Genomic DNA, 72,089 nt, shown 5'->3' with positions numbered 1-72,089 from the left:
TATTTTGGAGCTGTATAGGATTCTTTTTCAGTGTTGCAAGAGTCGACACAAATACAAATTATTATCCTTTTAACCATGACGGATGCTTCAACTCTCGCATTACCTGCTATAATTACCGACTAGTTTTTGATTCACTGATTTGTTTGCACAATCGTGCAGCATTTTCCGCTGCTCTCCATAATTTTACATGGCATAAGTTTATTGGTACATTTTGCGGCGAGATGGTAACTTCAATAGTTAATAAAAAGATGTTGTGGTTACAGAACACAAAACCATTGTGGTTTCAAAAACACAACGTGAGTCATTTATATGACTACGCAATATCTCTATTCATCAGGCACTCATGGAAACTACATTGTGACATTAACAAAGACATGAACACAGAGGGCTACCTTTTCATTATAAAATAATGATTTTAATTTCACACGTTTAATCAGATTTATACAGAGTAACAGTTTTTCAAATAGTCGTGATATACTGGAAACGTCAAATTAGCATATTACTAAATAAGTTCAAGAATATTTGTATATTGTTCCAGCCTTGCAAATTGTGCACATAATTAACATTTTACGACCGTCATTTGAGTCAAACCCATGTGTGAGCCAGTGCTTACCCCATCTTACACAAAACGCACACGCTGCCTTGCCACTTGCACTGTTGAATACTATACCCATGCATGTAAGTGTGTATCCATATACATTTTGGTAATCAGTTAAACACTTTTAAAATGTCTCAAAACTTTTAGCATGCAGGCATCATTGCCGTCCAGTTTTGCTTTTTTTATTTTTATTTTTTTTTACAGATGACATGTAGTTCATGAAATATATGATAAAACCGGTCGTTCGATGAAACATCAAAAAGTTTGGCGGGTTATGAGTCTACAGATGAAGGGTCGGCGATAAGAAGCACTGGAGTACTTCTGAGCACGGACAGAGGATTGATTTTCCCTGCCAATTTACGGCTCCTTGAGGGTAATAAGTTCCACTAATGGCGACAAAAGTGGCTGGCAGACTGTTGAACAGGTTCCTTCAAACTTAGGAGTTGTCTCTGAACAATGTTTGGAGAGGGATTTAAACTGTCCAGTGACCACGCATTACACAATCAGCCCCGATTAACCTGTACCCAGACCGTTTAATGACATTCGCAATCGAGATCTGGAGTGCCCCCTAATCCCACATGAAATACAAACAGTATTCGTGTCTTTTGGAATAATCGTTGTATTTGATTGGGACGATTAACGCTTCATTCAAGAGGGGTTATTAATTTTTTGAGCCCGGTTTTGTTTCCTTGTCACCTGATTGATCCGCTAGGATTTGCTGCATGTCACGCTCAAGACTCGCGTGACCTTGACTGACCTCGCGTGTTCATTCTTTCTTGTCGATTGATCGAAAAACCCAGAAAGCTCTCCGTGTATACTAAATGTATTGGGATTTAAAATGGAAACGAATGAGATTACTACAACTGAAATCATCCCGTAAAAGTGTGTCCCCATTCGTCAATATCCTCACCCATGCATGCAGTACTCGATTTTTTCAATCGTATTTTATAACGTATGCTTTTCACAAATTAATACATTTATCTTCCGCATGATTTATCACAGTGGGTTAATTTGTGTAATCTGTTATTAGTTTGTAAAATGGCAATCTTTGGGGATAGCCTGGTGCATGCGGATTGGCGGTTTGATTCTTGATGGAAAATATCTCACTGCAACTTATTAGAAGAAAATCTTTGTGCTCTTAATACATGGTTAACGCAGGGCATACTTTATACACGTCCTGTTGACTGATGCATCCTAATGTTGGAATATAATATCGTATGCCTGTATATTTGTTGTTCATTTTTGCTTCATAATTTAGATCAAGAAGATCATGTCGGTGTTCATATTTTTAGACCGTTTTCCGCTAAGATAATTATACCCTTTATCCAAATTATAGTACAAGCCACAAAATTACAAAACTATCTTGTATTTAAGTGAAACTTAAATTAGGCAATATTTACATCCAAGCAATTTATTGTTCTATAATTGAAATCTACCTTAGGAATTATTTTTATTTTAATATCAGGTGTTATCAAGTATATTCATATCAAAATTAAAAATCAGAAAATCAAACTTTTAGTAAATTTCAACGAATTTCTTACATTATTCCCCTGTAGTGAATGTCAAACTATTTATAGTATTAAAATGATTCAAAAGTTTGAAAAAGTAATAATGCAGCCTGCTTCATAAATTTCATGAAATTGCGACGTAAACCGATTAGGAACGGCAAAACGTGTACAGACCAGACTGATATTTCCTGAAAGTATAATTTATTTGGCTGTTCTAAAATAACAGCAAAAATTCTATTGGATTTGCGCTAATCAATATTTTACCAATATCGCTGGTATATAGCCTCTTTAAGACTGTCTGAATTTAGTCTAAGGCAGCTTCGTGATCCTGAGGCCGGTATGTACATGTATACCAATTAAAACAGCGAGAGATGGGCACGAACATTCAACCTCATTGTTACTGAATGACCTGTAAGCCTGTGGAGAAATCAATTTATAGAGAAAACGTTTCCTGGAATATCGAGAAATGAACTCTAGAGAAAAGAACCTGGAAAATGACAACCAATTCGCCGCCAGTGTTATCTACCGAACCATATATGTACTCGCAAACACTATATAATGGTTATTAAAATGGCGCCTGCTGTACATATTTGTAGGCCTTTGCCTTTCTAACCGCATTAATATATGTACTGAGCAACGAGGAATGATAAATCACCACATTTGTACACGACCAGAGAAGTATGCACGTACAAATCTGCATTTCGTGTTAGAGCGCATTTCCTTCCATTCCCGTTTCTTCCTGGCCTATCAGTCATGACGCCTGGTAACGAGTAATTAGAAAAGCCAAGTTTGCTTTGTTTCCCTACCGTAAATTTATACAAATAACCCATAATTCCATAATTTCTCCCACAATTTATCATCGCTCGTCGGTTCTTTGTTTGCGTGCTAATTTCCTGACTTCAAACACACCGTCGCTTACGGAACCATATACCGGAAGGGGGAACTCTTCAAGATTGTCATCGTGAAGGCAAGAAAGCTACTCGTGTTTATCCATCGCTAACCGGCGTCTTTGTTCTGTCATGTTTGTTCAGACCTATATGTGAACGTTTTACTCTTTTTGCCATACATCTTCCGCGAACTGGTCATGTTTGTGCTAGGTTTGAGTTTTTAACGCCTGTCTGTTTTATTTATTCGCTTGGAAGTGTCCACCCGCCTTGAAGGTTGTCGGATATGTCGCTTGATGAGCGTATATTTCTCTTTAATACGAGCAGGTTTTTTAGCATGTGTCATAGAAAGCAATTAGTTTGTTTAATGTCATCCGATCCTGGATATATTTGGCCTAGCGCTGCTGTCTGTATGAGCGGGCTTGTTACCAAGACTAGAGCGTGTGTGTCTCACATCTTCCAAGACTTATCTGGGTTTGGACAGTACTGGTATAATTGCGGCCCCCAGCTGTTCATCCGTGTGCCGACATGACACTCTCCGTAACACAAACATCGACACCACACCTGTCCCGTAGTCAGCATGGAAACGCCGAGTTTTAGCAAACAAATTACCAAAATTAGTCCATCGTCTTCCTGCCAATATTACAATCTTCATTTGCTTTCAGTATCCACCTGTGATACTAGCTCTCCCTCCCGTGGGTTGTTCCATGTTCACCGTCGTACTAATCTCCGGAAGAATATTCTCGGTAGAATCATTTTTTTCCAGCCAGTTCCTCAAGAAAATGTACTTAGTGGTTATTGTTAGCTGTCTCTTAATAGTAATGGTGGATGTAAAACATTTAAACACAGCAATTTATTTACTGAACTAATTCGGCCTTATATGAAAACTATTAAAGCAGAAAGACTTTTTAATATATCCGATGTATTTAAGCCTATTTATTTATTTCATGGGTGTTTTATACGCCGTACTTAAGACGTATTTCACTTATACGACGGCGGCCACCATCATAGTGGGAAGAAACCGGACAGAGACCGAGGGAAGCCCACGGTCATCCGCAAAATTAAATACGGTATTTAATTCTAATATATTTTTTTTGTTGATATATACATGCATGTATGTTTAATGTAATTCGTTTTGATGCTTTCTCTGAGATTATTACACTGTAATATCACTCATATCCACCACAAGATATTTTGGAAAGCTCTATTTGCCAATTTCGTCCAACAGTTAAGTATACCATGATCTATAGTGTATGGGAAACATCTACAATGTGTGCCTATTTACCAAAGTATTTTAGTCTCAGCACAGGTTAAGTATAGCAATCTGTGTGATGGTTTGTACTTTATTATTTGCAAAAATAAATAAATGGAATTAGCTACAAAGGTTGTTAATTTTTTTTATCGCGGGCCGTGGAGAAGACTTCCGCGCCCAGCATAGAGTCGATGATAGCTTTAAGACTCTTGGCGGTTATCTGTGATTTCTCTGACGTCTAGCGGGTATGAAATAGTAAGGGCACAGGCTTATTAGGGTTTCCGTCTCAGGTGTGGCCCCGACTAATTGTCATTGTTAGCCAGAAGAATTATCTGTGGTAGCCGCGAGTCGGGCCAGCCCCCTGTGGCCGTACCTATGTCCTGGAGCTGGTGGGTAATCGACAACGGCCAGATAAAGCCTGGATGTGACAGAACGCTGTCCGCAAACTGATTCTCTAATTATACCGGTCGTAGTAAAAATAACCTAGTGATAAATTTCTGGCTCTGTTTCACGCGCGTGTTAGCCTGCTCCCTTGTGTAATCCCTAACTATTGAACTCATTGAGAACCGTATAAGACACATAAATACATCACTATTTTTCCGGTGTCGGTCAACCTCTATGTCGTATACGTATCATGCATGCTTTCTTGTATAAGGGTACAAAGCTTTTCAGCATCTATAGCATGTTTTCAAGTATACGCATATTTATAGTTCAGACTTTTTTCTCTTGAAATAAATGTGCAGTTTATATTTCAGTGTCAGAATAAATCGGATGCCAGGCTAATATATGGTGTGTTCCTCAAAATACACTAGGCTGGAAGTGTCATTAGTTATCGGGGGACAGACACCGGCTTTAGCCTATCTGTCATTTCTTGATTCACGACAATAATTGCATTTTGTCGCGGGAGCTGGCCTTATACTCTGCTCTAAATAGGCGAATATGAAGACGTTTATTAGATTTTAATTGCAGTGAGATCTTTAAAGATCCAGCAGTAATGACCACAAGAACAGGTAGCTATAATATATCGTTTAATAATTACATCCCTTGCTACCTTGTTAGAAAAATCCCGCTCTCCTCTCGCAGACTGAATTTCCAATTATTGTGCCGAGCGCGTGTTTATTATGCCTGATAACTTGTCAAGCTGGATATTTTCGATAACATGTATACCTGCACCTTACGATCAAAATAATTAAATAAAATTAAACAAAACAATGTTCTTGCATAAAACACCAATGAAATAAATAATCAAAACAATGTCAGAAACAGGGAAAACGTATGCCGATGAGGTAATTCATTTGAGGGCTTGTATGTAACGTCAGCTGTATTACAAGTATATAGTGAGTGCTAAAAGATCGAACATGCATTCAAGAGCTCTAATATATACTCAAGTAAAAGTTATACACAGCAACTGAGTTAAGGCCCATAAATGAATAAAACATCAGTAGAGAGCTTCCAGGAATGAACGAAACAGCCCAAATATATATGAAACATAAGTAGACAGCTTTCAGGAATGAACGAAGCAGCCCATATATATATGAAACATAAGCAGAGAGCTTTCAGGAATGAACGAAACAGTCCATATATATATGAAACATAGGTAGAGAGCTTTTAGGAATGAACGAAACAACCCCCCCCCACACACACACACACATATATATATATATATATATATATATATATATATATATATATATATATATATATATATATATATATATATATATATATATATATATATATATATATATATATATATATATATATATATATATGAAACATAAGTAGAGAGCTTCCAGTAATGTACGAAACATGTAAAGGTAAATTTACTTGTACTTCTGTATAATCTGCATACACGAGTTCATAAATGTGTTGTGTAAATAATAATCAGGTTGATACTTTTGAAATTTTAACAATGAATATATATCGGGATTATATTTTCGCCTATAAGGAAGCCCAAATTAAATCGACCAAATGAAATATTAGTTTATTACAGTTACCCTTCTGTAACAGTGTCTGTTAAAATGAACCAGTTTAATCGACCCTTTAAGCAAACAAGTATAATCTAATCGTCAAGATCATTGTAAACCGTAGAGGTGTGTTCCAACAAGGAACATGTAAAAATAATAAAAAAATAGTACATACACATCTGCACTTATTTGCCTATATCTGTACGTATACTTTGTTGTTACAGTCCACAGACATTTGATAACGTCTATGGATAGATTTCAAATCTTTCCACCATAATGCTGAACATCTTCGTACAAGTGAAATATTATTAAGTATTCTACCATAAATAAATAAATCAAATTCCAAAACAATCATTATAAACCCCCTATAAAATTTAGTATCAAACAATAGCGTGCATTTAGGTCTGTATGTTGGAAAAAACGCTTACAAATAACTTTGAAAGCTATCTAGTTGTTTATGCTTACAACTGCGTAGAATAATAATACAAATGAATTTTTCTTGCTTTAGCTGCCAATATATACACAACGTCTTCAAAGGCTATGCATATATACATTATATATACAAACAAACCCGTAGGTTGGATACATACCCTTGTTCCATTCGATCTCTAACTGGCACCATGCACATTGCGTCCCCGCTTGCTACAAAGAGTGAAAAACTGACAATCTCTACAGGTAACTCAGGTAAAAGATCAGAAGAATAGGGGTTAAAATTGAGAAGATCAGATGTTTTCTGATTGAATTACCGATAATCATCAAACGATGGCTTCAGACATATCCATTAATACAACAGTCTTCATTTCATGTCGAGGACGTTTAACACATAAATATTTAGCATAGATTAACTGTATACGGTACATTATGACTCCAATCGCGAATGAATAGTACACCTGGAGATTATCCTAATCCCTTCCTCGGGGTTTAAAGATAACCACAGGATTAGATTACAAAACTATATCTTTAATTCAGAATTTACCATGATACCTTACGATTGGATGTTACCAGCTGTACACACAGAGGATTAAACTGTTCGAATGCAAATTTTTACAGTATAGGTAAATTGTTAGAGATTCAATTAACTACTATCTTGTTTGACATTATCATGAGCTAGCCAGCGATTTCAGTTCAGTGTTGTTTTTCCATTTGCAGCTCAGCCCTCGGGGACAGGCTACAACCGGACGTGTGATTGGGGGATAGCCTAACCGGGTGTGATGGTCAGCTATAGAGCAGGACACTATTATATTCTGAATAGAGATTGATTGACTGATAGGCATATAGTATCACATTCGACATCTAGCCCGGATTCAGGAGAGATCGAGGTATCACAATGTGATATTGTTCGATGCAGTTAATTTACTAATCTACCTTTATGTACATTAGCATTGTTTTGAAGGCAATTCTTTAATACTTTTATTAATAATGTTACAAAAATGGGAGAACTAATTTCTAAACACTATATTGAGTATGTTGTCGAAAAAAAAAAAAACACAAAGGTTTCAAGCACACGCAGAAAGACTCGATAATACATTATGATACATACCCGCATTGTTTATATATTTATTTAGCAATAAGGAGAAAATTCCAATATAATACATATAGCTATAAGTGCTCTTTTTAAGAATAATTTATGTGGGGTGTTTTAAAGGCAATATACTAAGCAGTTGATAACAAATGCAGCCATAGTTTTAATTTCAGAGAATTTTTTATATTAATTGATAATACTGAATGTGTCCAACACGCAAAATTCCAGTAATGCTTCACGACAATTAAGTCCACATCCGTTCAAACTAATTCACGTAGAACACAAAATGCATGGTTGGCATCAATACAAATTGGAATGAGCAAGTTTTTTCTCATTCCATTAAAAACATAAACTTTGTCTTTTTGGGTGCTTGGCCCTCATCATGAAGGGGATAGTGCAACGACTGGTTGACCCGTATCAGTATAATGGCTCGGGCGGGGCAGCTTACTTGCCTTCGGTAAGTCGTCTCAGTGAAGCAGCACTAGATAAAAGAGCGGTGGAAATCCGTCTTGCGACAAGGAGGTAAATTACATACACCCTAAGGATTCCTTCGTCGTCTTATGACTGAAAAATTGTTGAGCACGACGTTAAACCTCAGGCACTCACTCGCTCACTCTTTTTGGGTGCAAGTCAGCTGATAGACTTGTTGTCATTATGTAGAAGTTGTTATAGCGAAATGAACCGAAACATCCCCAAGTATACATTATAAATTGCACAGTGTATGTAGGCCGATATATCACTTAAAACAGACAACTGATCAATGAAACAATGACTTAAGAACATACATCTACATAGCTTATAAAGGGGAAAAATCTTCATGATCATTTTGTCTGTTTGGCTTTGATTTCTTGTCATGTTGTCATGTGCGTGTGTGTATATATTTCATAGCTGCATGCAAAATGCTGTATATGAAATATTATGCAGGGGTATAATTTCTGTGTATTTTTAGATTTCTTATAAGAAAAAAAAACCACATAAATAATGAATTAAGTAACATTCCATTTAAAGAAATATCCAAAATCGTACTTAGAGGCATAATAAATGGGTCGAGCTTACATGATTTTATGGAGTGGATTTGAAATCATAGGATATTTTACATGGTGATTCAATATAAGGAACCTTTGTCAAATTATAGATGCAGAGAATATATAAAATTTGCTTTGTGATATGTGACCGGTACACTGAAAAGACACAAGGCAGTAAATGATCCAATGCTAATACTTAAATGTGAATGACTGTTATGATATGCAACTTTGTCAAATTTATAGATGCAAGGAATTTGTCAAAAAATCATCTTTTGATCTGTGATACTGAAAAGACCCCCCACATCCACATGCCCACCCTATGTAGTAAAGAATCTTCTTCCTTGTGACAACGTATTCTCACGTATAGTTTACATATTAAACGACATTTACGATGAATGAATGTCACGGGACTAAATAGACTGCTCCTGATCGACATGTTTATATATGGTGCGTGCAACATGCCAGAATATAAAATGTATTTTTATAGTAACACGATATAGCAAACCTCCGAAGTTCCGTAGAGGCTTGCCCTTTGGTAGTTTGCTTAAGGGACACTCGTTTTTGATTGTAATAACAGAGCTGAGTAGCCATACTTGCTTTTCCCATATTCACACCTTCTCAGCAATCAGTGACGTGAATACAGAATGTTGACTGATCCTTTAGACTCCGTCTTCCGGCAAACATTAGCTACTATGTTAATACGGGTAATAAGCCGTGCGTTTAGACTGACACCCATGACACTCCTTTAATGATACCCACATGATGGGGGCATCTTACTTAATATATATAGTAGACAATTCGTGATGACAAACAGAAATACCCAAACTCGATCCGGCCCCTTCCAGAACCTGTGTTTCTATAACAGCTGAGTCGCACAGAATCCGCCAACAATTAACTATCGCTGATGGGATTTGTTGATCTTTTGCGCGACAGAATTACCGCTTAACATCTTTGTTTTCTTCGCACAAAGGAAGTGGGCGACGCTGGCACTGATTGACGTTGTCGGCATGGTAACAGAAAATGGAGGCTGCACTTCAGCCAATCAATAGCGAGGATGAGGAGGTCGAATTGTCGGCCTCTGAGAACGCTTTCCGGGCTGCGCAGTATGACACGTCTTTACAAGCCAGCACGCACAATTACACTAACTACCAATCCCCGCCTCTTCTACATTAATAGCCCACAGTCGGTATGTAGTCGCTTGTATATTCCGTGGAATGTCTGATCGACAATAACATTTATGGGGACTCCTGCGTAGTGATATTCCAAAGATTTGTCGCCTGGACTGTGTTTTGTTTTGAGCGCTTTTGTCCAAGACTCGTTATGTTTCATCTGCCTATGCTACATTTTACGGCCAGCCAAGTGGCCCAAGTTTGTGAAACGCTAGAGGAGAGTGGGGATATAGAGCGTTTGGGACGGTTTCTGTGGTCGTTGCCGGTCAACCCTGCGGCCGTGGGTGCACTCAATCAGCACGAGTCCGTACTCAAAGCTCGTGCTTCCGTTGCATTTCACACCGGCAATTTCAGGGACCTTTATCATATCTTGGAAAATCACAAATTTGCCAAAGACGCTCATGCCAGGCTGCAGGCGATGTGGCTGGAGTCGCACTACCTGGAAGCCGAGCGGCTACGAGGGAGACCGCTGGGTCCCGTAGACAAGTATCGAGTCAGGAAGAAGTTTCCCCTACCCAGAACGATTTGGGACGGCGAGCAAAAGTCCCACTGCTTCAAAGAACGGACTCGAAATCTTCTGAGAGAGTTCTATCTAAAAGACCCTTATCCGAACCCGACCAAAAAACGAGAGTTGGCCCAGGTGACAGGTCTTACCCCAACCCAGGTGGGTAACTGGTTCAAGAACCGCCGACAGAGAGACCGGGCTGCGGCCAGCAAGAACAGGTAAGAAGATTGGGTTGTTGTAAGCAAATGTAAATGGTTCAACAAACGCCTGATATTGCGGCTGTCGTTCGACATCAAAATATATAATCACTATGTCTATACAGACTGCCAGGTAAAATCATGTATTTTGCTGATTGTGATTTATTCTTAGGGTACAACAGTGATGTATTTACTTTGATTTGCACACATCAAAAGAATTTCGAAATAAATTGCTCCCGCTGCTGTAAGTGAAGGCTATATACCTGCTTAGCAACTAATGAAAAGTTTTCCGTACCTATTTAAAATGGTTAATTTCGAGGTGTGTTTTTTATTGCTTACTAGCTGTTTATAATGCATACTCTGGGCCGGAACAGGTATTAAACATAGCCCCTGTCGTTTAACCCACCCGTCATAAAACAGACATAAATCGACAGCCCAGGGGTACACCGACTATATTACCTTAATATCATAGTAATTTTTATGGACGCTTTTTAAGCTTATTCAGAGGGGTATAGAATACTGGTAGTTTTGCTTTAAGTTGATTTTAACCGCTTTAATTAAGTAGCGTGCGTGATGTTTGCACCCGTGTGAAAATAAGTGAGACGAAACCATCTACTCAACCACATGCATATAAGACTACAAACAGATAAAACACAGAACAAAGATGTTGTCAAAGGTGCAAACACTAAAACGTGGAAGAAATATCCATCAGCATTATAATATGGTGAGGGACACAGACACAGGGGTGTAAGAAAGTTAAAAAGCCAGTTACTTTGTTGTTGTTGTTATGACAAAAGACTTCATCAGTGACACAGTAAGCATGTAGTTGTTCAATAAACAATGCCTCTATGGCATCGTCATATAAACTAATTGATGAGAATTATACTCTCTTATCATGAAAAGGTAGGCCTACCCATTTTCTCTTTCGAAACATGTGTGATAAAGTGATTCATTTATTTGCCGAAATAGTAGTTAATGATGAACATATATGTTTGTGTACATGCATGATTTTTGTCAGGTTTACTTATCTGCGGGTTTTCAAGAAGTAATAACAATAATTACTTTGTGTCATACGATCGGTATGATTTATATTTATCATATTACTAGAAACAAATTTATTTTTTGTTACCGAGCTGTCCTGCATACATTTCGACTACCAGTACATGGTTTAGCTTCTGTGGGTACAATTCCTTTTCTACAACCCACTACCTCAGTTACTAGAAATATATTCATAATATAAATAGTGTGTGTATATATATATATATATATATATATATATATAGTATAAATTATTTTACATTGATATGAAAAGTTTAGTGGTCAATCTAATTGTCTACTGACAAACAATAAATGGTTGTATTGTGTGATAAGCATGAAGAAAGCTATTTATCATGTTGTTAGGGATAAACTAAGTCGGATTTAAACAATATGATTTTATTTACAATAAACATATCTTTCCTTTGGTAATATTTTAGAGTTTATTCAATTGAAGTTAGATTAATGTACACCTATACAGTTGGTTTAGAATTCAAAATTTAAATAGGATGTACATTTTATATGTTTACACAAACTTGAAAGTGAAAATATACTCAGGAAAGGAGATACAAATTACATTGGCATCGTTTAAAATATATAGCAGCTTTGAAGTTTTGAAGGGTTGTCTGTGTTTGGAAATTTATTGAAAACATTACTTTGAATATGAGAACTATATCCAATAAATGTAGACAAGTCTATATGTCTACAGCAAATAATGTCCATATACACCGAGCTATTTATGTATGATTTTTTTGTAAACATGATAAATGAAAAATGTTTTGGGTTTCTTGTTGCCGTATATAAAAAAGCCAATATTTTTGCTAATTTTACTGAACTGGAATATATTTAGATGTGTGAGCTTAGCGTGTAATTGAATTTATATTAGTTTTAGCTCACAGTACATAGGCCTGTTTTGAATGTCGTATATACCAATACTTATTTTGTTTAATTTTTTTTTGTTTTAACGGATGATGTTGCTTACAATTTAGCTGTGTATTTATATCTTTTTTATATATTTTTTCAAGTACCTGTTTATTATCAGCATATATTCTATCGAACCATTCCTTCGGTGTGTGATGCAAAGTTTATTTATTTGATTGTCGTCTCACCAGCTGGGCCACAGTATAGCAATAACTGGAGCTAGATTCGAATATGTTCTGTATTCCAACCTATGGAACCACATATATAAGAATTAGTTACTTTTTTCTTTAAATTTAAAGTTACTGTTACGCTGAGGAGATCAATATGCCAATTTATTTACCGTCTTCTGAGAATTGCGGTGTTTTAAAGCATTAGAAAAGAATGAATGCACTAATTTATGGATGAAAACACCTTCATGTGTACATGTAGATCATCACTCAAGTCAGTGTATTAGACTGAAACAATTTTACCTAAATAAAATGACATATTTTTACGAAATAGAGACATGCAATACTGTTTTCCATGAAATATTCATCCCCTGTGATAAACATTGTTTCACCATTAGTTACTTTGTACATATATGTGGTCATTTTGGGACTGCAGTACATGAGCTGTAAATAATGCATGCAGACACATGCACGTTTTTTTTTGAAAGCAATATCTATTTACCCTGTGTTGTAAAGACTCGTGAACTGATACCTGTGAAGTAGGTGAACTACTTTTAATTAGCTTGAAATATCAACACAACCACAATTTAGGCGTTCTGTAAAATTTATGAAGTCGACGGAATGCACGCAAGATTATTTTGCACATGGTTATACTTTGTGTTACCGTACCTCATGTCTCTTGCTTCACCCTGTGTCATGTATCCGGCTAAAAGATTTCCCTGGGTTTTTATAACAACATAGCTACATGTCCAGGTGAGAAAAAGCCCGAAAAGCTTGGGTATCAGTGTCTGTTTAGCACACATCATAATAAACCGCATATCACTTTTTTTTTTATCTTAAAACCCCAAGCATACATACATTCACTTTTCATCGCACCGTAAATCTATACTCATAGGGACTATCCAAGTTTACAAACGTGGCTTAATTACTTCCCCTTAGTTGTTCTTTTTCCCGATAGAGGCAATTCGTGACGAAAGTGTGGGCGTGTTATTTGGCATTGTTATAAAAATGCACCAGGCGTAACCAAGCGATAATTGTTAATTACAGCAGGCACCGTACGATCTCAATAAATACGCAAAAATAACGGTATCTGTGAAGAATGCGTTAATTGAATTAGTTCAGTAAAGTGCTCTCTCACCTGACCTTTTCTCCCGGGGATCTTTTGGCCTGTAGACGTTTTTGCACGGAAATAGAATTTAAGGCGATACAATGAAATAGACATAATAAACATAGTAGGATTACCGCGGTGTCTTATTTCTTGGTAGTTTGCATATTATGTATGTGAAGAAGCGTTGCAATCTTTCATATGTAGCCGTAAAGAATCAAATAATCTCCTTCATCAGAACGTTTTATAAATTCTGGATACAGAGTTTACTTTCAGTAGTGAAAAGTTTAAAGGAAAAGTAAATATAAAATGATCCTCAGAAGAAAGACCATCGAGAACCTGTATCTCAAATATATTTCCACTATCATATGTTTTTCAATGAATTGAATGTACCGGTGGTCAGAATGCATCATTAATACAGCCCATATATGCAATCAATACATTTGACTGCATTTGACCTAAGACAAAGGTATGTCCAGAAACACTTTTCAATAGTTTTTCTGCTAGTGCTTACTTAATTTTTATGTTCTAGTTCAATGCTTAATTTTATTACTTTCTTATTTTGGCCAAATGAAAGTACTTGACGCTGAATACTTGTCCGTCTCCTTATGCACCACATATTTAGTTGAGTGGCTTTAGAAATGTTAGAAGTATGCCATTATGATTCTTCTCAGTTTAGCTTCTGGTCGTAGTAAGATATACACGAGCAATTAAACATGAAAAAAGAGGTGTAGTTAATTTTGAAATATTTCGTAATATTTGAAATATTTCGCGTAACAGTATTGTATCCTGCGATCAAACGTTAGGGAAAGTTTCTTCATCAAATGAGACGCCACACTTACCCATCTAGTGATTGAGATGAATTTATCGGAACATGAGCCAAGTAGGGCACCCAGTGATTCCGAAGAAGTAATCACAATTAACATGTGCACATTGGCATCTTGAACAATTATTGCAAATGTCATCTGTTTATCCCATAAGTGTCATGCAGCATCAAGCATCACGTGTTTAGAAATTACGCCATCTTTTCAGCGCGTGTGTGACAGTAATGGCATCGGGTCGTTGAGTATGTGTAAGCTAAGGCATTTGGCCATCGCGTATGTGTAAGTTTTGGCATCTACTCATCGCTTATATGACAGTTACGGCATTTGGTCATCGCGTATGTATAAGTTATGGCATCTGCTCGACGCTTATGTGACAGTTACGGCATTTGGTCATCGCGTATGTGAAAGTTTTGGCATCTGCTCGTCGCTTATGTGACAGTTACGGCATTTGGTCATCACGTATGTATAAGTTATGGCATCTACTCGTCGCCTATATGACAGTTACAGCACCTGGGCTTCGCCTATGTGACAGTTACGGCATGTAGTCATCGAGTATGTGTAAGATACGGCATCTGGTCATCTCGCATGTGTAAGTTATGGCATCTGATCATCGAATATGTGTAAGTTGCGGTTAAGGCATCTATGTATAATTTACGGCTAGGGCATCTGGTCATCGAGAATATATAAGTTACGGCATCTGGTCATCTCGTATGTGTAAGTTATGGCATCTGATCGTTGAGAATGTGTAAGATACAGCATCTGGTCATTGAGTATGTATAATTTACGACTAGGGCATCTGGTTATCGAGATTGTGTAAGTTACAGCATCTGGTCATCGTGTATACCACAGTTTTGGTATTTGGTCATGGATTATTGTGTTTCTCTCTAACACTTGTTTTAATTGATTCGGATTGATTCTCCCTTATACGACCACTTGAGCTATGCCATCTGACTAGACCGTATCTGATGTTTGTATACGACAGCTAAGACATGTAATGATGACGTATTACGCCTTGGCTGGCATCTGGCCTGCAGAGAAGTGATATGACAGCTAATCGCATAGACAACATCTAAAACACTACGGCGTAGTGAGTGAAAACTGTTCAGCGACGACAGTGAGATAGTTGACAAATGGTCGTTAATTCGTTACCGACTGTAATAAATGCATTTAATCAGCTTGACGTATCAACGTCACGTTATTTATTATTTCCAGATTTTTTATAAAGCATATTTTTAGCCTCGTATTTCTGCACATGAAGTCCAAGGTGGGGCCTTGGTAGTTCGTTTCCTAGCACATTTAATTTTAAATGCATGTGCTATGCGGAAGTATAGATACATACATCTGTATAATGATTTAGGTATTGCCTATTAATTCGTCACCACAAACAGAGTGATTTTTCTAATGAACGAGTTGAGCGGATCAAAGCCATTTACACAAACGTGTGTGAAGTTAATTAAAATGTACACTTAAAAAATCAATGCATTTACTCCACTATACTTTATATGCTTCATTTATTGCTTACATCTGCATGCATTCATTTAAAATGAGTAATTTTGAAGTGCTCTGATCTTTCCTGACTACCAGAGACTTTAGGCTAGTGGCATGTGTACAAATGCGTGCATTTTCATATAGGTGCACGCCAGATGTAGTAAAAAATATACCGTTTTATAAACGGAATATAAACGATTTTTCATTTTCATTTGGATTTTGTTCCTATAAAACTATTCACTGCGTCAATGGAAACTGATCAATGCTTTTGTCTTACATGTTACAAGCTTTATTTGCTATTTGTTTGCAACTGGTGTCATAGTTTGTTTTGGGAATAGATCTTGCTATGGTTTACGAGTGGTATACGAATTTCAGATTTAAATTCAAAACTATTTGTCCACTTATGACCCTTATTTATTTATATTTTATTTATTAAAAGTGTGAAAATAGTTTATGTTGGTTAAATGACCTCAAAAAATTCACCTGTGTATAGACAGTTTTGCTGCAATTTTATGACTCTCAGGTGCTTCAGAGATTTAACGTTGTTTAAATCAACAACACGAGCATTCAGCTTCAACAACATGAGCGAAAATATTTTTAAATGTATATTTTCGGAATTTGGGTGTTACATGACAATATTTATTAGGTATTTTGTGTTATGATTGGAGTAAATGAATGTCGTTCAGCTATTATGACGACGTGATATTAACATATCACTATATAAATTGTCAGTTGCCTTTTTCTTCTTAGTTTCCTCGATAGTTTGAACAGTCCACCGGGCAGTGCGCGTTTAGTGGTTCACAATATTTTCCCCGACGCCCTCATTTTAAAGTACATGTAATGTAACAATAATTGGAGGAAATATTGCAACACAATGTTTTTCCAACAGTCAAACTTAACACTGTGATAACAGATAATTCAGTATAAAGGTTGTGTGAAGGTTTGAGAAGATTTGAGTCGCACCTGCCATAAATGTAAATGTGTGGGTCAGGCCCATAAAGGTGAAGAGAGCTCACAGAGACACTTCGTCTGTTGTCTGGAGGTAGTGTCTGGTCAGCCTGGCGCGTGTTGGCTCAGACCAATCCTGACCATGAAAACTGCCCGCTGACATTCTTAAAAACGGCTCCATAGGCCCCTTAAAGTAAAGTTGCCTGTTTAATTTGACCGCGGGCAGTGGAGAAATTAGTTCGTCCAGTTAAGACCAAATTGACCATGGTTAATGTTATTGTGAAATGGTAGCGATTTGGTCCGATCAGTCGGTCATTTTGCCTCTCATCTTGACAACTCGTACAAAAGCTTTCTTTCTGAGAGTTGCCATGGCCCAATGAGCTCGTGCGTGAAGTGAAGCGGCACTTGTGCTACTTGGAATTCGACACTTTCTGACAAGTACCCCCTTCGGCGTGCATGCTGGCTCGATTCTCTAGAAGCTAGACAGGGGGGAATGTTGTGAAAAAGTGAACGTATTATCATATATTCAAATCCGATCACAATGCCAAGCACCTGAAAAACAGCTACAGAAAAGTTATGGGGCAAGGGGAAGTATATGTTGCTACCATTTAAGTATTTACATGACCATTAGAACCTTTTCCTGCTTGAGCTAGAGAAAAGCATGGTGATACAGGGGCTGTGTAAGATGCAACTATTTATTAGCATTTACAGGAAGGGTCAGAGTCAAACTTTAATTGAGGTAAATTCACAAGAGGCCAGATTATACTGGTTACATGTGTCCATTTGTCAACTGTCACACAGTCGTCGAAAACTGGTTTTGCTGGCCTTGCTCTGTATGTTGTAATCTTTAATATTCCATAAATGTACAATTTGACAACTGGGTAATAAAGATTCAAGTACCAGTATAGATACATAACAAGCCACTGAAGTGAATCGCTGCTTTTTGACCTGGATGAATAACATAACATAAAGCAGCTTTTAAATATTCTTTCTCTCCAAGAATAGCCGGGCACTGTGTGATTCGCACACACAATTTCCGTTATCTTTGGAAGTGCTACTGAGATCTCTAAAGGCACCTGTTGGGCAGATTGTTACGGCTTTTACCGGTATAGTGAGTAAAATTATTTCAAAGCTATCATAAGTTATTGAAGCTATTAATGTGCATCCTATACAGAAACTCCATGATCTCATTCTTGCCATGTATTTTTGAACTGAGTCGATGGAGTGTAATTAGACTGGAATGTCTTGATAACATCGCTCTTGTAATCTGCATCTAGAGAAAATGGCACTGGCGTCAACGCGGTATGTGCATGGCAGCGCCTGGTAATTGGATAACTGTATACCAAACCCATCATACCACATGTATACACCAGGTCACTCAGAAAAAATGCAAATGTATACACTATCAGTACAGTACGAAAGCATAGTTTCCCCAAGAACAGCTCCTTATTGTTTACAGCAATCATGCGTATATCAGACACACGTGCAAAAGGCGATGCGGAAAAAAGTTAGACTTCACGTGGCGTTTGATTTGTTTGTCTGTACAATCCATGCAGTATTCTCCTTCTATACATTATAAGGCAAATATTATTCATTAACATTTCCCTACAGCCATTTGATAGATTTTAGATAATGGTTTATCAGAACGTTCTCGTACTTGTTTATTCAGAATTGTCATTTTTACATGCGCAAGTAGGCATGGATTGTCAGATGTGTTTAAATAAGCTGGATTATATTCTCCTATTGGGTAAAAATGCCGGGGTGGGGTTGGGGGAAGGGGAGCTTGTGCCGTGTAAATTTTGATCCAATAAAATACGGTTTTGATGGCATCTCTGTGGTTGTCAGAGCAAATTTGTCTTAACAAAGGACACAACAATAATAATCGAAGCTAATTTATCGCCACATCAAAATATTGAACAAAAGCTGCTCTGTATGACAAAAAGCCTAAATGATGTTTCAGCATTGAATAGGAACGACTGAAAGCTTCACATTTTGTTGTCCAGCAACATGACGGCCACCAGACAGAATTTACCAGCCTCTTGTACGATTTAGCTTGCCCTTACTCCTCTTCGAATCCAATCCAATCAAAATAAATCCGACGTTAAATATTACAGAATCAGACATACATAGACATACTTGTGAAACCCAATCAGAATTTGTTAATCTCGTGGAGGATATGAACTCTAATTCTCCGCTAGAGGCCATAAGAAAATAATTATATAAATTTACATTGATTATACAGTACAAAACTCATCGGTTGTTTGAGTTTATCAGGATCTTTTCGGAATATTATCCTTAATTAAACCGTGGCATGTAGACTTACGCCTGTCTTTTTTCGCCCCGAAATATCGTGTCATACGACCATATAATTACATAATCAGTTATGCGATTGTGCAATTGTTACCTAAACGTCATCCACGCAATCTTGCCATGTCTAGGTCAGTGCGATCTTCCTTATGCATATATTATAATTCGCAGCATTTGGAATGTAAATTGCACATGGATGAATATATAAGACCTTTTTATATACCTATATATGCGTGCATGTGGAATAAATATACACTATGAGCAAGCAACTCCCTTCATTTAAATATTGACCCCTATCATGTAAATATGTTTTGAATCCTGAACCTTGACAGAGTCAGACCTGAACATTTTGAATGAACCCTGCTCTGGCTGCTTTGAACACTTTAAATAGTTACCCGAAATAAGCTGAATTTTTGTAAGATTAATAGATACGAGCCAATCATCGATGCTGTTCTGAAATTGTTGAGATAAATCCATTTTAAACAGTCTCCCTTAGCCGAATTAATTACCTTAATTAAGGATGCACTTGTTAAAGAAATGTTCTATCGTCCTTGTCATGTGTCAAACTGTCTTCAGATTTTTTGCTCCTCACTTTGACGTGAAATGCTTGACTGGTTTTCTGAGAACGTCACAGTGGTCATGGCTGGTTCAGACTTTACTTGTCACTTCTCCAACTCCAGGCGTCCCCAGCCACTATGCAGTCTCAGTCACCCCTTCACTTGTCACTTAAACGCGACTTTTACCGACCGAAATAGAAGCGACAAAAAAAATTCCTAACGAATTTAAGAATTGTTTCGTTCGTTTATGTAGTTATAAGAAAATTTAAATAACCATCCTGGGATTCTTATTACACCTCCAGGCGTTTGAAAGAAACAATTAAAAAACCGATGGTTGTACAAGTTTAAGGGAGTTCAGCAGGTTTGTTTCAGAAAATTGTTTGATATAAAGAAGCTTAAATTAAATTTTACATCTGATGTCACACAGAAATGACGAGTGTCAGAAACTCTTCGTCCCTGGTTTTGGATGAAGAATTTAAGAAATACATTTAATTTTCTAGGTAAATGAAACCATTCCCCAGTTCTGACGCCTGTTCGTTTTTGTTATACAAAAATAAAATATTTCTTAAATAAAAAGTACTTCAGTATTTAATAACCGAGAATTTAATCAGTGAGTCAAAGGATTTGTTGCGCTTCTCTTTTTTGTATAAATCGGAGAGTGTTTTCAATTTTCAGGCAACAGCACCATGGCGACTTGATGGGACACGAGATACAAAGGTTCTAGACTTTTGATGGACGTGCCGGACAAACGAATTACGAGTTTTCATTATCGAGTGTCACTTTCTTGTCACCATCAACCTAAAATAACAAATAAACAAATAAGAAACAGTTAGGTCGGGTGACAGTCGTACCAGTAACGAGTCCATTTGTGTGTGTGTAAAGTTAACAGCGTCCCCAGTGAAATCTCTTCACGCGTGCTTAACCCGATCGTGTTCGGAATCTAAACCGATTAGCGGAAAGAGCTCGCAAGATTAAACCGCAGTCGGAAACATGCTGGCTTCTTCAGCTTAATTTACGGATAAGGTTTCCCGTGTCACACTCTAAAGGTAACATAAAACCGTCCCAGACAACTTCTCCAAACAAATATGGCACGCAGATACTGTATCGCTACATTCTATAGCAAGCTTGCCAAGATTTCTTTGCGTCAAGGGAACAACCACTCATATAGCTTAATGGTTGCTTCTTTAAGTATCTGAAACATTCTGAGATTGATCGGACAAAACGCTGACGTTATATTGGCATCGTAACTTCGTAGTCATAGTAATCTCGTGCTTATTGTCAGAACTGTGAATGATTCACATACGTGACAATACAAGAGCATTGCCAAAATCAGTAGAAAGTTATTAGACATAAAATGTTATGTAATACATGTTTGTTAGATCCACGTGTTTTGTTAATACATATATGCTGTCAAGTTTATATACATAACTTTAACATTTAAAGGGAAGGGGTTGCAGTGGGTAAAACAAATTCACAGCTATAGTTGAAAAGTATATACATGTATTATAAGAAGGGATAATTTCTGTTAAGTTTCTTTCTCCTAAAGAATTTAAAATCAACAAATGTGACTGAAATTGGCCTAGAATTAATTTTGTGTGTTTTGTAATCGCCAGTGTATATATGGTAAACTATATACATTTGTCTGCATATATCGGGGATAATGCTATAAATTCTGTCAAAATAATTTAAAAAAAGCATTGTAAACAAAGTCACATCAAGGGGACGAAAACATCGTACTAACTGCTTAACAGACATGCCGGTGAACTCCCAGTTCAAATAGTTGCATTTAAGAAGTGAAATGTATGGCTTCTGGAGAGAAGAGATCGATCTGACTCATTTCTGGACGGTCGCAATCTCATTGCAGAATGTAAACATATTGAAAAAGCCGTTCCTGCATTTGTATAATGTCGCACAGTCGCTCGGGTTGTTATATTTATATTGGCCATAGGTCGGTATTTTATAGAATCATCAAAATTGGTATATTGAGAATGCCATTTGATAATTTATTGGAGATGTTAACAAGAATACACTCATTATTACCTTAATTGGCAACTAGTCTGGTTTATTAGTAAGTAATTGTAGATGTAAACAACAACAGAGACACCACCTCGCTACGCCTGAAGTCAAAATGTAATGCGCGGCACTCCTTCATGAATATTCATGAGACGGATTGGCGCCCGTCGACCTGTCTCGTGGCCAGCATTTCAATAAAGCTGCTGAAAGCGAACAATCCGGTATTTCGGCTGATCAAGATGTCTGCCTGATAATTGGTCAGCGCCGCCTCTCTCCTCGGGCTGGGGAAGACGGGATCAAGATCACGCGAGACCTCTGAAATCTCGCCAGTGCGTGACAGGTACAGCCAATTAGGCTGTTGATCAAACCACCTGTTTCTTTGTCATGTCGAGTCCCTGCAGGCATGTTCTCGGCTCTTTCCGTAGACAAAATGGAACCGAAAAGACCATTTAGACGACTTGTGTGCACAATAAACTGACAATGCACCCGACAACTAATGACGATTTCACGTTTTACTATTTCTCATAATCTTGATCACATGCATTTGCTTTAATTTTGGCCTCCTGTTCATTTCATGATTGTACGCAATCACCATTAAAATTGTAAACAGTAATTGCACATATATTTTATTAAACAAGAAGCTGGTGTTAATCTAATTTCCGTTTAAATTGCTTCACCTGCGAGCATGGTTTGTTTTGTATTACGTGGATAAAAGCAATTATAACCTTTGTTTGGAACAATGGATGCTTTCTCTATTGCCACTCACAATAACCTGAGACTCTGAAGAAAAGAAAGCAAATATCGAAAGGTCATAACAGATAGCAAATCAATATTTTCGTGCAATGAATTAGTACTCACAAAGTAGACCTCTAACTCTTTATTACGGATCCAACAAATATGTAACTTTCTTGTATATAGTATTGGTTTTATATCAGCTGCACTTAAATTTTCAACAATTTGTCTGAATTATTTTACTTATCTCCATCTTATCTGTAATATTTATTTGAATTTCAAGAAATGTTAACTCTCTTAATTTCTTTTCAATATTTTTTTGTTTGCGTAATTGTTCCTAGATCCTTCTTTCTATGGTTGTTATTAAATCATACTTATAATGGTGAGAACATTTATGGAAATAGTTTTTAAAAATCCACCTCAGTCAAACAAATAAATAAATAAAAATCGATGCACGAAGCGATGGAAATTATATGATATTTCGATGAGTTTATGGAAAAGGAGCAACACCAAGCACAAGTGGTTTTATGTATTTGAATCATTTCTGAAATAGCATGAGCACCTTGTCAGGTGAGTTATTTAAGTTACTTGACCTTCAGCTCGCCTCGGCACTGAGACTTCAGCGTACAAATCACTAACTGTTTTGACATGACGGCATGGCGCCGATGTGTCAACCACAGATCCGTCCCATAGACATTACCAAACGACTTACAGATTTCCCAGTCTCATCACAATGTTATTTGACTTTTTTGTGCTCTCGTATGAAGAAGATTATCTAGCCGCTTATTAAAGACGGGTTGTGTTTCATGTGGCTATATACTCTGCCATGTTAACGAATGTTGTTTAGGGTGTATCGGCAATCATCAGCCTGCTTGATGACAGTTATACCCTTGTCCGACGTGACAAGCGCTCCCAGGCATAAACTAAATGAGATAAACCAAATTGCTAAACACTTCACGTTGTTTGCGCTCTCTCTTTTCTTTTCAGTCACTAACACATGGGTCGAGTTACCTGTTCTCATTAGTAATTACTGCACACCGATTAGATAAAAATACTTCCAAATTAATTGTCAAAAGTGACCGAGCCTCCGAGATTTTTCGCTCATCTTGTAAACAGGGGCTCGATGTACATCAAAACAAACTTCCTTTAACGGCATTCGTGTTGTAATCTCTAGGCGATCAGATGACCCTTGTGTATCAGTGGGAGTAGCTATTTAATTAGCAGTTAATTGTTTGGGTGGTTTGATTAAAATAACCCTTGCATACCGAGTAAGGCAATGTCATATATCTTCGTGTATACAAGAGGATGAGAGCGTTTTTATGTATAGCTACCGTTTGCGGTGAGGTAATACAGAGACAAATATATAACTCAAGTGGGAACTTTATCCTTACTGCTGTTAACCTTTTTCATCCTTTATCGCCACGATATGACTGAAATACTACCCACGTGACGTTTATAATCATATTCATTCATTAATTCTTCATCCTGGAAGGAAAATACTTTAAATGTTATTTCTGAAACGTTGAGAAAATCAGTAACAAAATGAAAGTAAACCCTCAGTGCTGTAAAGTTTTGCGCTTAACTTGGTTCTATGTGAGCTGTGAAATAGGAAATTCTTTCTTCTGCATACCAACTTTTCCCATTTATTTTCATCTCCAACATTTTCTCAAGCAAATGATCATATAGTTCCTACGCGGCTTGCCTTTCGGCCTCACTTACTCTCGGGTGTGAACCTTGGCATCGTCGAGATCTAATGATTTCTGAGAGTACTATTACATAAAAGTATAGTTTGCATTTACACAAGAAAAATAGTCTTGCTTGAAGCGATGTGTGTCTTCGTTTGACTATACACTGCCGTTCGGAAACGTGATTTGCAGGCCAGCTGTGTACAGGTTAACGATTGCCCTACGACGCTCCAATATGGATTAACTGTTTGTCTGAGCTCAGATTGGCCCGTCGTCAGATCAATGGCTCAATCCAGAATTGGTGTTCTTGTCCTCGGTACAATTGTCACTTTACAAGCCCATTGTTAGCTCGAGACGACGAGAGACAACCCGTGAATGGTTGAGAAAAACTTTTGTCGATTTTCAAGAGGACATTATTGTAGTGGAGAGCACGTAATTTAAGCGAAAGCTGATTTACTTGGCTGCTAAAGCGCATTTCGTTGGCATCTTGGAAACTCACTTGAAACCTGAAAAAGGGTTGTTGTTGAATTGCCTATTTCTATTTGAAGATCCCTCTACTCCTTTTCAGAATGGAAAATAATAGGAAATTATCGTTATATTCCTATACTTAAATGTACGGGTGTATGTATTTAAGCTAAATCCGATCTCTAATATTAGTATATTACCTATATACGTAATGAAAGAAGTTTCGGGTCAATATTGACAAAAAACACCTCTAGAACCAATACGAACGAGTGCTTATTCACACAGAAAGAAACGTATATACATTTATGAATAAAATCTGTTTATAAGAGGTACAAAAACGCCAATAGATTTCAACGTCGCCAGAAAAAAATATAGCTGATATCCCCGAAAAGGACATCCATGCAGTTCATAATTAATTCTCTGTGTGTGAAATTTTTATCCAGACAAAAATAAACATAGTATGATTTATGATAAGCTATTATAACAACTGATCATAAAAGCACGTGCTTGGTGGTGTACAAACAACAAGGTTCTGCTGAACTCTTACCTTCGGAATTTGATTAGCTCTCCAGAGAAATATTAGATTGAACAGTTAGATCACGAAAAGTCCTGTACGCGTGTAACAAAAACAAATGTAGGTAGTTTTCCTATGTACCAGGCTTGACAAAGCCCTTTCCTAAGTGACAACATGAATTAAAAGATACCACATGATTCCTCAATCTTTTCTTGTTAACTATTTCTGGTATGACAAAAGGCACAAAGCCCTATTTTTCCAATGGTATATGCTAATGCATATGTACAAATACATAAGTTATTTTCACCATTTTATCATTTTAGAAACATTTTCAAACTAATAACGTAAAATGGAAATTGTATAATTCATCATTGTATTCTGCATTCTCTCCGTTCAGGTATAGCACCTGCATTCCACTTTCACAACCATTATATGGCGAGAGGTTCACAGATTCGTTCGTTGCATTTTGCTAATCACAAGGAACGGACAATTCCCAAGTTTCCTCCAAACCTTTATCGGACACAATTACTTCTATTGATTAAAGTGTGCAGTCGGGTCTTTATCGGGACTATGCACTAATTGGCCAGTTTTCTAGCTTAATATTTCTATGTATTTTTCAAGAGCTTCTCCAAGCCAATATTTTGATCTCGCGTGAATTACAGTGTACCTAGCTGTTACGACATACCATGGTAATTTTGTTTTTGTATCTCGGTTTTCACTAGCCTACACGCCGAAAATGGTTTCCGTAATATTGACAAAGAGAGATTTTAAATGCGATAATGACGCACAAAAGCGTTTTATGACAAGGACATATATTAAAACATCTGATGGTTGTTTCATCAACTTTTTGTGCCCTGATATAACTGAGTTAAAGGAATATTCATGTATCATATTTCAGAAAAATTCATCGCATAAATTGCTTGGTTATATTCTAAATTAATTTGGGTTGGCTTTGTTTCATTGCAGACTTCACCAGAGATACCAGTCACAATTTCAAAGTCCATCTAAATGTGACGACACTTCTGACGAAGATATCTGTCAACCTTTCGAATCAAACCGAGGCTCACCGGAAACCAATGATCTACGAAACAGTGGCTGTCGAAGTGAAGCTAGCTCTCCTGCCTCGGACAAAGATGCAGAATGCGAAGAAGATGAACGAACATTAAAATCAAAGGTGTTGAATTTTGACATGGACTATGACAAGGACGATTTTATTGTCGTAGATTCCCCATGTCCACCGGAATCATAGACAAATTTCTGCTGCCAGTTCGCTGTTTGGACATTAACGCATTGCAATCCAAACAGGATATGTATGTTTCCTCTTCAAAATTTATCAACGGGATCCACCACATGTCGTGATATCATCACTGGCTTTCTTCAGCGTTATGTACATATGTGTGAGAAGATTTGAATTGAAATGGAATCTATATAGTGGCTTATTCATACACTCAATGATATGCCTTGAATACTTGACAAAACGAAACCAGGAGGATAACATTTTATATTGAAATAGTCGACTCGTTTAAATATGACACTTACTGAAAATTGTAGCTCACAAAACTTGATTGTCACGTGCGCAAAATATACACTTGAGTACATGTAGGCCTATTTTCTGCGATCGTCCTTTCATATTCCCTACTCTAAAACTTACTCCTAGATGTTCCTACATGTATATGTCGCTATAACTCATATTAACCAACATGTGTTACACAAGATGTATTTTACTCGTGAATTATTCTAAAAATCAAGGTTACTCAAGTTTTCTTTTTAGTTTAAATAGGTACAGAACCGACGCTGCTTGGCCGACAGTGGAGATAGGGTTTCTTGGGTTAAATCTTAAATCTACCATACCTAAAATTGAATTTAGGCAAGACATAGCATGTACTTGCTTATCTCTCACACCAGCCAATCAGAACAGAGTCTGTATCTCTTTAAGTAGTGTAAATATATCAAAGTGTCAACATTCGCCATTGTGTATAAATGTACTATATAAAGATATATTACAGTGCTGAAAATATGTCAGACGTACAAAGAGCTGTTGCTTTGTGATATACATTTGTTGTCCATGCGTCGTGTCTGTCAAGAACTCTATTGGAGTCTTTCGCACGGCATAACTTTTACTTCTGTGTAAACCACGTCGTCTTTATTTATATTATTATGCCGTTATTGTGAAGATTCCCTTGTTTCATTTCGACTTGTAAGGCTTATACAAGATTAATGTTATTTGGAAACTCAAAAAAGTGCTTTAGCTTGCCATACCTTCATCTTACGTTTTTACATTGCCATAATAGTAGTGCGAACCATCTGTTCTTCATCCTTGGAAATGGAAGTTCCGGAACTGCACAAGCCGTAGTCACATGGAAATTTTGTTTGGTTTTGGCTTCAAATCCGCATCAAAGCTGGGTAGAATTTTTCCCAAAGAGGCGCTGTGTTTTGTAAGCTCGTCTGTGTATATTTTGTGCAACTACCTCGGTGTGCCATTTTGTTTCTGTAAACAAGAGTCAATTAAAATTGTTTATTGATGTACATGACTGTACATTTTGTTTGAGTGTTTGGATATTCACTGATAAGAATTGGTATAACCATGATTTGATGTTTTACGGTTGTACTGACCGTGCGTATTTCCATGCCGTGACATTTGCCCTGTCCACTATCTCAGGAGATGCATATATCAGTCTTTATAAGTCAGCAATATCAGCACTACGACTACATTCCCTGTGACAACAATCTTTTCATGAAGTCTTTGTTACGTAGGAAGGTCGGCCAACAACCAGCGGATGGCCGGGGGTTTCCCCGGGCTCTGTCCGGCTTCCCACCATAATGCTGGCTGCCGCCGTATAAGTGAAATATTCTTAAGTACGACGTGAAACGCCAATCAAATAAATAAGTAAATGAAGTCTACGTGTAGCAGAACGCTTCCGCTGTCGTCTTTTAAAATGGACTATGTAACACGTTTTAAGTGTTCTAATCTATACTCTTTCATATATTCATAGCTAGCCCAAAGTGAAGAAGGTCAAAAGTTGCCAATTTTTAAGTGTTAGAAATATGGGTCGTATGGGATTTGGATGTGCATTGTGAGGCACATCGTTTTCATGTGGAATATTTTAGGTTGGCATTTTAGGACGTAAGAGCGTATATCACGACAGGGAAGATTCTCAGATGGCAATGGGTAATCCGTCTTTTTCTGAACTCCAGTGCATTTTTAACTCCAAGACATGAAATCAGTAAGCAAAAAGTACGGTATTGATTACTTGACTAATTAATGATTTCCATTTATTGGAGAATGGCTGGTTGATTGATTGCCTTGAGTTGCTAACAGGGGAGATGTGTCTAGTAATGTTGGTAACTGGATGATAAAAACAGAAATGCCGCCTTTAGATTTAATTCTTAGCAGGCTTGTAAATGTGAAAATATAATAAAGCTGGACTGAACTCATCTCTCTCTCATACATCAGTGTCGGGGTAAAAGTGAAGTTTTCTTTCTCCTATACACGTGAGTCTCATACACCTGAATACCGAGGTAAAGAAGAAATTCATGCACTATCTCGCATAAATCTGAGTACCGAGGCAAAAAATGAAACCCTCTCCTTCTCATACACTTGAGTGCCGAGGTTAAAATGAAGTCATCTCTCTCCCATACATCTGAAAGGCGAGTAAAAGTGAAGCCCTCTATCTCTCATACACCTTAGTGCTGAGGTACAAGTGAAGCCCTCTGTCTCTCATACACCTTAGTGCTGAGGTACAAGTGAAGCCCTCTCTCTCCCATACATCTGAAAGACGAGGTCAAAGTGAAGCCCTCTGTCTCTCATACACCTTAGTGCTGAGGTGAAAGTGAAGTCCTCTCTCTCCCATACATCTGAAAGACGAGGTCAAAGTGAAGCCCTCTGTCTCTCATACACCTTAGTGCTGAGGTAAAAGTGAAGTCCTCTCTCTCCCATACATCTGAAAGACGAGGTCAAAGTGAAGCCCTCTGTCTCTCATACACCTTAGTGCTGAGGTAAAAGTGAAGTCCTCTCTCTCCCATACATCTGAAAGACGAGGTCAAAGTGAAGCCCTCTGTCTCTCATACACCTTAGTGCTGAGGCAAAAGTTAAGTCCTCTGTCTCTCAGAGCCATGGTAAAACTTAAGTCTTGTCTCTCAAATACACATGAGCGCCGAGGTGAAAATGATCGTTCTCTCCCATACACGGCTGATGGCTGAGATATATTTGTAGTCCTATATCTCTCACACACCAAAGTGCTGAGGTAAAAATTAAATCTTCTTCTTCTGTCACACACCTGAGTTCCAAGGTAAAACTGAATTCGTCTATCCTTCGAAGTCAAAACGAAGTCATCTCTCTCCTATGCACTTGAGAGTCGAGGTAAAAATGAGATCCTCTCTCACATAAACCTAAGTGCCAAAGTAAAAGGTGAAAATGAAGACCTTTCTCTCTCATACACCTGAGTGCCGAGGTAAAAGTGAAGCTCTCTCCCATATACCTGAGTGCCGAGATAAATGTGAGATATCCTCTCTCCCATACCGCTGAGCGCAGAGGTAAAAATGAAGTCCTCTGTCTGCCATACACCTGACTGTCGAGGTAAAAATGAAGTCCCTTCTCTTCCATTTACCTAAGTGCCAAGATAAAAATGAAGCCCTCTCTGTCTCACACACCTGAGTACCGATGGAAAATGGAAATCCTCTGTCATACACCTAAGTGCCGAGGTAAAAATGAAATTCTTTGCCATATATCTATTGTCGAGGTAAAAATGAAATCCTCTGTCATACACCTAAACGCCGAGGTAAAAATAAAATCCCTTTCCATACACCTAAGAGCACAGATAAAAATGAAATCCTCTGTTATACATCTAAGTGCCGAGGTAAAATGAAATCTTCCGCCATACGCCTCTGCCATACAGCGGAATGCAGAGGTAAAAGTGAAATCCTCTGTCATACAGCAGAATGCCGAGGTAAAAGTGAAATCCTCTGTTATACATCTAGGTAAAATGAAATCTTCCGCCATACGCCTCTGTCATACAGCTGTCATACTCTGTCATAAAAATGAAATCCTCTGTCATACAGCAGAATGCCGAGGTAAATGTGAAATCCTCTGTCATGCAGCAGAATGGCGAGGTAAAAGTGAAATCCTCTGTCATACAGCAGAATACCGAGGGAAAGGTGAAATCCTCTGTCATACAGCAGAATGTCGAGGTAAAAATGAAATCCTCTGTCATACAGCAGAATGCCGAGGTAAAAGCGAAATCCTCTGTCATACAGCAGAATGGCGAGGTAAAAGTGAAATCCTCTGTCATACAGCAGAATGCAGAGGTAAAGGTGAAATCCTCTGTCATACAGCGGAATGCAGAGGTAAAAATGAAATCCTCTGCCATACAGCGGAATGCCGAGGGAAAAGTGAAATCCTCTGTCATACAGCAGAATGTCGAGGTAAAAATGAAATCTTCCGCCATACAGCGGAATGCCGAGGGAAAAGTGAAATCCTCTGTCATACACCAAAGTGTCGAGGTAAAAGTGAAATCCTCTGTCATAAACCTAAGTGCCGAGGTAAGGTGAAATCCTGTGTCATACACCTAAGTGCCCAGGTAAAAATAAAATCCTCTGTCATACAGCAGAATGCCAAGGTAAAAATGAAATCCTCTGTCATACACCGTAGTGCCCATGTAAAAGTGAAATCCTCTGTCATGCAGCAGAATGGCGAGGAAAAATGAAATCCTTTGTCATACACCTTATTGCCGAGGTAAAAGTGAAATCCTCTCTTGTACACCTACCTGTGCATCCTCTCTGATAAATACCGACAGGCCGTCACACTAATTGCAGGTCAGTTCAAAATAAATAACCAGTAGACAAAATTTACAACAATGCACTTTCATGTAAAAACAAATGCTGGTGCTCGCGAAAATATCAATTTTGTCAGATTATGTAAGGATGTCATGTCTGCTTCTAGAAAAGGAAGACATTTTCCTTATACATTTATTTATGAAACAACAGGTCTTAAAACGCCAGTGTGATGAAGATCTGTAGTTCTTGTGTGGTAATTAACTAGCTGAACAGAGTACAAACACCCGTTTTCAAACAAACGCAACTGATGAAATTTTTAAATAAATATTAATGTAAATGTATAAGAACCTATCTGTATTCAAAAGTTTAGCACCTGCAAAGTCATAGTATTTGATGGGCGAAAGATAAACGATTGGTATTTTTAGGGCCAGTACTTTTGTACTTTTAAAAATCTCATCAGAAGGAACAATTTAAATGTTCAGTTTCGTTACACTTTTTAACTGTTTAACTGTGCTGTATTATGTCCACATATTGCTACAAAGTGTGCGCTTCAGTATCTCGATATTGTAAGTGATATGTATGTAATATGACTGTATCCACCATCACCGCGTATATAATAACTATGTTCTTGTAATTTTCAATAAGTTTTGATTTTTTTTATTTATTTGTATTTATTTGCTTCAGTATCTCGATATTGTACTTGATATGTATGTGATATCACTCCATCCACCATCACCGTCTATATAATAACTTGTAATTTTAATTTTAACTTTTTATAACTCTTTAATTTTTAACTCTTGTAATTTTACTATTTTAGTTGTGATTTTTTTATATTTGATTGGTGTTTTATGTCGTACTCAAGAATACTTTGTTTATACAACAGCGGCCAGCATTATGGTGGGAGGAAACCGGGCTGAGCCCGTAGGAAACCCTCGACCATCCACAGGTTGAGGCCAGACCTTCCCGGAGAGGAAGCCAGCATGAGCTGGGCTTGAACTCAAAGCGACCGCATTGGTGGGAGGCCCGTGGGTCATTGCGCCGTGCTGGCGTGCTAACCACTTCGGCCACGGAGGCCCCAATAAGTTAAGAACTTACGAGAATAAAATACTGCTAATTTGTTAGAGTTAAGTTTTACCTCCAGGACTTTCGAGACATCATCAAATCAGAGATCCAATGCATGAACCATATATAGCACACACAATATTGCAATGAATGGGCATGTTATAAACGAACCTCGAATACAAATATGGTTACTTCTCATAACAAAGGGCGGGTTTATGGAAATCGTAATAAAAACGTGTCTCTGTCAAATTCGCCTTTCTCTTGTGCTTTATTCGGTGTGACCGCCTGAGATTTGATGGTAAACTTGATCTCAGAACCATTTCCAGACGGATTAGTAAATTGACCTCAGTGGAACTAAATGCTGAAATTTCAGATGTATCTGTTGATACCAGAGATTTATTGCTTTGCCCAAGGCCACAGCAAATAATTGCTGATTAATTCTGTTATTTAATTTTACGTCAGTTTGTTATCCTGACCGCATCTGAGCTTGACACATAAATCAGCTGTCCAACGTCCTTATCTTAAACCTTATCCCAGATTTGCTTGCTCTTCGATAAAAGAGGAAGCGGCAAACCGCATCGTAATGATCTAATAATTTCATCGTAAAGCTTGTAAAATCTCGGCATACCCCGTGGGCCGCGGTGGAATATAACACTGTAAACCCCGTGCGCCTTGTCTGATTCATATTCAGCCTTATGGCGAAATATCGGGTAAAAAGATTAAATATGTAATCCAAATCCTCATTGGACACGAACGTCGTCGTTCATTGTTTCTATCGGAGTAACACATCTAGTCAAATTTATAGCAGATACTGAAAAAATGGCAATACCGACTTGTGTAACGTATCAAATATGCGAATTTAATCTTATCGTACATGCACTGTCTTTCTGGTGGAAAGTTTGGCAGCACATTTTTTTTTTGTAAAGAGAGAGTGAATAATCGAAGCTTTGGTGCTATGAACCATAGTATAATATATAATGCCGTTGTTTAATAAGAAGTGATCGAATAGTCTTATACGGTTCATGCGTGCGACCAATCAAATCTACAGTGATAATGTACAAGCTTCATACCAACTACAGCGCTGCATGCATAAATGGTTAGTGTGTGGCATGGTCTATATACTGTAGCTGCAATAATGTTAATGCTAAAAGTCAAACGAACCGAGTGTACTTTAATTGTTATTTACTATGGATTGTCAAAGCATCTGTGCTTTTGCCACGGAATTCTCTTTGATTTATGCCATTTTATCTTGAAATGTATTGCCCACATGGAACAATCAATCGGAAATAATTTCCGTCCTCACCCAACGATTCAATAGCCAATTGAAACGTCTTGCAAATCGTTACACTAATGGTTTTACTTCAAGAAAATAGCTCTATTAGTTTATTAACAGATGAAGCTCAGCAGTTACATGGTTAACCATGGGCATTAACCCATCCCGTTTGCCACAACCAATACCTTGTATGACTGCGGCAGTATTTAGAAACCATTGACTGGCACATGACTAACAGCAGCTTCCGTCAGTAACATATTCTATCAACATATAAGGAAGAGATATGGTCAACTAATGAGTGGACATCAGTTAAGTTTCGCAGCCTCCAATATGGCATGTTTGATGGGATAGTTCCATGTGCAACGTACACGTTTAACATGAGCCTTCTTTGCAGCAATCGGGGACCTCGGTACACGATAAGCCATGAATTTGTCGGATTATAGTGATTAGCAAATGAATGATCACGGGTTTTAATCGATTTAACAACCCATGTATATACATGCGAATTTTCAATTTACCGATTTACTTTCGTTCAAAATAGTATATTACTACTCATAAAACACGCAAAAACATCTGCTTAAGCAGATCACATTCATCTCAGAATCTTTTGACACCAAATATGCGTTTCTGTTTTTTAATTTGGAAGTATTATACAAAACTTACAATTGCAAGTATTTTTTCACCTGTAGTTTACATTATGACTTTAAAACAATCGAGGTAAAGTCAGTTACCACCTCTCAAAAAAAAATCTCCAGTGCAAAAACTGCTCGCATGCCTAACGATCCAACCAGTTTATATCAGTATTTGAGAACACCTTAAATTATTCATTTCTGAGTTGAATTGCCAGATGCAGATATCTAAACAAAATGCTTCTTGATGTGAAAAAAATATCAAAAAATTAAAAAATATTGAAAAGAAAGTATAACGGAGATCATTTTGAACTGAAGCGATCGAGGAGGAATCTTCCAGAATTGCCGAATGACTGCAAGGAATCTTTTGTATTAATCTTTGAATAATCAACGCTTTGATGTCTAGTCGGCAAGTATGAACTCGACGACATTTATATGAAAGGATTGTGTGCACGGAAGTATTTTCTGTGAAAACTACAGCGCAATCCACGGTAACATCACGATCGTTTAAACACTTTGATTTTGTACTGCGAGTAATTTTCGATGTCTTTAGGAATTTTTGTTAAACCACTAAGAAGGAAAAAGTCACATGAAGGATATTAAAATTATTATTGTTATGGGTAGATAGGACTTGGCGCTGGTTGAAAACGATGGGAAGAACATTGGTTGGTGAAGTCAGCGCAGAAATCGGCTTATATCTAATCCCATCTCTCGAACTCAGTGACACTGTAACTTTGGTGAAGCGCCATTGTGTCCTATTCCGAACAGACCCCAGTTGTTCGTCGAACAATTACCGATCATTTTCACACAAGGAAATTAATCATTTGCCTCACACCTAATGATACTTATTTCTTCTCCATTTTGCCCCGGCACAATGGCGGGTGGTAGCCTGGATCAGCTTGGCGTGGCCTCTTTGAAGTTGCATTTATGTCGGGAGGGGGTTTAAAGAGAGCTGAGTGCGAGTCTCTAAAGCTATATCGACTCTAGGTGTTTTCCCGCACCCTTTGTGCCAATTAGCACGGTGTCGTCTCTTCATGCAGCCGCTACAAACGTATTTATCTGTCATTTGTCAGGAAGTAGCTAGCAAACCCATCTGCGGCACGCCGACCCCTTATTCCCGCCAATTCTCAGCGGTGATCTGGGAACCGAAGTAAGGGCAGTCAAGAGATGGGTTTGTTATGGGGCGATCACGCCGAGGGCAGTTAGAACAAAGCCAGATGGAGAGACTCCAGAAACTCACCAGAAGCCTCTTAATGATTGCAGGGAAAAGAGGCTAGTAAATAGATCACCTATCCGGAGCTGGATGAGCTAACCTAATACGTCCGCTTCCCCATCCAAAGCTCCAACGGGTGCCAAATAATATCCACCATTTTTATGATGGCTTTCGGAAACGAACTTTTATTGTCTTCCCGGCTATTTACTTTACATTACGATCACGTTCTTCACATACCGAGAAGAGAAAAGAAAAAAGAAAACGAAAAACAGGTTAAGAATAGCACATTGTTCTTTTCACGAATGACTATATTTAGGGTAAGCGGTTAAAATAATTGACCAAAATGTGGGCGGGATATGTATCATATGGTTGGAATCATAAATCGGGAGGTTTGAGTTTCTTTCATTGGTTAATTCTTTCTCAAGACTACAAGTCGTCGTCTTCATCAATACTGTTCTTCAGTCCACGATTCCTGAACCAACTTCATACTGATTTTGTACAGTCAACAAAAGAACCTTCATGACTTCTCGAATCTAATTCTCAAATTGCCCTTATGACACTCTGTTAGAGCAGAAAAGTGTTAGATTAGATCTTCAACAGCGAACTCTACCCCACTCGACAGTTGACTATATTCTTTGGAGTAAGAGAGCGACATGTTATTAGTCTGTGATCAGGTAGCCAAGGAAGCATTCAACAGAGATTAAAAGACAGACTGAGATGAAGTTTAGAAAATCGGCTCAGCTCAATGAAGTATAAGAGAGCGGACTTCACATAAGCCGGATCACGCACAAGATCAACGTAGGTCACGTGTCTTTTACGAGAACGACATGTAAGAAAATAGTCATAAATATTTCACTAAAGCAAAGAACCGAACGATGGCAGCTCTATTCGTAGTGAGGCTTGAAAGAGCCGACAGGATTTCAATGAGATTATGACAAGAGCAATCTTCAAGAACATGATCTGCCTTGGACATTATAGAAAACACGAACCTTAAAGACAAAGTAAAAGCAGAAGAGTACTGATTCCTGTCTTTGTTTGAAACAGACGATAATATCAAGTCACGTGATGCGGGCGTCTGATGTTTTATCACGAGTTAATTACTGGGATGCCTATATTCGCGCTGTTTTCTTCTCTCTCTCCCCCCCCCCCCCAGTCCTACACAGCTATGCTCTTGCCTGTGTAATCATCCTAAGCACACGGCAGAAAACAATTAGGTCTACTCGTGAACTCAGACGAACCTTATCAGGGATACACAGGGTTTACGTCACATGCGAGTCTCGGTGATGAGCTGGTGAGGAATCACCTTAATGTGTTTCGGATGATCGCTATGGCTAAAAAAAAAAAATAAATAAATACATAAAATATAAAAAAAAATGGAGGGTGGGGGGTGCGCCATCCGTAATTGTTGCCTCAATGCAGATTTCACTTTGACAAGTTATGTATCGCTCAGTGTGTTTAGTTTATTTACATGTATAAAGCCGGGGAAATTAAGTTGTGAAAGGCTATTGTGAAAACAGCCATTAAGTTGGACGGATCACTATATTAACTGAACCGCCGTTTGGAAAAACTGCTTAAAATTAAAACGGGACAGCGAGATAAAGCGGTTCAAAGCAGCAAAGTGGTGCCAAAATATTCTGTCAGACATACAAACCGGTTCAAAAGAAGACAATACTGACCAAAGCAAGTTAGTCTAAAACCTGGCATTCAAAAAGATATAAAAAGATTCCAAGCAGGAAAATGTGGACTATTATTCATTCATTGATACAAAACGGTTCACAAGAGAAAAACGTTGACCAAACTGTCCTTCATTCATGGATATAAACCGGTTCACAAGAGAAAACGTTGATCAAACTGTTCTTCATTCATTGATATAAAACGCTTCACAAGAGAAAAACGTTGACCAAACTATCCTTCATTCAGGGATATAAACGAGTTCGAAGCATGTAGCTTTCACTAAAATGTCACACCAAGTAAATACCCCTCATTCGGTCGGTGAATTTATTGGATCAGTAACTAGCGTTGTCTGCAAGTCAAGATTTTCCTTGATTTCATCATCGAATCCCCATATAGTTGCATGTTTAATGGAAGGTTGTAGCCACGGAGGACGAGCTTGGGCTGGATATTAAGTGTCGAGAGTTCACCAAGAAGTTTGCGTGTCGCTGTGAAGAGGGTCAAAAGCCGCTCTCGAATTTGTTGATTTTGGCAATCGAAGTGGAATTGCTTGGGTGTGTCTTGGCATTATAGGCACATCGTCACCGCGTTACACCGGGGTCGCTTTTCATCTTGGGCTAATCGCATCTAACGGTCGGCCCGTCAGCGCTATAACTACGCAAAAATGAATTAAAACTGATTAAGCTGTGGTGATAACTTTATTAGTAGCTTGGAAAGTAAATGAAACGCCACTGGGATCAGTTGGGGAGAGAGCGTGATTGTGAATGTAAGGAGAAGCCAAACTGCTCTTGATTTGCCTCTGGTCTGGGGCTCGCTATAATATCAATTATCGTTCCTGAACAGCAGATTTAAGAACAGCACTTCATTGATCCTGGCTCAAATTAGCCACATTTCAAATAATTGGAAAAGGCGAAACTTAATGGCTTTTAAAGTAATGTTATCATGCTTGTCGCTGGGACGTAGACATTTTCCTGCCACCTCATTCCCACCACCTTCATATTCATAATTCGGTTAAACGGCAATCGGTCTTTTCTGGCTATAATCGAGGCAAATAGTATTAGGTAGGAGGATTGGGATTATAACCGGATTTGTTCTGTGTGCATCAGTCACGATATACCAGCCCTTAGTTCACATCACGTCCTCTTCTGAACTGGTGAAAAACATGTGATACATCTGCACATTTATACACGTTGGAGTTAAACTTTTCTTGTTTCCAGGATCACGAGCAGGTCTTAGACTTAAGTCAGGCTTACTGTTTCTTTGTGGTATTATTACTGAACTTATATTTTAGCTTACGCACGTCCATTTTCAATTTATCATGAAAGTATCACAGAATTCTAAATATTGATATTGTAATTCATAATTTAAGTCAAAATTCCAGCGTAAACTGTTTTGAATGCTTGCTCAGGTGTCCGTCTTTAATTTCTATTTCAGGCGATTGAGATTCAATTTACATTTAAATGCATTTATGCATGGACATAATAACCGTTGTGTTATACATGCAGGCAAAATGTAGTTAGTGTCTGTTTTCCACTCACATGGCTCATAGAGAAATTCTGAAACTGCTCGGTGGACGCTAGTTCGACTCACCTATGCTGTTCTTGCCCAAACGCCGAACGTACTCGCCAACCAGAAAGTTTATATTCATAAACTGAATTAATACATTCGCTTAAATTTAGAATCTGTTGTTCGAAAGACAGTTTTAATTATTTTTTTTTATATTTAAGAATTCTCCTAAATCATACAAGGCATTTTAAAACGCAAATCTGCGATGTTTTTTTTTCTTCATGCATATGTAAGTCACGTGAAGTATAGTAATTCTATTATTTTATTAGCAACCATTCTGTAACAAAAAATAATTTATGTGAATTTATTTTTGATCACCTCATAGAACAGTTTAATGGACCTGCAGGTGGTTAGTGTGATGTGACAACCAAAACTTTATGACATCCAAATTTAAATTTTATTTCTATCTTAAATAAGTGAAAGATATGCAGTTTATATTTATTTATGCAGTAATAGTTTGCGGCCATAGTCCATATCAAGCATGCTTTATACAGCAGCTCGTTTTGTATATTTAGTCATATAACTTCCCATAAGGTACGAAACATATAGATGGTATATATGAACGATCACAAATATATCAAATTAAGTTTGTTAATTGTGACTTCTAAGCTATTATAAATAATTGTACTTTATGCAAAATGAATAAGGACGTATTTAACATACCATAAATATGAGGCTGGCTTTCGGAATAAAGTTTATTAAAAATATGTGTACATCTTAATTCATACGCAAGGGGTGTATATATTTGATTACGGTTGTCTCCACAAATTTTGTGAATGAGAAAACCGATATATTTATTTTTTCAGCTTTTTCTTCGGAATTGTGTCATGTTTCAGCTTATTTATCCTTTGCATGCACCCGGGCATTGTTACATATTATTCAACGAAAATGATACCAAGATTTTGCAACAAATTTACTGCGCTAAAAATTCTTTTACTGGAACGGCTATAGAACAAGGACAAATACATCGACTTGTTCTGATGCATGGAAATTGTTATGTTCTCTGTTGCTCAGTGTATGTTCGAGGCTTAACATACATACATATGTAAATCGTAGCCGTAAAAAAATACTAATAAGATGTTTAACTGATTAGAATCTCTGTCCCTCCTAATTAAATTGTCGCTATTAAACAATTAGTTACATGTTAGAGTCATGTCGCGATATTTTTAGCTTGGTTAATTGCAATAATACACCATTGGAATACCTTATAGCTTTTACTTAATAAAGTGTCGCCATATATATGCTCTTTAATTACTGACTTGTAGATTTGTTGCAATCGAATATAATTTTAAAAATTATTGTCCACAACTATTCCGGTAATATTTTGTTGGTCACAAAAATATATATTTTTTTCGACAATGTCCATTTTCCTGTAAACATTGGTGAATACAAATATAATTAAAAGAAAATGTTTGTAAGATTGAAACTAAACTTTAATCATCGTCAATCTTGTCATTTTTCCACAACACCTTCCAACAAATGAACATGAAAAATAAATAAACTAAGGTATATATGCACTAGGCTGTTATTTTCCAAATATCAGAAGTCAGCAGTTTTGAGTGATGAAAGACGTTTATAATCACGCTTTAGTCGGACTTAAGTTACAGCCATACACTCTTTGTCACAAGACGTTTCAAACATTTGTATACTCTCGTCAGAGTTTAGTAAACATGTGAAGGTATTTGGGGTCACACATGTTTTTGCGTAAGTTTTGGAATAAATAATTTCTGATGAAGACAGAAAATACCCATTCGTGGAAAAACAATTTCATTACCTGCATAAAAGTGTGTATGACGAGAATTCAGCGATGATATCTATATATATATATATACACCAATATCCGCAGAGATGAAAGGAGTAAGCCTTGTTAATTACTGATTAAAATGTCCAGTGGCTTGATAATCAAAAGACAAATATTCCATGGCTATATTTATAAACTGGAAACAATTAAAACCAACTGTCTTGTCACAAATGCTAAGATTAAAAGACTCCCTAATGACTAATCCCCTCGCATTTCTTATTTACAGAATCATACGCTCCTCAAAGGAATTAATTAAACAAAAGATTTAAATTAACCTATGAGCTATGACGACTGAATTTGTTTTTAGAATTCATTGACATCGACAACATAATAGTTGACCCTTGATTCATTACAGCTTTTTATATCCGATCGAACAATGAACGTAAGCAAAATCTATTTAATGGTGGGGAGGGGGATAAATATAGTTGTATTCCAGCCAAATGAGGTCTTATTAGCCATGGGTGTTGCGTTTGTCAAATGACAGACAACGCACATCACAGAAGACAATGGGTAGCGTCCAAGTCTCGTTAGCGTGACCTTGTAAATAGATATATCACTCCCAACTCTGATGTTCGCTGGCTTATTGGTGGTAAGAGAATAGCCCGGATGTAGCCAGGTGTAGGCGGTATCCCGTTTCGAAGAACAACGCGCAGGGAAGCCTCTTGGGCTCTAATTAGCACTGGTTTGTCGCTTCCTATGGATATCAAACGGATAGAGAAACAAAACCTACGATCACTGTGACTTGAGGGTAATTAGAGATAAGGGATGAGCAATACCATGATCAAGGGACATCCCCAGCGTCCCTTTGCCCGATCTTTGTTCAAATACAACACACCCAATGCATGTACATGTATCTCACAAAAAGCATCTCCACATGTCTTTAATCCCACCCTAGGCTACTCTTGCACTTCCATCTTACCCTGCTGGTTTCTGTTTCTCACTGCACTATTCCAGCGTTTTATCAAAACGACTACATGCCTGCTCTCATCCGGCAGATTTGGCCGTGTCCGCTCCAGTGCTGGGGATAACCGCTATTATCCCCACGGAGATCAGGAAAAAGCTAAACTGATGAGCAGCGTGGGGGAGATTAAGTTCTATCAAGGCATCCGGGCTCCTTCCCCAATAGCCATGAATGGAACAGGTAGGGCGTGAAATAACCTGTGTATGATACTCCACTTTACCAAGACAAGACCTGATTAAACTCCAAACTCAGTTATGTTCTTCCTTTTGTCCAATTCATTGCTCACTCGCTTCTTAAACTGGCCGTATGATCTTTCAAGAGGACAAGAGGAATGGACATGTATGAGAAAGCATGAGAACGCATGCACCACGATATTATTACAGAGCCAAACCATGCATCTTCACCGAATAAAACGAAGATACTGTAAATCAGTCTTTACATTTGCGAAACAGCTACATATTCGTCGCTTACTTTGTATCGCTTACTTAGCTATAATGTAATATATCAACATAACGTTTTGGATTACTCAGTGGCATTTCATGTTATAGATTACACATATTACGTACTGTGTGTTAGTCTATCAGGCATGATTGCAAACTGTTTGCCGTCATTTCTTATGGATAAATGATTTTTATTTCAAGTAATCCTATGCACGTCCTAATAATAACCCCAAGATTGTTGTTCCAATAAAAATTTTCTGTACCCTGAGAGATTATCTTGTTGTTTCCAGAAGTTCGTCAGTTTCTTGCCGAATTATGCGGGCAAGGATTTGACAGCATTTGCTCCCACATACGTATTAGTCCTGTTTATGGCCGAAGGCGTGAAATGGTTCAGATAGGCCCAGTCAGCTTAATATCTGTATCATGCCAATTTCGCTTTGCGTACTGATTATTGGAATCGAGTGTAATGTCACACTCCAAAGAAGATATTTATATTTCCCTCATACGGCAGCGAAAGCCACACTCTTTGTCCATAAACTTTGTACATCATGGTGGAATCCTTTCGTATTGACTTAATATTACAGTGGAAATATTAAAGACTCTTTTTTGAATAACTGACACTGAAGCTGGTCACCAATGTATTGAAATTTCTTTCACATGACAGCAGTCAGTAGACCTATAGCAGGGAATCTTTATTTAATCGAAATTTTTATACTGCAATTTCAGTTTCAGTAAACATCTCGGAATACAGAGCACAAGCGTGCACTGTTTGATTGGTTTGTTTTGAATTGTGTTTTTGAACGGTGGTCATGAATATTTCACCTATATATACGACGGCGACCGGCGTTGTATTGGGAAGAAAACGCGTAGAGCTCGAGGGAAACTCATAGCTATCCGCTGCTTGCTAATAGACCTTCCCGCGTGGAATGGTTGAAAAAAACTTTAGTGGAAATATTATTTAGTCAATATTCTGTTCACGCAGCTGATAATGTTACCAAGACGTTACCATTTAAACAGAAGTGAGCTAAAATAGGCTTACTCTTAATCTGATTTAATCCAGCATGCCCGACTGAGTTTATTGATATTTAGCATTTTTCGCCTTAACTCCTTCAGGTGTGTATATTCTTGCACACAATCGTCATCCACGGTGTGTTTAATTGCAGTTTTATTACGGTATAAACAGGAGATTATGAATTTCAGAAGAAATGAAATATCCCTACTGTCCAACTGAAAATCCAGTAAATCATAATGGATCTCTACTGTCAACATGCAATAAAAACCTTTCGACAAAACAATCTTAAAACATTGGGGTAGATTATTTTTAAAGCCCTGATGGCATGAAGAACGTTTTACGTTGCATACAAAATGAAAGCAAAATATGATTTGCCCGTAAGAGGCAGTACCTAGTATATACTGTAATACATGTATGAGTTCTCAAACTGCAGAAATCCACATGATATTGAATGCATTATGCCCTTTATTTACCTGATGCACATGTCTGTTTGGTTTCGAGTGGATATTCTGTGCAGTGAGTTCAGTGGTGTGAACAAAGCTTGCAGGGTGTAGACATAAACAGGAATATTGATACTGTGTGGCAAGTCTTCAGGCTTCATTTTGGCATCACAGTTATTTACTCGTAATAAAACATGAACCACAGCGCCACATCAGCTTTTCCTAACTCTGTTGAAGACAACACTCATTTTTATAGAAGAAAGAAACTGGTGTTCCTGGGTCAATTAACCTCCAAGTTACTTACGAGCCTTCCCATATATAGGTGACGTACAAATATACCAACCACATAATGGACTTCAAGCAACGTTAAAATGCACAAGCACGCGAAATTAACCCCGTCGACTGCTTATTGTCACCATGCCCCCACAAGCATTACTACGGGGGGGGGGGGGGGGGGGGAAGGGGACCCTATCCAAGGGCCCGTTTGAACCCGCACCTGGTGTGTCCCAACTATTTGTTATTTTGTTTTTATATTCAAACAACACCCTGGTTGTCTCCTGTGAGGCTATTTGCAGAATGTTTCGTTCCAAAAACGATAATTTGCTTGGTGAAGTAGCCGTTGGATGTTGTGTTTACTTTCATAAAATATTTTTGGCTTTGTTAATCGTAGTCGTATTACAGACAAAGAATAGCCAAATATATACAAGCGTAAATCGTTCTATACTGCCTTTATTTGCTGATTGTGAGTGTCCAGATACCACTTATCACATGATTCTGTCCATATCAGATATATCAGATATCGCATGATTCTGTCTGAAGAGATACAAGTTATGGCATGATTCTGTATGATGAAATATCAGTTATCACATGACTCTGTGTGTCCAAAGACCAGTTATTACATGACTGTCTGAATAGATGACAGTTATCACGACTTTCTGAAGAGATATCAGTTGTCACATGATTATGTGTCATGACTTACCAGTTATCACATTGTTCTTTTTGACGACATACCAGTTATCACATGATTCTGTCTGACGAGATTCCAGTTATCACATGATTCTGTCTGAAGAGATTCCAGTTATCATATGATTCTGTCTGACGAGATTCCAGTTATTACATGATTTTGTCCGACGAAATACCAGTTATTACATGATTGTTCCAGGGTTATGGAGGGAGGAATCCGGACAGACCGTGGCAAAAAATACCAATTGCCACATGGTTTTCTGTGATGAGATATCAATCATCACACAATTTAGTGTAGAGACAGTAGTTAGGACATTATTCCGTCTGGCGATATACCAATTATTACATTATTCTGTGTGACTAGATATATTATCGCATGATATCATCGAATGTGTATTTGCATATATATATACCGAAATGCTGACACCATAAGACGATAATCGTCAGATACAGGTCTGAAACAAGACTTACTATTTTGGTAATGAGGGAAGGAAAACGTTCAATGGATACAGAAAACTTTCGTTTTCCAGGTGAACACCCGGTAGAAATTGCAGATAAAAAGAAATCAAAATAAATCTCAGATTGACCTTAATTTCAACAGCTCATGTAAAGATTGTTAATTATTAATTATTTTCATTAATACAACTTCTGAAATCAGCAGGCGCCATCGGCTAGAATGTTTACAATCATATGACACGTATATAAAGAAACTTAGTGTTCTGATTTTCCATATTTGTTATCAACAGATGTGTATCCGGACAAGTCTATGAAAATTCTTTGTAAACACTCTTAAGGGCTGGCACGGTGAATGTACGAAAGACTAACTACACAAGATGTAGATGGAATAACTAAATAAACATATTTTCAGGCAGCACAGTAGGTGATGATTGTGGAAGGGTTGCATGGAATAAGGTACATTTACCATCTGGACAACCTAATGAAGGACTTACTCAAGAGCGAATAGCAATATGTAGCGATTAACATCTGGGCAACCGGATTTCGTGTTTAATTTTATCAATATTGTTCATAGTCAAAGGGCAGCCATTTCCTGTCATGTCATGCCGCAACCGTGTGACTTTTCGTGCACCTTTATTTCACGTTAGAAAAGGACTTTTGTGAAGGCCCTTCTGAGTTGTATTTACTGGGCGACTAATTGGAGTGTTGTTAGTGTGAGGCATTTAACTTTTACATAAAAATTAAATAAGCTGTGAAAAAGTTTATTGTGATGTGGCATGCATGCAACAACAGAGAGTATAATTAAACCGAGCGATGACAATGGAAAAGTGTGAATAATCGGAGACAACTTAAGTAATAAAGGCAAGTGGAGTAATTAGCAGAAAAATATTTGTATAACAAACATAAAAAATCGTGTAAAAGTCAAAAAACAAAGCCTAGACAAGATTGTAAGAATTTGAATATTGTGCTGTTTGAAACGTACGTGGGTAAACCATCCATTGGCATATTTCAGTCATTTGTTAATTAAATTTCAGATCATGTTCCACATTTGTAAACAATCCAGGGACGACAATCGATGACGCATAATCGCAACAACCATTTCCAAACAACCCAAGACACTTTCCAAAGGCAAACGTAAGAAATAATACATAAGTGGTAAATGAAGTTGGTAACGTATACTACTGTCCAAATAGGGATAACTTCAAAACCTCTTGTCATAAAGACACTGTGACAGCAAACCTTTGTCTTCCTTGCACAAATGTGGGTCTAGAGTAAGACGTACCGTCAGGGCTGTCTATAATCTCCTTTAAATCCAACAGATAAATAACTGTTACCGCCTCGGTGATATGGGCATTGTGTTAGGGTAACAGGCCATCACTATAAAGAATGGTAAATGAAAAAGATCGATCACTTTTTCAAGGTTTTTGCAAATGTTATATTCTACATTATATTTAAGTGTATGAATGGATTATGTAAATAGTAAGCATGTGTGAAGAGAGCATGTGGTGAGAGCCTGGTCTGCAGCTGGCCCCTGGTAGCCCCTCCCATGCAATTAGAACCACAAACACACTGACCAGACAAACACGGACACCATGTTGTTACAGGTGCCGGGGGTGTACAAATAAATAGCCAGTCCAAACTGTGCGGTAGTCCGATGGTGAGAACTGTCCAATAACACAGTTATCTGGACAGGTCCAATGGGATAACATGCTCGACAATCTGGCGGAGGCTTATCATTGCTGCCACTCGTTAACTTAGAATCTCGACGGACACCGTTTATGTAAGGCCCTGGGTCGAGGAGAAACAAGTACAATTTAGCTTACATTTTGCACACAAAATGCTATCTTCATGAAGCCGACATAATGCAACGATGTTTTCAATCAAAGAGTGAATGCAGAAAAGCAATGCATGTTTATGCGTCAGCTTTGCAGCATACAATCCCTGGAGGCTTCTTTTCAAATCCGACTGGTGCAGACTTTGCCTTTTTGTGACGTATATGGGCTAGGAATCACGTCTTCTCTCTTTATTCAGGCACTAAACTAACGAATCAAGGAAATAACTAAAGAAAGTCAGCCCAAACTTTCCAAGCCCGTTTACTAGTTTAAATACCTAATTTACCTGTATTCAATTAACTGAGACTTCAGATAATCTCAACGCATATTTTCCACGTAAGCACTTATAAGACTTCCAAGAAAAACCCGTCTGTAAAGAAAGATGATATCATATGTCAAAAAAGCGAGAAAAAAAGAGTATTTCACACAAAAATCCACAGGCCTACAACCGTGTGCTGTAGCAAGAAAAAGCATCAAAAGCAACAAAGTTAGAACGGCATTAGCATATTGATGTGAAGTGTTCAAAGTGTGTGCATTAAATGTTTGCTATGATTTATCTATATATAACAGGTTTTAATCACAGAAACATTTTATTTGTTTAAATTAAGACACTCTAAGCTTATTTTTTAGGAGATACACGTATTTTCTTATTACTGGATTGTTGTTAAAGATCATATACATTTTATGGCTGGAGGAAGTCGCAGAATGTCCGGTGTAAATCGCTAACCTTTGGCAATTTACTGACAATCATTCCCACGCGTGAAGCACAACTATTCAAGCCATCTTGGTGGAAGGGATCTTCAACGAAAAATACCTGAAAACTGTTTTCTCTAGTCTAATTTGTGTGTTGTTATCTCTGAAAACTGTTATGTTACCTGTAGTTTATGTCTTGTTATCACGGAAAACCGTTATGTTGTGTATGGTCAATGCCATGCTATCTCTGAAAACCGTTATAATGTGTATGGTTTGTGTCTTGTTATCACTGAAAACTGTTCTGTTGTGTATGGTCTGTGTGTTGTTATCTCTGAAAACCGTTATGTTGTGTATGGTCTGTGTCTTGTTATCACTGAAAACGGTTCTGTTGTGTATGGTTTGTATCTTGTTATCTCTGAAAACTGTTCTGTTGTGTATGGTCTGTATCTTGTTATCTCTGAAAACTATTCTGTTGTGTATGGCCTGTGTTTTGTTATCACTGAAAACCGTTCTCTTGTGTATGGTCTGTGTCTTGTTGACACGGAACACGGTTCTGTTGTGTATGGTCTGTATCTTGTTATCACTGAAAACTGTTCTGTTGTGTATGGTCTGTGTGTTGTTATCACTGAAAACTGCTCTGTTGTGTATGGTCTGTGTATTGTTACCACTGAAAACTATTTTGTTGTGTATGGTCTGTGTTTTGTTATCTCTGAAAACCGTTATGTTGTGTATGGTCTGCATCTTGTTATCTCTGAAAACTGTTCTGCTGTGTATGGTCTGTATTTTGTTATCACTGAAAACTGTTGTGGTGTTTATTGTCAGTGTCTTGTTATCACTGAAAACCGTTATGTTGTGTATGGTTTGTATCTTGTTATCACACAAACCCGTTATGTTGTGTATAGTCAGTGCCATGCTATCTCTGAAAACTGTTGTGGTGTGTATGGTCTGTATCTTGTTATCACTGAAAACCGTTATGCTGTGTATGGTATATCCCTTTTTATCAGCGAAAACTGTTCTGTTGTGCATGGTCTTTGTCTTGCTATCTCTGGATACTAATATGTTGTCTATAGTCTGTATCTTATTATGATTGAAATCTGTTTTGTTATGTATGGTCTGTGACTTGTTATCTCTGAAAACCGCTATGCTGTGTATGGTCTGTGTGATGTTATCTCTGAAAACCGTTATGCTGTGTATGGCCTGTTTCTTGTTATCACGGAAAACTGTTCTCTTTTATATGGTCTGTGTGTTGTTATCTCTGTAAACTGTTGTGTGGTGTATGGTCTGTGTCTTGTTATCTCTTAAAACTGTTCTGTTGTATGTGGTCTGTGTCTTGAAATCTCTGAAAACTGTTCTGTTGTGTGTGGTCTGTGTCTTGAAATCTCTGAAAACTGTTCTGTTGTGTGTGGTCTGTGTCTTGAAATCTCTGAAAACGGTTCTGTTGTGTGTGGTCTGTGTCTTGAAATCTCTGAAAACTGTTCTGTTGTGTATGGCCTGTGTCTTGTTATCACGGAAAACTGTTCCCTTTTATATGGTCTGTGTGTTGTTATCTCTGTAAACTGTTGTGTGGTGTATGGTCTGTGTCTTGTTATCTCTGAAAACTGTTCTGTTGTGTGTGGTCTTTGTCTTGAAATCTCTGAAAACTGTTCTGTTGTGTGTGGTCTGTGTCTTGAAATCTCTGAAAACTGTTCTACTGTGTATGGTCTTTTTACAATTTTATAATGCCAGTCGTGAATGTCATACGCATTGTATCAGATGGGCTCATCAAAACTCTTTAGTTGCTAAAAGCGTGCAGTTGCTGCATCAATTCGCGTAGGACTTTGCAGCTTGAAGTGAAACCCCGGGTTTGTTTAATGCGGTGGGTATCCTGGATGTGTATAAATCAACTGATTGTACAAAGCGATTATAATTCATGCCAAAACCAGAGTATGATTGGGAATATTTCCGAGCGAAGAACTCCACGACATCAATGAGGTATTAAAGTAATTACAGATGTTAGTGTTCTTTGTATACATGAAATGTTCATGAAATGCTGCTAGCGTGGTAGATCGTTCATTCCACGTCCAGCAACTAAGATCACAATTGGATTGTTATCACTAGTGCTAGTAAGTGTTATAGTATTTCCATGTAAACAACAAAAGAGTGGAGTATATTTTAAATTATTAGGCTGCATTCGTTATCAAGATAATATAGTTGTCAGTGTACTTAATGTTGTATACATCTGAATTTATATTCAGCTGAATGTGCTCGTGACGTAAAAATAAATAAAACAGAGAACTTGTAATGTAATTGTATACGAAGCAATCCTTCATTAGGGGTTCATTTGTCCCAAATGGCAAAGCGCCAAGTCGCATTAAATTTAAATATGTATATCTCTTTCTCAACGTAGTTTTCGTAAAAACTCGCCCCTTCGCATATACCCTTAAGACACCTAAGGCGCCCATTTTATTGTTTGAGTGTGTCACGAGTCAGATATGATATCCGTTTCATTAAAATTAATGGTTAACAGTTTTATTCATGCGAGAGAAAATTCTACCTAACCTAGTTAGTTTATCAACAGTTAAAAGTTTCGCAGCTGTAGTTGTGTACATGCAGAGGCATATGTGAGCCCATATAGTCTAAGGGCGTAAAGTGCTGCGGGGCATGTTGTCTTCATCTTTTTCTTGTCACCATGTGTCCCGAAAATATTCAGCGGTCTGTTAAGAAGCGAGAGGCTAGGAGGCCTCCCTGCTTAGCAGATAGCGATCCCGTGAGGAATGACTTGAGCAGGTGTCATTGATACCCGCGTCTGTATACAGCACTAATTAACACCAACTAATATATATTATACATTTTACTGATTACATCCACTCTCGGATTAAGCTATTATTTGTTTCTTTACAGTCATCGCCCATAAAACATATGATTTATATGTAATTTTTAAATATTCTTTATTGTTTTATCTGTAGAATGAAACTTCTTTTGCAGTGACGTAACTATGAAGCTACAAAGAATGAGACACATAATTAATGAAATACATGTTTATAGACCTACGTCAAGAAGAAACGTAGCTTGGTAGACAATATTTAAATCAATAATAAACAACAGTTAAGTTTATAAATTCGATTCACAGCTATGTGGTTAACTTATTGCAATTTCACATTTTGGGATAAAGAAAGTTCAAAGTTTTTAGCGTTATTCCAGTCATTTACTTTGCATTTGTGAAAATGTCTGTTGAATTTATATTATATAATTAACACATGCAATGTGAAAATTTTAAACTGATCATCTTCATACCCAGCGGGTAACCAAACAATTTTTTTTGAATTTGTTATACCAAAAAAAAAAACAAACAAAAAAACAAAAAAACAAAAACAAAAAACAATGACGCAAAGCTCACATCAACGTTGTATGTATCACGAACCTATTGAGGAAGCGAGGCGTATTTTAAGTATCGGAGATAAAAGTTACCATAGGAACTATAAATTTTAAAAAAATCCAGCCATTTAACATAGAGGATTTAGTTACCATTTTGTCACACCGTGAACTAGCTTGCATTCGGAAAAGCATATTTTTGGTGGTCTTCCTTTGTACCAGAGGAAGGCTCATTTTTCGACCGTGGTCTAATCGATATATGGGCTGGAAAACATTTTAGTATCTTTTAATATGTCTGTTTTTGTATTGTTAACACTGTCTAGTGAATTACAATAATGTCCACACTAAATCCACACTTACGCCTTAACGCAATAACTTACATGTTTTCAAAATACTAACCAAAGCGGACTATTTATACCACGTTGATATAAGAATTGTATAGTAACATACATGTATATCCGTGTCTAGGGTTAAGGGAGCTCATTTAGAAGCCGAATGTTTGCCACATTCCATGCATGGTTTCCCCTATAAAACGTCTTTAATAAGTTTAAGATGTTTTTTTCGTTACCATATATTCCTGCACTTGATAGTAGCGAACTCGGCCCATTTCGCATGTGGTCGACTTGTCCACGACATAAGCGATTTCACGGTCGGTTCACCTTAATCCTAACACCCGGAGACGTGGAGTGCCGGGAAGGAAAAACGTAATATCATCTAGAGACCGTGTTCAGGCTGTTCATGCAGGCGGAAGGGGATTGATCCTTACGCGTGATAGCCGTGCTAGAAACCAGAAAAGTTTGGCAACAAAATGCAATGAAAAAAAATCACTGTTAAAAAAAAAAACCCAGAAAGATATCTAGCAGTGTAATATTTATATACTATACTGTTAGCTATATAACTGGTGTCCCATGCTATTTGATTGACAGCCTCCACTGCATGACAACCTGGTAAAAAAATAACCGCTCCAACCAATGAAAGCGGAAAATGAATATTGAATGGCGGGTTGGTGTTCGAGCGGTGTTTGTCTGAGCTGGCGGGAGTGAGCTGTGTGGGTAACAGAGATGTCGGACGGCGGTCAATCGGCAGAGGACGGCCTCATAATAACGCTTGGCTTTTTACTTCATATGAACCCTTGAGAAACCGCCACGAGGATGAAACGGTGGACAAACTGAGAGCTAAGGTAGCCAGAAGCAGTTTCACGGGCATGTTTCAGCTTCCTCTATTACACTTCACGCCGGGCCAAGTGGCCCAGGTGTGTGAGACACTGGAGGATAGCGGGGACATAGGGCGCCTGGGCCGCTTCCTCTGGTCCCTGCCCGTCAACCCCTCTGCCTGCGAGGCCCTGAACAAACACGAGTCCGTACTCCGGGCTCGATCTCTCGTCGCCTTCCACACGGGCAATTTCAGAGAACTTTATTATATTTTAGAGAACTTTAAATTTTCCAAAGAGTCTCACGCTAAGCTGCAAGCCTTGTGGTTAGAAGCGCATTACGTGGAGGCAGAGAAATCCAGGGGACGTCCCCTGGGACCCGTGGACAAATACCGCGTGAGGAAGAAGTTCCCACTGCCGAGGACAATCTGGGACGGAGAACAGAAAACTCACTGTTTTAAAGAAAGGACTAGAAATCTGCTCAGAGAGTGGTATCTGCAAGACCCTTACCCCAATCCTTCTAAAAAACGGGAGCTTGCCTCGGCCACGGGGTTAACCCCAACCCAGGTGGGCAACTGGTTTAAAAACCGAAGACAGAGGGACCGGGCAGCTGCGGCTCGAAACAGGTAACTGTCATTTATGTAATTTCATTTTATGAATACTCCAACGGTTTATTATTACATGTGTATATTTAGTCTATTTTTTAAAAGCTATTTAGGAAATACCTCTGACTCATATGTGTAAACGTTAAGGAAGAATAAATACATACAATCATACAGTTTGTACTTTTGTGTTTCTACAAAATAATATGGATGTTTATCTTTATCTTTGTTAAGTTTTACAGTAATCATACATATGCAATTATTAAACATTTCTCGTTTAGTGATGACAATGATTAATTTTTTTCTTATTTTTATTAAAAGAATATTTTGAAAATGTTAATGATAATTTTATCAATGTGTGAATTGTTGTGTAAGTCAAAGATATGAATTTAGGGGTGTAAATTAGCTTTATCAAAGCTGTTGCTAAACAACGATTATGCTTTGTGGGTTACTAATACACCTGATAAGCTTACCTGGCCACCAGCTCGGGACGTCTGATGCATGCCCGCCTGTCGCCATTAATCAACTATCTGTTGACATTTTAAATACCAGGTGGCGGGCAATAATCAATGTTAGTGTCAATAAATAACAAATAACACAGGTAAATTTTTCGCTATCGTGGACACGCGCAGCGGTGATTATTTCAATGGCCAAACTACCTGTGAAAATTACCTCATGGCCAGGTAAAAATAAACCCATCATACAAAATCGTTTAACCCGTGTATTCCCTGTACACCTGTTTCTGTGAAGGTAAAGTTTCATTTGTACAGTTTTATCTTTGTCAGGATAGAATTTAGCCATTTCGCTTTATTTTGTCAGTTGAATGGTATGTGCCCACACATATTTTAACATTTTTTTCACTCTAACACAACATGTAGTTTTTAAGATCCACTGTTAATGTAGAAAATGTGTTGATTTGTTGCTGATGAATAACGTTCCATGAAATATCGAATTTATTAATTAAAAAAATTTTTTTACAATATATCCATGACAATTAAGTTTACTTGCACATGCCACTATACCTGTATATGTGACCTTGTAATAAACTGAAAACTGTGCAGAAAAAGTGTAATATACCTGTAAATCAATGTCTAGGGCCTATAGATGTATAGGCTTACTCAAATCAGGAGTGAGTTTGACATCTTTTGCTACATTAAACACGTATTCTCTGCCTCCTGCCTTCATAACGCCTTTTGTTGTCCAAACTAGCTAAGTATTAGGCCTAACACAATGTTTTACTATTATCAAGGCAAGTGGTCATATATGTCATAACTGATAGGTGTTTGTTGTATCGGTATGACCATCACCGTCTCCACGTCACGAGTTTGACACCATAGCCTATGATACAAAGTTTAATTCCATTTTTCTTATTGAGTTATGATTATTTTATTCAGACATAATCAACATTATAGTTTTATAGTTTGACGGAATTTAATGGGATAGGAACATTAGCCTTCTCTGAAAGTATAGAACAAGCTTTTCTGAAATTCAATAATGGTGTCGCTGCTTTGCGTAAGGCGATATTGCATGCTAACCAAACATCAGTAAAACACCATTCGGTTGAAAAATACACAGGTTTATGATAAAGAAAAATTACTGCTCATTTGAGAAGCAGAAAGGCACATAGAAAAGATTAAAACATACATGATTTTAGTGTCACAGATTTACAGGTAAAAACTATCATGGCGACACAAATGTAAAAACTACAGGCTTAAATATCTATTATGGGGAACACGACTGGGTTTGCGGTCACGAATTAAAATGTGAGAGTCTATGGATGTTTTAATTGTTTAGTTAGGGTTGAAATAGTTTAAGCATCCAGGCCAAAAAACAGTACGAAAATTGAAGCTGCGTTTAGCCTTGGTTTGACATTAGTTCGGCTCAGTTAGGCCGTCTTTTTCAACCGGAGGCAGAATGCTTAGCAGCGCCCCCGGGTGGCCGCTTACAGCTCTAGCAACTGAGTTACGTACCTTTCCTCATGCTGGCCGCTTCTGTTCGTCCTAAGCGAGACAATTTCTGAATGGCATAATTGACCTGCCTCAAGGGAACGAAATCACAAGAAAGATGCCATCAGCAGACAAGGGGCCTAATCATACGATCAGTTGGACAGACAGAGCCTTGGCTCCATAACCAGCCGAGTCTGTGTTAGTCTATCAGACACCATTACCCCCTACATTCTACTGAATAATCACTGAAATCAGACAAGGAATACATAATGATCAGTTACTGCTCCGCTTAGAGACGGGGTCCCTGTGTCAGCGCATGATGAGGTTCTTGTCTAGTTTACTGGTGCAAACGCAAAGTTTATTTAATTATTATAGAGGACACAAGAAAAAAATTCACTTTCATCTGAAACATGTTAACCAAAGAACAAATCTATTCGTCAACACCAAATAGCATTTATGATCACAGGTTTGGATTTATCTTTTGTTTGAGTTTAAATCTAGCTGATATGCACCTGCGTGATTTATTATTGGCTTGATGTTTTCCTCTGGGAGTAAAGCCTTACAAATTATAAAATGTTGTTTAATTGCACCTTTAAAAATAAGCGATTCATATACATACACCCACCATTACAGTACACAAGGAAGTATTAAGATGTGTAAGACATTAAAATACCGACTATCGTTCTTTAATTGTATTACATAAATGATGTTGTTAGATTCAAAATATTTAAAGTTTCTAATGAAAATAACCACACACTGTCACATAAATAATCTTCTAACAAGGCTCTGTTTAAATCTATTAAACAGAGCCTAACGGATTAGGTTATGATCGTCGTTAATTTCACGGGGGAAATGTCTATTTTTCAAGAATGAAAAAGCAAAACATCTATGGTACAGGAACCTTAATAATTCCATGTTTACATTTAATAATTAGCACGTGTATGAAAACACACAAACAATTAAAGACCCTGTGAACAACCAGACACGTTGTTGACATGATGTCTTACACATGTTGAAACACTACCTGATTCTTACTATATAGTTAATAAGTACACCACTCTATGTCTTATCTGGGATTAAGATATGGACGTCTACCTTAATACCAGGTCTCAGTGACCTCTCTTTTTTAAGGACCAAATTTATTATTATGAAACAAGACTTGTTTAGGTTTATAAAAATGTTATCTAGATTAAAATTACGTATAATCTGATGTGCGGCATTCAAGAAAACTGGAAGAGTTTGTACGACAAAATTGTTATATTTTTGGGCTTCGTTCGGACACAGAATAACGGCAATAAAGCCGTTATAGGGGTTAAGCTCTACCCATACTTTTTATAAAGAACTACTGGCTTCTTTGATTGTTGATTTACTCCATACTCAAGAAAAAAACTGCATGTTACATTTTTTACATGGTCAGTAAGGTACAAGTTAAGGTGTAATTCGACATAATACCTAGATTCTTATTCATTTGTATTTCTTATGTATATCTATAAAATATTTACAGGTATAAAATACAAGGACAGTGAAACAAATATCATTCCGGATTTATCAGTGTGTATTAATGCTGAAAATAAAATTGTAGAGCTTTAATTAACAGCGGCTTTTAAATACAATTACAGAAAAGGTAATGTAAAGGTGTACAAAATTAATCCCCCCCCCCCCCCCCCCCAAAAAGTATAAATTTTTAGGTATCGGTATGTTTTTTCTTTTCACTGCGCTACCGGACTTTTAACTAAATGTGTGAAGATATCGATTTAAGACTCGAAAAAAATATATACAAATGTTCATTTGGTGAGGTAAAACAATGAAGTGGAAAATTAATCAATGAACCGTGTGCGTTTTGCTGACAGAATTATGGGATCAGCACGTGCACATGCAGTGTTTTTATGCTCTGTTATTTGCCCTGTCGACTTAGCAAATCCTCAAATCAGAACAATTAAGAACAGTTTAACGACATTAATGTATTAGCACTGGATCACTCACTGCAATTAAGGTGGTAGCGATTGTTTGCTTGAGGTGGAGTCATTTTAGCCAAGGATTCAGAATGGAAATCAGACAAAAATCTCATTCTTTCGTATTTCGCTTTTTTTTTGGGGATGGGGTGGGGGGGATGCTGCACCGGACTGGTCACAAAAATTAGACGTAGTATTTATTTATTTTGGTAATTTTACACACTCAAGAAAATTTCACTTGTAAACACGACGGTGGCCAACATTGTGGTGCGAGGAAAGCGGACAGAACTCCACGAAACCCACGACCTTGCAGATTGCAAGTAAACGTAGTATTAAAGCTATTCGTTGATCAATTTCTTTAGAGTAAATCTTTCTTATCCTTGATACCTACAGGTCAACATCATTTTCTAACGAAGTGGTCAAAAAGAAACTTACGTTTTTTGTCAAAGTGTGGAACCACATACGGCCTCCAGTTCTTCGTTACTACATTTTAGGATTTTCAATGAAGACTTGTGTATCGCTCAGCAGAAATTTTGCGCAGCGCTTGTACAGACTCAGACACGTCAGCGTATGTATAAAATGTTATGTCAGTGTTTGAAGAGCAAAATTCTCTTCACGTAACTGAAGAAGTATAAAAGCAGGATACAGAAAACGTGATGGATGAAACTTGGTGGTTTAAGATTACCGGTACACATGCTCTAATTAAGAAATTACATGATAAGTATTGACCTTAAGCTGGGTTTAGAAACGCGAGTTGTTTGATAAACATTGCGACCTACTGTAGTCGTTGAGATCCCATCAAGCGCTAACAGACGAAACTGCATGTTTACTGTTTTTGTTTTTTTTCGTGGTTGATATAAAGTCTGAAGAATTTAATTTTTGGACAGACGAAATAACAAAAATACGACTCTCAATAAAAATATTTAGACATGGACCACATCCGCTATATACACAATGAGGAAATTGATAGAGTAACTTAACAATTCGTCTTGCGTGAGAGCTATTTAAAAAAATGATAAGCAAAAAAACCTTCCTACATGATTTTTCCGGTAATCTGCATGCAAAACGCGATGAGATTGTAACTGATATATTCTTTGTGTATAGCTCACATCCTGCCGCAATCGCCCACTTCGGTGGCGTATGCATATATACATAACTGCACACGACGTTTGGCGTTTACACAGACATGCACGCATGTTCACACACTGATATCATTGATGTTGAAAAACGATTTAATGGCGAATGTATGAACGGTTTGCACACCCGAGCAGACGTCATTGAAAGAATCATTTTTGCAAATACATTTCAATAATTATGATCCTACAAATTTATATCTGTGGGAATTTTGTGATACTTTAAAACGTCTCTGCTTTTCTGGATTGTTAACGCCTTGTATAGCTTCAAGGTACAAACTATGTGAGAAAATAATCCAGCCAGAGCATCGTTATAGCAAATGCATGCGGCCGCTTGAATCACTGAATAAATACAGTATTGCTGAGAGCCATTCAAAAATCAAAGGTGTTATTCATTTTTAATTGCTCATCATGCAGTTGCGAACATGAAAATGTTTAATGTATTTAAGCTATTATTTTACTGGCATGAACATCTCGAGTAGCAAAATGTAGTGGCCAAAAAGCAAGCAAGCAGCTATCTGTATTTTTTAACTTGTCAAAATAAAAAAATTAGTTTATTTTTTAAAATTTATTAAAAAGGTGCAAGTGTATGATTCCATATGTTTACATATGTGAGAGGACACTTGTGTAAGAGACAAATTCATGAATTTTATTGAATCCAACCTGCATGCCAGTCTGACGGTATGAGCCTGATCATTTAGTACAGTCGGCATGTTAATCCAAAATATAAAAGTAATATTTAATTAACTATGGAAAAAATATGTATATATAGTACAACAAAAGTATTGTTTCTGGTCAAATTATATATAATCAAAGAAGGTAAGAAAGTTATTGTTATTTGATAATAAAGGTAATATTTATACATTTATTGTAAAAAAGTATTATTCAGAAATATGTATTTGGCGTCAGTATTAATTCTGACAGTTTAGGTGCGCTGTTTAAATATTTACATTTGTTCTAGATTTATACTCGATAACCACGCGGTTATTAAAAATGATAAAGGTTGGTGTTTCGTTCTTTTGGAAGTGCTTGTTTCATGTTCTGTCACCTTATATATATTTACAATGGTTCAGTCTGTGTTATATTTTTGCACATCGTGCTAAGATGATTATTGATATATTAACCTGTAATGTGTGTTTTTAAAAATATTTTCCTGAATCGAAGATATACATGAATTTGATTTATTGTCTGATTTAATGGAAAAATACTCATTCATGTATAGCGTGTTTTTCTCAAAACAATTTCACTTTGATCAAGATATATAGGTCTCGTATAGGTTATGAATGCAACATGAGATTCCTCTCTTCTCATGATCCGGGATTTCAGCTTAGTTTTTTAAATTATTCATAAACATTACTATTTTAATTTTTTCGATATATATATATCACTCCTGACGTGAGGCCACTGTGGAACCATCCAGGGAGAGCTGAAATCTGTTTCACAAATCCATAAGGCTGAAGTCAAAAACTTTAATCTTCTTTACAAAGCAAAATTGTTGAAGCTGGATTCTCGGTGTTGTCTGAAATTGTGCTACCACAGTGATTAAAATTTAAACAGCAGTCGATATAAATATGATTCATACATTTAAATGTTTAATTTAGACTACCAATTTAGGCGATGCTTCGAAATAGCTTTTAGAATTGGGCTTCAGGGCTCGAAAGGATATCCTATTAAAGTGTATTGGTATATATGGAATTTTCAGCAGAACGAAGGCAGGTTATACGCACATGTTATGGGCGTTTGAAGTTACAGTAAACGCGTGGTTATGATAAAATGGTTATAAACCCTGTTATTAAACTGAACTTGTTTACGGTTGCGTGAAATTTTATCTCATTAAACGAAAATTTAAATCTTTTAATTATTAAGCGTCATTAGTAAGAATGTCTCTAATAGAGCTTCGATTTCACAGGACTTTCTCGCCCGATCAGAATAACTATTTGGCAGTGATGCTGTAGCCTCTCATGAGACCTAAAAGTCATAGCCTTTAGTTTTAATTATTCTCTCAATCACAAAGTATTAAATACCGTTAAACGCGCACCTGTTGATTATTACAACTGCCCCAAGATTGACAGAGGGTCAGCCAGCTGAGCAGAGATGTCGATTTCCGGACAGAGAATATGACCGGAGATACACAATCCTCCCTAGTATCTCCGACATTTGCAACGAATCGGATTACATGGACTAAATAAAAAAAAATATTAATTATGAATAATCACTATGGATATTGTTACTCGATGTGATAGAGTATGTGTCAGAAGCCTGTGACCCAGGCTATTTATCCCGGGGTAAACACAACTCCTGTGCGTTTAATAAAACTGCCTGATAGCGGGGAATTTGACAACAGAGTGTCTATTGTTTTTACAGTGTACTCGATCCTCCTACAAGCCTTCTGTTGGAATGTCACGCCTATCACGTGACTCAACAGAACGTTGACATCCACCTTGATAGCTTGGCTTCATGCTCGATCCACTATTAAACTATCCAAGTGTCTATTTTAACTGATGGATGCTGGATGTTGCACTTGTGTGGTGTTTAGTTTAAAATGTTTCCATCAGCCTTTAAGGAATCCCATAGGGCGATACAACGCGGTACCATATTTATCGCCTGGGCTCACCTTCATTGGGACTCACAAGGCTAATTTACATACGGCTTGTTATTCATGAGACAATGTAGCCAAACTATTTTGAGGACAGCCTCCCCCCCCCTCCAATGGGCTTCCAGCGATTTTCTTGACGCATAAATTTTATAATATCATTTTGATTATGGAGTACTAACACAAATAAATAGACAATATATTCAAAGAAAATTCAAAGTTGAAGACTCACGGTCTTAAATAATAACTTCTCTCAGAATGCCCCCCGAAAGGCCCAGTGAATGCCTGATAGCAACTTTTCCCAGTTTCACAGATAGTAAAATTTTGAAAACCAAAAATCTAAGTACATTCATGTATGTCGTTATTCAACCTGATTTCAACCTGAATGGCAGCGCATTTGTTAACTACACTGCCGTCTATTTGTAGTACGAAGTAAAATGTCTTTCCTCTACGAATGGCAGTCAATTCTTGGGTAAGCAGGTTTCAGTTATTTGCCTGCCTTTCCAGGTGTTTTAAAGATGCTGATGTGAGGGTAGGACTAAAGATTATATATCAGTGATTGTAGGAGGAGTTTTGTTTCTATTTGGTACATGCGGTTCACGCTTTGAAACCCCGTTTTCTTGGTGAGGTGACGCTTTAATTTTTCACCAGATATACCCACATGATTATTTGGGTTTGGCCTATGTCATGATTATCACATTTTATACAAACACACCTCAGGCCTTAAATCCTCTTCAACAGCCTGTCTCGTAACGGGCCTCCATTTTGTTCTTCTTAAAGATGCCCTTGAAAAGGTGGCATCCGGTTTGAACGCTGAGCTGTTCGTCCAATGAAAACGTTTGCCGCCCTTTAGCTCGGAGCACCGTTGAGTTGTGTTGATTGTTTCTCTCCGCGTGGAACGTGAAGTGTGATATCTGGCTCCTTCATTGTGATTGACAGGGGGCGCAGTGCGCTGCCTTTCACACTGCTGATGATACTTAACTATGCCAACCATCACATTGGAAACAATTCCTGGCCTGTAGCAACTTGTATAGCCCTGTCAGCTGATTGCCAGTTATTAGTGCCATAGAATAAGAATTATTATTGCTTAATCTCCAGTCCGGCGGGCTTGTCTGTAGGCTAGAAAGCTCCTGATTGGTCGCATCGTCATCGACACCGTCGTTATGGCATCGTTCTGATCACATTCGCAGTCTACAAACATATCGCATGTTGACGTCAGTACTGTACTAAATTACTTAGTACTTTTCATCTGTGTTCGCAAAACATTCTCTTTCAATAAATTCTTCACTTAAACTGTATTCCTTTCATGTAATTTGAGAAGGCAGACAGACAGTGAAAAACGTATAGGAAATTCAGTTGTTGAATTCAAGTTTTTAAGTTATATTTGACTAAAAATGTATTAGTTCATGCACTAAATGATATATATGACTGTCTATATATTAATTATTGTTTTGATATTGTTTGTACGATATGGATATTTCAACATATATTTCAACATATCTTTTTAACAAATTCTGTTAACGAAGGTGTGGTCTCCGAATTGTGTATAACAAGTGTTACACATTTAATTCATTACTCCGCTTTTGTTACACCTGTCATGCCTTACACCCTAATCATGCTTCAAATCTGTGAAGGACACGCATAATTGTCAAGTTCATGCTTTCCTGATATCAAGTATAAATATTATGTAGATCCATTCAGGAGGAAACATGTGAGGTAATTAACCAAACAACCTGTGTAAATGATATCATATATATATATATATATATATATATATATATATATATATATATATATATATATATATATATATATACATATATGATGGATGAAAAATGCAACAAAACCTGATGTACGTATAAACCTTCTTGTGTATGCGTCAGTGTAACGTATACGTGTTGAAGCGTGAATGTGCACCTTTTTTAACGCATGTAGCTGACATATTACGCTCTCATAACCAAGATGAAATGAAGTTACTGTTTTATGAAGTATAGCTGGCAATGTTATCCCAGTGAACTCACCAAAAAAGTCCTCTAGCGACATGTTGACAAGAATACTTCTGGTTTCGGAATAAGGCCGCCACATTCAAGTGAACGCATGCCTAATTTTGTATACCCTACATCTGTCTTTTGCGCATAAGAACCTGGCTGATTGAGGATATAATTGGTTCTACGGGAATTCCATTACCCATTGTTCAGAGATTGTAATCGCTAGTTTACAGATGTGTTCTCCCTTACTCTGCCATGTTTGCGCCCATCATAATGCTAACCAGCGTCATGTAAGTGGAATATTCTTGATTACTGTATAAAACAGCAGTCAGATAAATAAACCAACACATGTTTCCAAAAGATCTTAAGAACAAAAGTCATTAGCGAAACCTGACTGATCAATCTTTCTGTTTGCCTTTCAGATTGCAACACCAACAAAACATGGACGAGAAAAGACAGCTGTGTGGAGTAGGACTGGCATCAAATTCCATTCAATCACCGAAACCGATGACGTCACTAAATCTGCGGTCCGACACCGATTCGCCTGACAGCCATACCAGTTCCGGTACATCGTATGAGTAACGCCAGCCTGGGAGGCTTAAAACCGACCTCGGTCTGGTTCAAAACAATTTCAGTCATCATATTTGTGTTTATTTGGTCAGTCATGTGAGGAATGCACAGGCCACCTGTTGGCATTGAGCACAAGCTCTGGCTGACCAGTTTGTACCGTTACACACCTGCAGGCCTCCATAGTCCACTCTGAGATCTCTGACGATAATATTGTACGGGTCTCACCATGTCCATCAACGGACATTGTCATTATTGAAAATTGTCATGACCTGTCCGTGTTATACATGTGCATAAAAACTGGCCCCCAGAATTTCATAGGTATTGCCATCAGTAACTGTGTGTATATTTATAAATGAAATGTTATTCATGAGAAAAGTTCAGTTGGAATGTTTAATAAAAAGTGCTATATTAAAATTTCTTCTCAAAGAAGTCAGTCTAAAGTGGCTGAGGATTGAAAGTGCTTGTGTTAAGATGGAATGGGTATGTTAGATGATGGTCGAAGCTTTCACCTTTAGAAATGTATCATATAGTTCGTTGTTGTGGCTTTTATGTATTTCTTTGCAAGTATACAAGTTGTTCTGTTTCTGTCCTACTATCACGTAGCTAATGCTGCCGTCCTGACTGAAATTAGGGTAACTCTTGTCATGTTAAAATGAGTAAAGCATGCATGTTATAAAATATGTTGTTGGTAGCTCCAGCATGAAATGTAACGGTTTCTCTACTTCATTATAGGCTGAAAGCATTTTTATCAGGAATTTTGGTTTGATTATTCTAATTTGAGTTTTAGATTTTTTTGGAAATAAGGAGACACTAGCAAAATTGAGTTACACTGACGGGAAAATTTGTTCTTAAAATGGAAATTGCTTTCATGATGGAAAACAATGAAAACTTGATGCCAAAAGGTACAATTTCATTTGATCCCTTGTGATTATTGTCTTTTTCATTGTTTAGAAGAGTCCCTTTGAAACACATGACGGGAGTAAGTGGTTCAAATATACAACACTGGAAAACCTTCTGAGCTATGCAGTTCCCCAAACTGAAGACTTTGCCATACACTGTCTGGGAAGAGCTGCAATGATGAATCGGTGATAAGCACATCCTATATATAATATTCATAAGCTTGTGCATACTGGGAATAAATGACAATCTTCTGTCGAATGTGTCTACTTAAGTTAGCAGAGAAGCAACGTGTGAGCAGAAAGGGTTACGCATGTGAAATGTGACAAATTCAGTCGAATATACTCAGCTACAGAGTATATCAGATTTTGCAATACCTGTACTCTATGATTGCTTAAAGGTCTGGAAGACACACAGGAAACAATACGAACTAATGCCAGACAGTTGTCTTTAGGACATGGTTGTCATGAGACATAGTTTTGTTTGCCTAAAAGTAGACCTGTTTGATTTTGTAAATTTTAAATACTTCCAAGTCTTTGAAAATGATTTATCCAGTCTGAATTTTAAATTAGGATACATTCGTCTTAAAAAAAGACTTTATCCTAATTTAACACCGACAGTCCAACAAAAGAGTTTAATTTAAAACTTCAAATTAAGACTGAAGTCAAAACTGGCTTTGTGTAAACCACCCTAGCGGATCTTACCCTCACGAAGATTTCCACAAATTCTACAATGTGTAAAATTAAAGATGGACTGAAAACCAACGACAATGATTTTCTGACTGACATCATCAGTATTGTAAAGATAGATATGTTTCTTGGTGAACAATGTGATTAACACTGATTTTGGACGTTCATGATGGCTGGTTATACAACTATTACCGTTTCATTTATTTCCAAGAATGACGCGTTTATTTTATTGCTTCTTTCCAGCACGACCCTTAATATGTAAAGGTGTAAATGTTTATGACAAATGTGCACATTTACGTCAATTTGGTAATAGCGAGAAATCATCTTATACATCACATTTATATTCTATTAAAACATCTGAGGAAACTTAAAGTTATACAAAATCCACGCTTATTGGCTGACAGCAGAGAATGTTTTCTCAGTTAAAGCGTACAACGTTGATCATGCATGAATTACATAAATAATGGGCAATGTGAAAATATGAGTTCTACGCTGTCTGATTTCCCATTCTGTAGCTTTACGTTGAACCGACAGGTTGTAACTGTCATCAAAAAATCACTTTCTTGCATACGATCATCAGTTTTATGTATTGCCTTGAATTCGATATTGGTACTATTCGTAAAACATAATAACTGTACAGTGCACAGTCTGGTACCAAAAGTGGCTTAAACTAAATTATTTCATAATTCTACACACTATATGATTCAGTTCGCATAATATGCATCTGTTATGTTCATGTGGATTATCGTGTGGATCATCAATCCTTTCCATGTCTTTAGTGCTATGTTACGTTGTATCATAAATGGTTTAACTGTTGAAAATAATAAGCTAAAGGGTACATTGTCTTCAGACTATTTTGTCTTGGTATCTGTCTCTGTTCTTACTGTCAATGTTGCTATATAATGCGCTGTTGGATTTTGTTGGATTTGTTGCAATGAATAAATAAAGAGAGAAACACACTTAACATTTGACTCATTTAATATGTCATTGTTGCAATTTTGACTTAATGCAAAACTTAAGAGAGAGTGTTGTTGCTTTTCAGATAGATAACTCTTTTGATGTTGGCGGTTTACATTTTGATTGATTCCTTTAAATTATGCCAAGGGGAGACAATCTCACCCATTGTATTGAGGGACCTTTCTCGTGTAAAATATCTTGTGCGTAAACTGTGTCTGTTGTTCGTTCCTGCCTTTGCGATGACGTTTTGAGGGCAAAACTGTTACGTAATCATAATGAATTGCAAGAAAACAATGAGCATGTCACGTTGGGCCAAGCTGCCATTTCGTGGGAAAAGCTTCCTCATGGCGTGATTTTGCTTACGGTGTTCTGTATCACCATGTCACTTCCAGAGCACTATAAATGTGTATTCACTGGGACTGACCTTTCAGTATTGCGTAATGACGGAGACGATGTTGAAGCCGTTGTTATACTTAAATCACAGATACAGGTTAAACGATCCGGATAAAGTTTGCCGAAAAGGTGCGTCCCAAACCACGTGGTCCTGGTTCTAAAAATGCGTGTCATCTGTACACAAGCAAACGCCTTCACTCAAAGTTTTGCAATGAGTATAATTCTCCCAGAAGTGGACGTAGGCAGAACGTCCAGAATCTATAGCACTCTCCTTCATAAATGTGTCCGCTTAACTTGGCGCTAAGGGTTTTATATTCATCGTGTTGAAGTAGGTCGCCACGTTGGACATATGAACAGTTCCAATCAAAGCGCAACGGAGATACATATTTGGATTATCCACAATTTATATGTCAATATATTTGCATGATACACGATTAGAATACTGATTTCTCTCAGTCGCAGAGAACTTTCCTCGCGTCTTTCCTTCATCATTGAAAAACGTTGACTACTTCTCTTTGTGTGATTGCGCTCTATTTTCGTTCTTTATATACTTTCTTAGTTCTCTGACAGTTTGTGGTAAACGTCGTTTTTGAATTGGCCTTGCGATTATTGACTCGGAACATCCAATTTGGTTGACGGCAGGTATAAAAAAGTCTTTTCGACGCATACTATATTGATTAGTTTTCATCAGATTTGACTTTATCTGGATCGGTTTCCCGTATTTTAGGCTTCTCATTTAGTGTGGTTCTTTATCCGTGGATTGTTTTCCTCCAATATAACCAGGAAAATGTACTGACTGTCCATGCAGGATCACGCTCACATTATACAGGTAGACATTGTATTCTGTCCTTAACATCTCGTGCTGCATCTATGTTATAGCTCCTCACCTGGGGATTCTGAGTAGGGTATGGTTGGATTTCGTAATCCGAATTCTTAAGTATATCACAGGTTGTAACTAATGCTTTACTTGGGATACATCGGTGATTTTTCGTATCTAAACTAAACATCACTTAACTGAATAGGCTTTACACATTTTATGCAACCCTCTATGTTCAGATAAACATTTCGTTAACCGTTAAACGCTGCCCAGCCTGTCAATGTGTGTACTCTGAGCACTCGGATAATGACTACAGCTTCACTCAGTATAACAACTTTTTGTTCTCACCTCAAGGCGGTTTCTACTTATCACCATGTGACAGTTGACAGTTGACAGTAGATTGGAAACCGACAGCTGATTATCTCCCTTGACAGGTGGAGGCCAGGAGGTGTCACGTGATGGTGACTGTATCTACTCCAAACTGTCAGTGAAGTGTCACCGTTGAAAATGTTAAGTACAATTAGTTCTTTTGTCAGCAGCCTTTGGTATGTCTTCATCAAACTGCGTGAATTAAAAAATGAAGTTTATTAATATATACTTTTTTGCAACATAGTTTATCTGATTTTGTTTTAATCCACAAAAGATTTTAATTTCACAAAAGATTAAACCTAAGGGAAAGTAAAGGTTTTAGGTTTTGAGGAACGAACATTTTCTTCATTATTACAAAATGATTAGCATCATTTCATGCAAAAGGGGTCTACCCTAATGGTTTGTATTATAACACGGAAAACACTAATCATTAGTACTTAAATTAAAAGAAAAAGAACAAAAGGAACAAATGGTAAAACAACTAATTTTTGATAGTGTGAATACCTAGACTACCATTATCAGCAAGATTCTTATTTTAGACCAATCATATCGCGCTTAAATTTGTTATGCCTACTGACATTTCAAGTCAACTTTACCTCGTTTGAACGTATGATCTAGGTAACAGAGTATGTCGGCCCTTTAGCGACGATAATTCAAGCTGTAAGTACAGTAGTGCTTAGTAAAAAGAAGAAAAATAAACACAAAAAAAGTATGAGTTTGTCAAAGTTTGTTTTGTATAGTTTTCTCCATTCAGACAAAGTTAGTTCGTGGTGGTTAAGAGGATTTGTGCTCAACCTTTAAATAATACAGAAAATTTAAACGGCTTAGATGGACTCAATATTAATGTGACACGCAGGTGCTTCTGTAATGTTTTCTTTATTTGAATGCATTTAAAATGCATAAAGCATGTATACTCGCTTCGCTTTAATCTTGTATGTGATCTTTGCGGTGCATTACTATGACTGGGTTCTCTTATGTTTGGCATTCTATCATGTTCAGTTCCGGTTGTGATTTTGGCTTTTATTTCAAAACGGTCTCCAACTGTGGTTTATCAACAGGAACGCACTTACGCACCCGTGCGCTTTTGCTTCAAACTCGCGGCATCTGACCTGTAACGTGACTGCGCGAGATTTGCTGTGGGTAGTTAGCAATGACACCTCGTCTGTCTAGCCGCGTGACCACGCCTCATTAGACACACACTCAATTCTAACATCTGGTTCGCTGTTCACTTCAAAGATTCTTTTATAACAGGTAATGCAACATCAAAGCTCGGGAACAGATTGATAAATATTGTATCACTATCAGCTTCACACTGAGTTACAAAGGTCTGCCAACTTGCGACAAGCTGGAACGTTTCTGTAATCGTTATTTACAAGGGTTATATACCGGCTCGCGTGACATGACAGGGCTGTTAGAACCCACGCTCTTTATGACTCCAAAAACATTTATGGCTGTTTTTACAAAACTGGGAAGAATCGAGGTACAAAGACATATACTTTCAGTCTAAAACTGCAGCGACCGTGATTTTAAAGGAACGAAATAAAATCAGTGAAATGTGAAAAAGTCTTCTAAGTAATGGTAATGACAGATTGTTATGACATAAATCTTATATTGGCAAATAATAAGTAAATTATAGGTAGAAAATCTAGAGTTGGAAATTATTTTTATTTATTTATTTATTTATTTCACTGGTGTTTTTCGCAGTTTTCAAGAATATGTTACTTATACGACGGCAGCCAGCATTATGGGAGAAAATCGGGCACGACCACGACCACAGAACTTCCCACGTACGGCCGGAGAGAAAGCCAGCATGGGCTAGATTTGAACTCACTGCGACCGCATTGGTTTTTGGCGGGTGTGGGGGGGGGGGGCATTGTGCCGCGCTGGCGTGCTAACCACCTAGGCTCTTGGAAATTCGACAAATCGAATTGGGACAGTGTTATTATTGTCCAGCATTTGCTGTAACACTTTTATAGGGCTTTGTCAATTTGTTAGTAACGCATTCCATTCCTGGCTTAGAGGTCTAAGGGCGTTATTGGCTGGAAACCCAATAATCCCTTTACCTCTTAAATTGCACGTGCTCGGATCAATCATCCTCTGGCTTGTCAGGTAACTGTATCATTATGGAGTGCTTTTCCCTCGTTAATCCATAACCTCGATTGCCCTCAGGTAGCAGAAAAGATTTGATTTCAATGTAAAACTTTATAAATAAACAAATAGACGAGGTGTCCGTCAACACCTGGCTAACTCATCAGATCCTGCTTAATACTGCAGTCACGATATTCGGTGGTACCGCAACGTTACCGTGTTCGCTGTCATTGCAGGGACAGGGTGTTCGCTGGTACTGTACAGCCAGGGTGTTCAGTGGTACCGTAGAGTCACGATGTTCGGTGATACTGTAGAGTCACGGTGTTCACTGGAAATGCAGAGTCACGGTGTTCGCTGGTATTGCCCTGTCACGTTGTTCGTCAGTGACACAATGTCACGAGATTTCCCTGCCTTGCAGTTCCAACGGTATTCTTCAGTATTGCAGTCACATTGTTTGCTAATGTTTCAAGGTGCCAAGTACTCTAGCGTTATGGTGTATGCCATTACTACAGTGCTTGTCAGTACTACAGCCTCACTGTAGCAACCAATACAATGGGGTTTGCTAGTACTACATCCTCACAGTGTTCGCCAGTACTGCTGTGTTTGTCAGTACTACAACGTCACTGTGGTCACCAGTAATGTTGTGTTTATCAGTACTACAGCGTCAAGGTGTTTACCAGCACTGCACTGTGCCACGTGACCAGTCAGGGTGTTTACCAGCACTGCACTGTGGATCAGTACTACAGCGTCACGCTGGTCGCCGGTACTGTTGTATTTATCAATATTACATCGTCACGGTGTTAACTAGCACCGCAGTCTCTATCAGTATTACAGCGTCACTGTGTTCGCCAGCAATATGCCATTAAATCGCAATAAAGGGTGTTATGGTACAAAGAAACTCTGATCAATCTAAGTTAAAGTTTGTTGACATTCCGTTTTGTGTCTAGTTATCCCATACGTACGCTGCCAACCGTGACAACATCCTGGCCAGTGGTAAGGATCACGTGAACCTTGTATCCTTTGTGCCAAACCACAAGGCACAACCAATAAGAAATCAAATGTCTCAAAAATACATCCCTGCAAAGCCAATCAGGTGGCAGACAGGTCAAATGTACTGTATTTCGTACGCGCATGACAAAAAAGGTCAAATTTTAAACCTCAGTATATATCATATCTTTATTGCAAAAGGTTTCTGTGGACCTTTTCAGCTTGATTGATTATTTATTTATTTGATTGGTGTTTTAAGAATATTTCACTTATACGACCAGCATTATGGTGGAAGGAAACCGGAGAGAGCCTGGGTGAAATCATCCGCAGGTTGCTAGAAGGCCTTTCCACGTTCTCAACTTGAAATTGTACGATCTAAAACTAAAAGTTGAAGTCGTGTTTTAAACTTTAACTTCAGTTAAGACTATCTCTTTGGAACTTGCCCCATGTATATTTCTAGTGGTTGGATAAATTTACATCTAATGTCAGTATATACGTCCTTGATTCTGAGAGAATATACTGATAGTGTACAAAAGCTACAGTTAGGGTATGGCACAATGCCATAGTTATTACATAACGCTTGTCTAGGAAATGGCTAAGTAGGGGCCCAGTGTTCCAGTGTATTTAAAGTTGATGAACAAATGCAGTGGGAAGAGGTAAGACTCAAGGATTTTATTCTGACGGAGGGCAGTGTGGAATGCGTTTCGAATCTTATTAAATTACGTTTGATTTTGTTTTTACACACATGTAACTAACGGGCAGCGTTTTTATTTGAAAAAAAAAATACCTTCCTTGAGTATATACTGATTTCTAGTATTTTTTATTTTCAATCCGAAAACCAGTAAATCTATTTACAGCTAAATCCTTAGTCTTCCTCATCCGAATATATATAGCAGTAAATTCTGTTTGTATCAGATAAGGTTTTAATCTTTTTGATGCCGCATGGTGCATGTTGTAGCAAACTTATATATACATTGATTTGCGTTGTGAATGGGCAGTACTCAGATGTCACATATGATCATTCAGCATATGTTTATACCCATATCCGTGTATGTCCCTAAAGACCCGTATCCGGTTGGAGAAGTGGAGAGTACCCTAAATATCATGTCATTCTATTCTTTGTTGGGAATACAGTTTTGACAGCGAGAGGATAGGTAATACAAAGTGTATCGGGCCGCGTAAACGGAGGTTTTGTGCTCTTGTAGACAAGAGCTTCCTAAGTAACCCGACTGAAGCAATAGGGCTTTAAAAAGCCAAAAGAACTGCCAGAAAGAGAGAAGGATTGCACTTCTGCCTGTAAGTTTACAGACTCAACTAGGCCCTCTTTTTCTTTTTATGGAGGGATGTTGTTATGAGATTTTCATTTCGTGACATCCGACACTCGAACTTCTATCCCTGCTATTGTAGCACGTATCTAAACGACAACAAGAGCTGTGTGTTGGGTCGCACATCTGTCTTATGTGGAGAGTTTGTCAGCTTGAAGTGGAAGAGATGTCGAGTCTGGGAGAATACCTTATTATTTACACTAGGGACATTGGCGCCTCGCTTCAATGGGGAATATGGCAGGAGTGGGCAGACCTCAGAAATGGCAAGAAACCCTAGAGTGCTCGTTGAAACGGAACGAGATCATTGCCTCTAAACGAGATTATACTCTCCAGTCGAGTTGCTGAAAAGTCTTTTATCAACGATCCGAAAATACAGGCACAAAGCTGAGCTCTCGGCCATTGTAACCATCCAATAGGAAGGAGGAGACTCGCCTTTCACGACCCAGGTGTAATTCCTACGTTTTGATAATTTCTTTTCACCTGTGGACATGTCGGCTGAATCGGAATACTTGGTGCTTTTGGTGACAAGATATTATCCCATTGTTGTCTGATCACCAAAGATTTGCTCTCGCTCTGCCCTGGTATTGACGCTGTTTACCGGGGCTGAAGTCTGCGCTTCTAATTGACTGTAATAGACAGTCAACAACTGAGTCGTGGTGCACGGCGGATGGAGAGGTGAGGCTTGGTATTGGTTATCGATACGTGATTCTATATCATTCTCATGCGCTAACACAACCACAAACCGCAGTGCCTATTTATGTCATGTCGGCAAAAGAGGCAATGTGACACACCCCAATCAGTCTCTGCAAGTGAATAAAGAAGATGAATAACTATTGCACCAGAAGAGAACTGACTGGCTCTGACGTGGTCTCCGGCTGTTCCCACAAACACTCATCAGGTTGACCGGTCGCTCAACAGGGGGCGCTCAGCTCATTTGTCGAGCCGTTGAACGATCCACCCGCTAGGTGTCACTCTAAAGGAGTCGCGCGACGGGAGCGGAAAATGAAGTTTCTCACTCACGGAAGCAGTAACCTCCAAATCCTTTAATCTGAAATGAATTGCAGCATGTTCTCTTTGCCCGTCAGATTGGCGGGATGAAACAGAAAAGAG

The 72,089-nt window shown here is 37.7% G+C and overlaps 3 protein-coding genes across 3 annotated transcripts; all 3 read left to right on the top strand.

The window, feature by feature from the left end:
* The first annotated feature begins 10,076 nt into the window (after window positions 1-10,076).
* Window positions 10,077-26,637, top strand: LOC135466913 (homeobox protein SIX6-like). The gene is made up of 2 exons (XM_064744665.1): window positions 10,077-10,648; window positions 26,355-26,637. The coding sequence occupies exons 1-2, from the start codon at window positions 10,077-10,079 to the stop codon at window positions 26,635-26,637; spliced, it is 855 nt and encodes a 284-aa protein (XP_064600735.1).
* Window positions 26,638-30,425: 3,788 nt separating this feature from the next.
* On the top strand, window positions 30,426-30,935 carry LOC135466912 (uncharacterized). Its single transcript, XM_064744664.1, has one exon. It carries the CDS (start codon window positions 30,426-30,428, stop codon window positions 30,933-30,935), a length of 510 nt encoding a protein of 169 aa, XP_064600734.1.
* A 20,680-nt stretch (window positions 30,936-51,615) lies between these two features.
* LOC135466744 (homeobox protein SIX6-like) lies at window positions 51,616-64,993 on the top strand. The gene is made up of 2 exons (XM_064744404.1): window positions 51,616-52,299; window positions 62,310-64,993. The coding sequence occupies exons 1-2, from the start codon at window positions 51,728-51,730 to the stop codon at window positions 62,467-62,469; spliced, it is 732 nt and encodes a 243-aa protein (XP_064600474.1). The 5' UTR covers window positions 51,616-51,727; the 3' UTR covers window positions 62,470-64,993.
* Window positions 64,994-72,089: the final 7,096 nt, after the last annotated feature.

Source organism: Liolophura sinensis, chromosome 6 (genome assembly GCF_032854445.1).
Source record: "Liolophura sinensis isolate JHLJ2023 chromosome 6, CUHK_Ljap_v2, whole genome shotgun sequence".
Lineage (NCBI taxonomy): Eukaryota > Metazoa > Mollusca > Polyplacophora > Chitonida > Chitonidae > Liolophura > Liolophura sinensis.
The sequence above is the reverse complement of the archived record's forward strand: the minus strand, read 5'-3'. Positions and strand labels throughout refer to the sequence as shown.

Bases quoted from the DNA above. Each gene is read 5' to 3' on its own strand.
- LOC135466913 (XM_064744665.1), top strand. From the start codon at position 10,077: ATGTTTCATCTGCCTATGCTACATTTTACGGCCAGCCAAGTGGCCCAA. The intron at 10,649-26,354 runs GTAAGAAGATTG...GTTTCATTGCAG, and splicing joins GCTGCGGCCAGCAAGAACAG to ACTTCACCAGAGATACCAGT.
- LOC135466912 (XM_064744664.1), top strand. From the start codon at position 30,426: ATGAAATCCTCTGTCATACAGCAGAATGCCGAGGTAAATGTGAAATCC.
- LOC135466744 (XM_064744404.1), top strand. From the start codon at position 51,728: ATGTTTCAGCTTCCTCTATTACACTTCACGCCGGGCCAAGTGGCCCAG. The intron at 52,300-62,309 runs GTAACTGTCATT...TTTGCCTTTCAG, and splicing joins GCAGCTGCGGCTCGAAACAG to ATTGCAACACCAACAAAACA.